The sequence below is a fragment of the Pipistrellus kuhlii genome, unplaced genomic scaffold (assembly GCF_014108245.1).
Source record: "Pipistrellus kuhlii isolate mPipKuh1 unplaced genomic scaffold, mPipKuh1.p scaffold_m20_p_20, whole genome shotgun sequence".
NCBI classification, from domain to species: domain Eukaryota; kingdom Metazoa; phylum Chordata; class Mammalia; order Chiroptera; family Vespertilionidae; genus Pipistrellus; species Pipistrellus kuhlii.
Window position 1 is genome coordinate 8,232,005 of NW_023425516.1, and position 70,616 is coordinate 8,302,620.

General features: G+C 51.0%; 2 protein-coding genes across 2 annotated transcripts in view; one reads left to right on the forward strand and one right to left on the reverse strand.

The window, feature by feature from the left end:
- Window positions 1–18,322: 18,322 nt before the first annotated feature.
- ADAMTS15 (ADAM metallopeptidase with thrombospondin type 1 motif 15) lies at window positions 18,323–40,734 on the reverse strand. The gene is made up of 8 exons (XM_036449389.2): window positions 39,242–40,734; window positions 29,734–29,866; window positions 29,076–29,243; window positions 28,556–28,839; window positions 23,779–23,956; window positions 22,430–22,611; window positions 22,147–22,322; window positions 18,323–21,216 (listed from the first exon to the last, which is right to left on the reverse strand). The coding sequence occupies exons 1-8, from the start codon at window positions 40,223–40,225 to the stop codon at window positions 20,442–20,444; spliced, it is 2,880 nt and encodes a 959-aa protein (XP_036305282.1). The 5' UTR covers window positions 40,226–40,734; the 3' UTR covers window positions 18,323–20,441.
- Window positions 40,735–59,130: 18,396 nt separating this feature from the next.
- Window positions 59,131–70,616, forward strand: part of ADAMTS8 (ADAM metallopeptidase with thrombospondin type 1 motif 8) — a 23,582-nt gene continuing 12,096 nt past the window's right edge. The window contains exons 1-2 of the mRNA XM_036449446.2: window positions 59,131–60,453; window positions 69,275–69,514. Of these exons, the coding sequence (XP_036305339.1) occupies window positions 59,704–60,453; window positions 69,275–69,514 (990 nt within the window). The 5' untranslated portion in view covers window positions 59,131–59,703. The remainder of the gene's footprint in view (window positions 60,454–69,274; window positions 69,515–70,616) is intronic.

The window sequence follows — 70,616 nt, forward strand, 5'->3', positions numbered from 1 at the left end:
ATGAAGCGCTCTGCTGAAACAGACCATGTCCCCTGAGTGTAAAACAAAAATAAGCCGTGATAATGGCATTCGTTTTCTGTGTGCTGTGGCAGAAGGGCATGGGCCAAGTTTGTCTTAAAAAATCATCAACTGTTTGCAAGTTAAAGAAAAAATATTGCAAAGAGAGAAATGAGAAGTGGGGAGTCCTCCATCCCCCACACCCACCCTCCCCCACCCCCTAGCCAGGAAACTCCACAGCAGAAAGTCAGGACCTTTTGAAGCTGGTGATGAGGTACCTGAGCTTTCATTATTCTATTCTCTCTGCTTTTTTTTAATTAATTTCTTTATTGATTAAGGTATCACATATTTGTCCTCAACCGCTCATTCCAATCCCCCACACCACCCCCACTCATGCCCCCACCCTCCTATTGTCCTTGACCACTGGTTAGGCTCATATGTGTGCACATAAGTCCTTTGGTTGATCTCTCCCTTTTATCCCCACCCTCCCTTTGAGGTCCAACAGTCTGACCCATGGCTCCTTATCTCTGGGTCTGTTCTTGTTCATCAGTCTATGTTGTTCACCATTTCCCCTAGATGAGTGAGATCATGTCCTACTGGAAATATACTTATAAGAATCAAAAATGAGACAAGCAATAATCGTTATGCTGAAAGGCATATGAATCAGTCAGTAGTGAGCTTTTTTCTGGGCCACCAGTTCTTTTGAGACCCAGTTTCAATGTCAAACAGTTCCTTATGTGGACATGTTATTCTCTCTGCTTTTGTGTGTGTGTGTGTGTGTGTGTGTACCTAGGAGCTTTGCCGGTTATACTGCAGGATTCTGGCTGTGACAGGCGATTACAGCCAGTAAAGCCCCAGCCAAAGATGAGTAGCTCTGCCCTGCGGCTGGGACTCAGTGGCCCAGGCAGCCCAGGTGACTTGGTGACTTTCCAGGGTTCAGGCACAGGCTGAGGGCATCCCGGAGCCTGCAACAAACCTCTGACCTCAGTGGAGGTGCAGGGGGTAGAGGACGGAGTAGGGGAGAAGTTGCTGGACCTAGGGATGGGATCGTGGGCCTGGGGTGGGAAGAAGGAAAGGAAAGAAGCACGCACTTGAGGAGGGGAGGGATAACTTTCCTGCAGAGCCAAGGCCTCTCTGGCTGCAGACATGCCAGTTAGCCCTGCAGCTGAGCTGCAGGAACCGCAGAATCCCGAGGAGGTGGCCCCTCAAGGCAGAGCCCGGAGTGGGGAGGGGCTCAGCAGTGCAAAGGTGAAAGGTTGTGACCTGGATAGAGTGAATTTGGGGCATCCTTCCCTCCCAGAGCCAAAATTCGAAGAGACGGCCAATGAGAGCCCTGAGTGTGGGGCCTCTGACACCAGCTAATGCCTGGGGGTGGGCTCCAGCGACTAGAGCAAAGCGGCTGAGCTCAGAACTTGGATCTGGCCCCCCTAGACTCAGCACTCCCTGCTCCCAGCAGCAGCTAGCCTGGCCCTTCCTCCCTTAGAAGAAAGCAGAAAAAGAATGTGCTTTGATTTCCCTAAGACAAACACTGCGTTGAGCAAAGAGATAAGCCCAAACGTGGGTTGGCTCGGGCCGCCCTGTGCAAGGGAAGTCACACTTCATATTTCCAACATGAAAGCCGGACAAGGGTTGGGCCTGGAGCAGCAGAAAGCCGGAGAGGCAGCCGGCCCCAGCCTCCTTCGGGGTCAGGCCTGTCCACCCAGGGGCCTCCTGGGTGACCCGGCGGCAGTGGTGGCTGGGCCTGAGCCTCCAGAACCTACAGGCTACAAGGAGCCAGGTCTCCCCAAAAGTAAGGTGACCAGACGTCCCGCTTTTGGCTGGACAGTCCCGACTTTTAACAATCTGTCCTGCCAAAAGTAGGACATCTGATCACCTTACCCAAAAGGGGCCTGGGTGGCTGAGGCTGAAGGAGGTGCCACCTGAGGGAATGGAAAGGGGACCGGATTGGGAGAGGGAAGTTTGCACTGAGAATCTGCCTGCCTGAGTAACTCAAGATGTGAGCAGGAAGCTGGTGTGCAGCTGGGGAGGGGGAGGGAGTGGGGGGCAGCAGGAGGATGCCCCTCCAGGCCTCTTCCTCCCAGGCCTGCGTGCCCCTAACTGCTCTGCATTCCCAGCCCAGCACACTCGGGGGTGATGATGATAAGAACAGCCAGGCCCTGGGTGTTCCGAGTGCTTTTCGTGTGTTATCTCTCCATGTGCTCAGCAAACCTACCGGGCAGGTACTCCTATCACCTCCATGTACAGATAAGGGCCCCAAAGCAACCGGAAGACCAGCAATCGCAAGGTCACAGGCAGTTCAGCCCCAGGAGAACCCGGAGCCCTGGCTCCAGAAGCCTGCTGGCTGCTTGCTTCCCACAGGCCACGTTGCCATGCCCCCTCCCCTCTGCTTGCTCAGCTCAGCTCCCCGGGCCTCTCTTGGCAGCCCTTTGGCCAGACTCCCAAACCCAACGCCTCTGGCACCACGCCTGTGTGTAGTACAGCCACGCCCCGCCTAACGACATTTTGGTGAAGGAGAAACCTGCATGCACCACAGCGGTCCCATAAGATGATAATGGAGCTGGAAAAATTCCCAATCACCTAGAGACTTCGTAGCCATCCTACTCTGCAAACATAAAGCATGACTTGCTTGTTTGCGGTGATGCTGGCGTAGACAAACCCATGGCCATGCAGGGGTATAAAAGGACAGCACGTGTAACTATGTACTGTACATGATACTGGGCAATGATATGAATGCCTATGTTACTGGCTTGTGTGTTTACCAAGTTACACTTCTTATCGTTAGGGTATATATGCCCTTTCTACTTTTTTTTTTTTTTAAGTTTGCTGTAAAACAGTGTGCCGTGTCTCTAAATGTACCGTAGCCTAAGGGTGCGGTGTTTATGAGATCTACAGTGTGTACAGCAATGTCCTGGGCCTTCCCACTCACTCACCACTCGCTCACTGACTCATCCGGAGCCACATCCAGTTTGCAAGCTCTAGTCACGGTGAGCACCCTAGAGAGGGGTACCATTTTTAATCTCTATTGTACTCTCTTTCTACGGTGCCTTTTCTCTGTTTAGATACAAAACTACTTACCATTGTATTACAATTACTTACAGTACTGAGTACAGTAACACGCTGTGCATGTTTATAGCCTAGGTGTGCAGTAAGCTATACCATTGAATTTAGGTGTGCCGTAGGCTATACCATCTGGGCTTGTATAACTGCAATCTGTGATGTTCACACAATAACAAAGTTGCCTAAGGATGTGTTTCTCAGAACATATCCCATCATGAAGCAGCATGAACTGTATTTTTCTCTCACTAAAAAAGCCTATTCTACATGACTTCTCTCAAGGGAGCAGATGGAAAAGAAGATGAAATGAACTGTCCCCCTCTTTTAGCCTGATTACTCCTTTTAGTTTTTGTCAAGTTGATAATGGAGCTGGAAAATTCCTATCACCTAGTGATAAGTAGTCTGTTATGATAGAATGGAGGAGTCCATTGGCTGCCGTGGGTGCACACAGTGGGCAGATGGAATCAGGACGGACACACACCTGGGCACTAAGATGAAAAACCTGGGGGCCTGTTAACGGGTCCAGGTGAGCAAAGCCCTACTCCCAGATGATCACCATTTCCACTGACCAAGGATGATGCTGTGTACTTGACCGAGAAATGGCTAACAGGGACCACAAACAAAGCTGTTTTTCAAGACACATGGGCAAAGGACAGGAATCTGCAGGGACCTTTCAGAAGCAATCCTACAGGAAGAAGCCCCAAGAAGAAGCCAGTCAAAGATTTGAGCCAAGATCTAAGAAGCTATAACATACACCGAGTGGCCAGATTATGATGATCTCTGAACACATAATAATCTGGCCACTCAGTGTATATTCTATATAATAAAAGGCTAATATGCAAATTGTCCCCTCGACCAACAGGCAGGCCAGCTAACTGTCCATGTCCCCTCCCCCTGGCCAGGCTGGCTGGACCCCACCCATTCACAAATTTATGCACACATATACACACTGAATGGCCAGATAATTGTGTGTTCAGAGATCATAATAATCTGGCCACTCAATGTATATCTGTGGTTCAGCTATATTTTAAGAAGCTATTCCAAAAAAAAGAATATTGAAAAGGACATGTGTTCTATTCCCCCCAACCAGCCCCAGTGTTGAGGAGAGATCACCCTGACCAGCCATCACAGGTATTCCTATCCTGGAATGATCTGGAATGTGCATGGCTGAGTGTCATGCCCTTAAGTAATTTTCCCTGAGTCGTTCCTTCCTGATCTGCCTCCTAAATTTCATTTTCCAAGTAGAATTTGTTACAAAAGAGAGAAAAGAAACAACAATAATGATGGATTTAGGTTTCATTTTTTTTTTATCTTTATTGTTGAAAGTATTACCTAAGGCCCCTTCACCACCCCACCCTCCATTGACCTCTTCCATCCCCACTCCCTCCCAGGCCCTCACCACCCCATTGTCTGTGTCCACCGGTTATGCATATATCTAGACAAGTACATTGGTTGATCTCTTCCCACCTACCCTCCCCTGCCTTCCCTCTGAGGTTTGACAGTCTGTTCATGCTTCCATGTCTCTGGATCAGTTCTTACTAAGTACTGTGTAGGCATTTCCTCCTTTGACACAATAGCAACTGTTGTTCTGTGGAGTTATGTTGTGGAGAAAGCCCATCTGCCTATTGTTATGTACCTTATAGACAGGCCCTGAGCTGACTCCCTCGTTTCACCACAGATTTTAGCACCGTGCCTTGAATACATGGGAGATTCTCAATTATTTGTTCAATGGAACCAGATTCATTCAACAACCCTCTGGAATTAAGAACACACCTCTTTACCCCCCTGTTGCAAGTCAGGGTTTTTATCTTTATTACCAAAGTAATAAAAATAGCTTCTACTCATTGGTCTCAGTGATGTGCCAAGCACTGTGCCTCATGTTTCACATTCGTTATCTGATGTGACTGCCATAAAAATCTGGTTCTTTTTCCCATGAAATTCCAGAGGTTTAAAGAAGCAGCTACAGAGGGGCTTCCCCAAGGCTTGAGCCCATCCTCAAATCATTAATTAAACAGCCTGACTCAAAGAAAAAGGAAAAGAGAGAACTCATGGACATGGACAATCCAAGCAGAGATTGTGGGGGAGGGGGTGGAGGTGGAAAAGGGCATAGAGAGGATAAATAGTAATGGTAAAATTAAAATTAATTAATTAATTAAAATAAATAAAATAAAACCACACCACAAATTTTCTTGAAATTCTAAAAAAATAAAATAAACAACCTGAATCTTGGGTGTGTGCTCTTTGCCACTAAGATAAAACCAAAAACAAACATAGCAAATAAAAATATAATAAATAAAATGGGGAAAAATTCCCCACAATCCATCCCTTAACAGCCCATCCCCTTCACTATGATGCCCACCTCTTTCTCATGAATTTCCACTGTTAAATGTTTGACATATATCTGTCCATGTGCTTTTGGGTATACATATGTACATATATGAAACATATAAACTATATGTTTTCAAAATGAAATCATATTTATCATACTGATTTCAATTCCTTTATTTCTAACAATTCTAGACACCTTTCCATATAAGCATATGTAGCTTTTTATGAGCTGATTTATGTCCTCCAAAATTCAGATGTTGAAGTCCTAACAACCAGTACCTCAGAAGGTGACTGTCTTTAGGGATAGGATCTTTAAAGAGGTAATTAAGTTAAAACCGGGTCATTAGTGTCCCTAATCCAATATGACTTGTGTCCTTACATAGACATGTACAGAGGGAAGATCTGTGAAGGCCCAGGGCGAATACAGCTGCAAGCCAAGAGAAGCCTCAGGAGAAACCAAGTCTGCTGACACCTTGATCTTGACCGTCCAGCCTCCAGAACTGTGATAAAACTGCTCCAGGCACCAAGTCTGGGATACTAGTTATCAAGTCCCTAGAAAACAAATACATAGCTTTACCACATTCTTCTTAATGGCCACCTAGAATTCCACCTTATGACTGTACCATAAATGTTTAAGTAGTTCCCTTTTAACAGGAATATAAGGCCTGCCTTGCTTCTTTTCTGTCTTCCTTAAAAATGCTGTCATCAGCATTGCTGGGTGTCATCTTGCACATTTATGAGTGAATCTTTCTATAGATCAGATTCCTCAAAGAAGAATTCTCATGTCAAATCAGAAGCATGTTTTCTAAGTCAGTACATACTGCCTGGGAGCTTGAGTTCTGCATGCGTATAGTTGGCTAAATAATTCATCACCATTCTTTTCCTGTGTTACTTTGCTTCCTGCTCTCTCTTCTATGTTGCCCATTTCAGTTTTGGATTGCATTTGACCTTTTCCATAGGGAGGGAACTAAAGAAGAGGGGATGGGGGAATATCTGCCACATGCTTCACTCCAAAACATGACAGGACCCCCTCAGTCTCAAAGGAGTTGTGAGTCTGTTCTGTCTCCAGTTTCAGGTTGGGGGCTCTTTATGTCTTGAGTTTCCTACACAATTTCCTAAACATACAGAGACAACACTAAACAGCTAGGGGGCGATGTGGTTGGTGGTCTAAGTGCCTCCAGGTGTGGCTGAGGATGGAGAAAGGCAACAGTCCAGCCGGGTTGGGGAAGGCTCCATAGCCGGCCTCAGAGTCCAAAGCACGAATGCCAAGACTCACTTCTGGCACAAGGCATACAAAGTCTATATCCTTCTCTCTTCTCCTCATCTCTCTTACTTTAAAACGTCAATCCTATGTGATTTCAGAACGCTAGTCCTCTGTTTAGAAACCACACTCCGCATGGCTGTGGCTCCGCATAAAGCCCCAACCTTCTGGGCAGGGATTCAAGGCCTGCATAGTCTGGTCCTCACCCACCACACCTTCCTGCACAGGGCCTCTGCGTTGAGCCAGCTTCTTCATCTCCCTGCAAAGAGGCCTCTGAGATCCTGGCCTGGTGCTTCTACTCAGGTTCATTGTACTATTTCTCCACTAAATGGTGAACTCTCTGAGTGCGGATCCTATGTTACACAGTCCACATTCCTGGAGCCCAGAGAGGAAATGAAAAATACTGAAGAGGGGAAAGGGTCAGAGAAAGAATAGGGAGATTACCTTCCAATCCATCCATACTCCGGGTCACTTCCCATCCGTCTCCTCCAGCCTCCACATGTGATGTGACTTTCCTCACCCATCTCCTTCTCCTCCTCCTCAGTGAAACTTTCTGGACTTCCCTCACTATATTTTTTATGTATATGAACAACCCTTCGAGCTAGACTATAGGCCCTATAAGGGTGAGGACCATTTCTTGAGCTCCTTTCATATGCTCCACAGCTCCACGAACACTGCAGTAGACTGAGCTGAACGCACTGCCCAACAAAACACCCATTCTCTTCTGATGTTGAGGCTGCAGTCGAACAGAAACTTGGCTGAGAGGATTTTCTGTGAGATCAGAAGCCTAGGAGGAACTGTTCTGTGTCCATCTCTGAATCCTCCCAAGCTAGCTGTCACTTACCAAAGGCAGCTTTCTAATCTGCAGAATGGGACTAATTATAGAACCTACCTCATCGAACTGCTATGAGGATGCACAGCAAGTAACATATAAATATTTATAACCTATAAAATGGCATAACATACACAACATATAAAGACTTCACAGTGCTTGGGCTGGATGTAGAAACCCTCTATTATTATCAGCAGCAGCCTCATTATCCTATCGTCCAAAATGTACCCAGGTTTCTTTCCCCCAGGCCCAGGACAAAGAGAATGCAGTGATGAGAGCCACCCACTGGGCGGCAGTGCAGAGTTCAAAATGGGTTTTGGTGTCTAGGTATGAGCATGATGTGTACAGGAAAGAAATAGAAATATTTAAGTGTCATTTTCCTGCTCCCTGACATCTGAAATGACTTTATAAGTCAAGAAGGACTCAAGCAACCCCAGAGGCAGTAGGAAACCTTTGAATTGTGATTTCTCAAATATTTATTCCTCTTCTGAGGGCTGTCTACATGTAGAAGAGCAGGTTGAAGTGCTTTGGGTAGGAAGCTTCCAAAAATGAGTGAGGAAGCACGGAAAATTACAAAGTATAAAGCCAAAAAAAAAATGCATCTCCTTTCTTTCAGAAGAAGGAACAGACAAAGGCTTTTGAATGTCCCCTTAGAGCTGAGATATTAATTTTACAGAGTCTTAGAGCTTGAAAGGGGCCACATGATCCAACATCTCATCTAACAAATGAGGAGACAGACACCATGTGTCCCATCTAACCAATGAGGAGGTGGACACAGAGAAGACAAGTCATTTGCAGAAGGTCACTGGACCCTGAGGGCAGCAAAGCTTCTACAGAAGGTTGGGTCTCCTGTCTCCCAGGGCCATGGCTGTCCAGGCCCCTAGAGCCACATATAAATAGGTGGCTCTTGAAGAAATAAAAGCAAAGTGGCTTCCCAAGACACAGTGCCCGGAACTCGTGGCAACCAGGAGACTCTCATTAAACAATTGAGTATTTATCTAATCATCTCAAAAGCAATCTGTGTCACACCTTCCCAGAAAGGCAGGGGGGGGGGGGGGGCGGGGGGGGAATCGCAGTGGCCTAAACCATTGGACTCCACTTCAGACAGAGATTGGGCAGCAAGGAGATTTAGCCAAATTGATTTAGGAAGATTTTCTCGCCCAGATACAGTACATAAACCTGCTCATTCAGAAGATCCTCATTTTCTCACCCTGACTCCAATCCATTTGCCAATCCAAACAGAGTGTGTTCCGCATTAAAGCCCCGGGATTCTTTATGGTTAACATATGGAGCTATAATGTCTCGTAACCCAGTGGTATTATCCCTAGAGTTAATAAAACTCTGCTAACATATGTTTCTGTTATTCTCATCCTCGGATATGTGTATTAAAATATGTTATACACAATGTATGGTTAATTGAAAGATACAGGGGGTATATTAAAAAATAAATCTGTTTATATGACCTATGCTGAAATACATTTGAAACGCCATCCAGTTGCTGACATTCTAACGTATGTGGACTATCTCTTTGACTTTTCCTCTAATCATTCTATTTTTTTTTTCTTTCCATTTCCCACATCTCCTTGTATGCTTTCTCGGTGCCAAGCTAACGACAGCATAGTAAGATTAGAGGTAAGGGGTTGTGATGCCAGAAACCAAGGCAGTCAGTAAGGAGGTGTGGTCAGAAGTGAGGAACAACAGGAGAAAAGAAAAAGCGCAGTCATTCCTTCCTCGTGAATCCTGGCTGTACTATATCTTAGAACTTAATCCAGAGAGAAGATCAAGACTATCCACTCTGCTCTCCCCTTGCTCTGTGTGCATATCCATGTGTCAAGGAATAGCCTAATTTGTGTTTGGTGTTTTGTGTTTTGTTTGTTTGTTTTTTTTCCTTTGCAAAGCAAGGAAGTCAAGAGAGAGAAAACATGAATCTGCAGATTCCTCTGACACTTCCTTCATTGTCATACTCAGTACACTGTTAGTTATCAAGACCAGCTCACACTTAATCCTATACATTTGTAGAATTTGTCAACACTTTCAATTCACTTGCACTGCCCTTGTCCAGGCTTTCATGGTCTGAAGTATGGATTATTGCAAGAGCCTCTTACTGGGCCTTTTGGCCAACTGTCTTTTCCTCCAAATCACGCTTACTACAAGCTCACTAGAGTTGTGAGCTGATGAACATGTGACCCCATTAAGAAATCTGATTTAGAATCCTTCTATGATGCTCTCTGGCCCACCAAACAAAGCACAAATTCCCATAGAAGGCCCTTCATCATAAGACCCCAGCGCATCCTTCAAGCTTCATCTGTCCCACCACTCTGTCCCATGCATTCTGCAGTCCAGCCATCCCAAGCTATTTGCATTTGTAAAGCTCCTATGCCATAGTGAATGCTCACCCCACAGTGAGGAATGCTTTCCCCTCTTATCTACTAACAAATTCCATTCATTCTTCGAGACCCAGGTCCTCTGTGAGGTCTTCCCCAGGTCCATTGAGAACTACTACCATTGCTTTCCTATAATCCCATAGATCTACAAACATATCTCTATAAAGGACACAGAGGATGCCAGAAGCACACTAAATGGGGCATCTTCTGTTAGACTGGAAGCCATTCCTGGGAAAGGGACTGAAGGGGCTGCATTTGGAACCAGAGAGGTTGGGGATAGGCTATTGACATATTTCAGGTGAGACGTGTTGCTACTCTGCACTAGGGCAGCAGCACTAGAAAAGGCACAGTAGGGACCAAATTTAAAGACATAGTGTTGGCTGAAACCTGTTTGGCTCAGTGGATAGAGCATCGAACTGCGGACTGAAAGGTCCCATATTCGATTCCGGTCAAGGGCATGTACCTTGGTTGCAGGCACATCCCCAGTAGGGGGTGTGCAAGAGGCAGCTGATCGATGTTCTCTCTCATCGATGTTTCTAACTCTCTATCCCTCTTCCTTCCTCTCTGTAAAAAATCAATAAAATATTAAGACATAGTGTTGGAGTTTTGGGAGGGTGGAATCAAGTCATGTGACTAGATGACCCATGAGATGTGAGGGTCCCTCCAGGGAGGAGTCTGGGTGAGCACTGGTCTGGAAAAGATTTAGATATACAGATTCATGAGCCATTGATAGTTTTAAACGAAGCAATGGGAGAGCGTGTGATTCCCCTAGGAAAGGATTTGAAATGAGGAAGGAAGGAGGAGCTCATGAGGGAAACTGAGCAGGAACAAGCGGAGAGAGGGGCCCAGCACAGAAGCAGGAAGTAGAGGTAAACTTAGTGCCTGGTACCTGGTAGATATGCAGATATTTGTCAAATAAATGAATGAATCACTGTATTTAAATGACCCACTTAAAACTGAAGACATGGAAAAGGCCTTTCATAGGAACAGGAGCGCACCTACTATCTTCCCCTAACAGAATCTTCGGGGTATTTAAGACCAGGGAGAGAGGGCCCTTGCAGCTCGGGGGAGAGCAGGGAAATCCAGGGGGGGGGGGGGGGGGGGGGGGACTGAACTCAGTCCCATAGTGAAGAGAGGACACATTCCTCAAGGCCACCTGAAAACATCAGGGAAGCCAAGTCACCCGCCAGCCTTGTGACTGGACAACCAAGGAGTCAGGGCTGCCTGTCACTACTTGAGCCAACAAAGCAGAGACAGGGTTGGATAATATATGAGCGTTTATTCCAGCAATGCCAGCAGTGTGGGAGAGCAGCAGCTCATCCACAAAGATCTGCTCTGCCCCCCCCCCCCCCATCAGCCAGTTGCTTATATTGAGTAAAAGGAAAATGATGACATGGGAAAGTAGGAATTACAGGCATGGGAAAGTAGGCACCGGATAATCATTACAGGTTGCAAGTCATGCGGGTTGCGGGGAGTTGAAGGAGCGTGGTCACCTTTAGGCACCCTGGGGCAAGATTACAGGTAATAGGGGCTGAGGGTTATAAAAAGTAGGTGCCTCCTGGACTAGATTGTTTCAGCCATGAGATTGTAGATCTTTCCATAATGGTAGGCAGTTCCAGGGACAGGAGGATGGACTGCATTCCAATGTTAGCTCTTATGTCCCAGGGCATACAATTCTCAGCCAGGTTAGAATGTGCTTTCTCTAATCAGGACAGAACTATCAGGGTGAAGAGAACATGATTGATATTTCTTATAATTTTTTCTGGCCCCCAATATTCTATTCTGCCCCTAACAGCCTCACCACTTGTGGGAAATGTGGGGAGCGGCTGCAGTGTTTAGACAGGTTCAAGCCTCTCATGGCCATGTGCAAACCCCAGCTTGGAGGGCTGAGCCCTCCCAGCACAGTGATAGCCAATAGCTGGAGTTATAAGCGTGAACCTATGGTCCGAACACGTGGCCCCACCTGCCTGAGTGATATAGGCTGCAAGTAAACAAGGTTTGATCAGGTGCATGTAATTGAGTGAGACTGAAACCCAGGAGAATGTTGTAAACATTTTGACCACGCCCTTACTTTGCCTCGTGGCATTGGCTATAAAATAGGGGTGTCGAACTCAATCAGAGAAGGGGCCAAAATCTAAAATCCAGCCTAAATCGCGGGCCGAATGGTTTACTGAACAGTCATAAACTGTCATTGTGATGGAAACGCAGCGGAGTGCAGTGATGACAGCGCGGTGCGGGCCACATTGCACGGCCTGGCGGGACGGATTTGGCCCGCGGGCCTTGTGTTTGACACATGTGCTATAAAATAAAGACATGGGTTGTAGTCCGTGGCGCTCTTTCTAGCTCTTCATCAGAGTGGACAGTGTTCCACCAAGACCCAGCTTTCATTCTCTTGTCTGTCTTTTCTCAGTCCTTCACCGCCCCCTTTCAGAGTCACCCATGGCCATGCTGGCACAGCACAAGGAAACCTGCCTTCCCAGCCTGCAGATATGATGCAGCACACGCCACAGGGGAAACGGGGAAGTCAGAGGGACCATAAGGAACAACCAGAGACTGAAATTCAGTGTGGGAACCTTGATCAGATCCTTTAAGTGAGGTTCTTGGAACAGTTGGAGAAATTTAAAGATGGGCTAGTTATTGATGCTACCAGGGAACAGTTTTCTTGGATATGATCATGGTATTGAAGCAGTCCTTGTTCTTACGGAATGCACATGAAAGTATTTAAGAGTGAAGTATCAGCCAAAACCGGTTTGGCTCAGTGGTAGAGCGTCGGTCTGCGGACTAAAAGGTCCCGGGTTCGATTCCGGTCAAGGGCATGTACCTGGGTTGCGGGCACATCCCCAGTAGGAGGTGTGCAAGAGGCAGCTGATCAATGACTCTCTCTCATTGATGTTTCTAACTCTCTATTCCTCTCTCTTCCTCTCTGTAAAAAAATCAATAATATATATATATATATATATATATATATATATATATATATATATTTTTTTTTTTTTTTTTTTTTTTTTTTAAAGAGTGAAGTGTCAGGCCCAGCTAGTGTGGCTCAGTGGTTGAGCATCAACCTACAAACCAGGAGGTCATGGCTCAATTCCAGCCAGGGCACACGCCAGGGTTGCAGGCTCAATCCCCAGTAGGAGGCGTGCAGAAGGCAGCTGATAATGATTCTCTCTCATCATTGATGTTTTTATCTCTCTCACGCTCTCTCTTCCTCTTTGAAATCAACAAAAATATTTTTTTTAAAGTAAAGTGTGAGGGTGTCACTTCCAAGCAACATGACCAAAAAAAAAAGTCTATGAAAGAGATGGAGCACATACAGTAAAATTATAGACTCTAAGCAAAGGATGTATGATCGTCCATTATTTTATCCAGTATTATATGTCTGATGTTTTTCATAATAAAATTTTGGGGAAAGAATGAGAAATATAGGCCTGAAATCTTGGACATTCATCTCCCCAAAGCAGTTGTGCAATATTCAGAAAGCAGGAACCATATTGACTTCAAAGGAGCGATATAAAAGGCTAGCGTCCCAGAAGAGTACAAAAAAAAAAAAAATGGAGATACATTTGCTATTCTTCTAAATGTTGGGAAACAACTATGAGAAGAACAACCTTAACCCACTTATATTTCAACACAGCTTGGGAAATAGCAGCTATGGACATTCTTTGAGCATTCTTGAGCCTCTGTAACTTACTCCTGGGTTGAAGTAATAACTAGCTGGCATTTATTGCCCACTGACTACATGCTAGGCTCTGTGCTAATACATCAGCCCATTGAATCCACACTGGCTGTGAGAGGAAAGTACTATTACTTCCCCTTTTATAGATAAAGCAACCAAAAGTGTGTCTCTCCCCTTCCCTCCTCCCCCACCCCCCACCCCCGCCCCACAAAAGTATCAGCACCTGTCTGACCGCCCTATCTACATAGAATTCCATAACTCCAGTCCTCACAAACGTTCTCCCCTCACCTTTCAGCCTCATATAGAAACGGAGACCAACAATTATCAGCCTGGGGGCGTGCACTAGCTCTTGGGGTACCCCTACTCCCTGTCCACGACTTTATAAACTGTTCTTTATTTAACTCAGATTATTCTAATTTAAGTGTGCCATCTACTTCCTGCTGGAATCCTAGCTGATAGTGAGTGGGAGAGAGGGGGAAGGGAGAGAGAGAGAAGGAGGAAAACTGGAGAAATTTGAATCCTTCTAACAGTACAGTGGGTCAGGAAGCAACCCCAGTTGGTGGAGAAGGCAGCCCCTGGGTGGGGAGGGGGGATTGGAGGCAAATTGGCAAAACTCTGGGCATGGTAAAGCCACTTGGAGAACAATCTGGAAATAGCTCACAGTAAAGGTGAAGGTACACACACCCTATGGCCCAGAAATCTCACTCCCAGCAGCTCTCCTATATTTCATACATGCCCCGGGAAACATGTGCGGAATTTTCACAGTGGAACTGTTTGTATTAGCAGAATTCTGGAGGCAACCTAAATGTCAATCATGCGATCCAAATAATGAAACAATACACCAGACGGAAAAACAAGTGAACTAGAACTACATGTAGCCACAGGAATGAGTCCACCAGATGTAGCGTTAGGCAAAGAGAATACTAGTAAGCTGCAGAAAACACAGGGATATTCAGGGATACACAGGAGCTACCTGCAGACACAGGTGGAATGCATGCAAAGCAAACTCTGCATTGTTTAGGGCAGTGGTCAGCAAACTGCCGCTCACGAGCCACGGTTTGCCTCTCTGTTGACTAATGAGTTTGCCAACCACTGGTTTGGGGATCCAGATTTATGCAATGGAAGGATAAAGGGATGTCTAGGAATGATAAATAGCAAATTCAAGATGATGGGAATCTCTGGCAGAGAGGGAGGAGCATGGAGGGGGAGACTCCTACAGGGACCTTCAACTCTATTAGTGATGTTTTATTTCTCATGCTGCATGATTAATAAAACAAATCACCTAAGCTTTGTTTTATTATTCCTTGTTCCTTCTGTGTGTCTTCAGTATTTACTAATAATTTTGAGGAAAGGGAAGGAACAGATTCCTGGAGGTTCCCAGGAAAAGAAAGAGCCACAGAGGTTGCTAGACTCCACTTCTCACCATTCCTCTCTGCCCTTTGACACTCACAGTAGCTCAAACCATCCAAGGTTTCCGGGGCCTCTGGACTCCAGGTTCATGAGGTGGCAGGGTGATTCCCAAGCCACATGCCAGCCCTGAGAACCTCAGAGGAAGCTCCACTGGGAAACATGCAAGAAGGCAATTGAGCCCGGCAGGCATGGCTCAGTGTTTGAGCATCGACCTACGAACCAGGAGGTCACGGTTCGATTCCCAGTCAGGACACATGCCTGGGTTGTGGGCTCTATCCCCAATGAAGGGATTGAAGAAGGCAGACAATCAATGATTCTCTCTCATCACTGATGTTTCTATTTCTCTCCCTCCCTCTCCCTTCCTCTCTGAAATCAAAAAATATGTATTTTAAAAAATTAAAAAGAAAATAGAGTAAACAAATGTCCTATTAGAAGATAGGGACCAGGGCCAGAGTGGGTTGTGTTGATAGGCCCTTTGGAAATCACAAAACATTGCCTCCAGAACATGCTCCGAGGTCAGTGGTTGGCAAACTCAACAGAACCAAATATCAACAGTACAACGATTGAAATTTCTTTTGAGAGCCAAATTTTTTTAACTTAAACTTCTTCTAATGCCATTTCTTCAAAATAGACTCACCCAGGCCAAGGTATTTTGTGGAAGAGCCATACTCAAGGGGCCAAAGAGCCACATGTGGCTCACAAGCCGTAGTTTGCTGACCATGGGCCTAGGTCATTCCAAGGAGCCTTTCAGGGAAAGAAATGACCAGGTAACCATCTCCCCGCCTTACTGAGAGGCTGACAAGACCTCCTCAGCTGCCCGGTGGCGAGGAGCCCAGTGCTGGAAGGAAGCAAGGAGTTTGAATCCCGGCCCGCTACTGGCCGGGGTAACTTTGCACAAGTTACTTCACATTTTGAAACCCTGGTTGCATTCTGGGTTGATCAATCCTCAGAGGATGGTTGTGCAGACCAGACGGGTCTGAGTTTGTACATGGGAACTGTGCCCGTACAGGGCAGCGACCTCACGGCTCCAGAGGCGACCGGCCGCATCATCTTGCTCTCACACACATTCCTAGGAAGCCTCCACCTTGGAAATTCTCCCTGACAGTTGGCTGTGTCTGGCTTGGCAGGTGCTGATGTACCAACCTGCTGCCTGGGGGGCTGCAAACAGTCCAAAGAGGGGCCTTCCAGAGGTCAGAGGTCACATTGTTCTCCTGAACACATTTCCTTACACACCCAAAGGCTCTTTCCTCAAAATCCTCAAGTCCAACACCACCAGGTCAGGAATATCTGCTGGATCACCCATGCTACCATGGTGATGGGTGCTCCCTGCTGAGACCAGAAGCCCATTCCCATGAGGTCACCTGGACAGGGTGTCAAAGTCAAGAGAACAGTGGCCCAAACCCCTGCTCATACTGTTGGGATTGTGGTTTCCAGGAAGAGGCAGAAGGGAGGAGGCGGGAGGACCGACTGCAATAAGTTAAGGATGTGGCTGAGCTGAAACTGGTTTGGCTCAGTGGATATAGTGTCGGCCTGCGGCCTGAAAGGTCCCAGGTTCAATTCCAGTCGAGGGCATGTACCTTGGTTGTGGGCACATCCCCAGTAGGAGGTGTGCAAGAGGCAGCTGATGGATGTTTCTCTCTCATCGATATTTCTAACTATCTTTCTCCCTTCCTCTCTGTAAAAAATCAATTTTATATATATATATATATATATATATATATATATATATATATATATATATTTTTTTTTTTTTAATTTTTTTTTTTTTAAAGGGATGTGGCTGAAATCTCACCAGCCTCCCAACATCACCCAGGACTCTGTTTCCCACGTCCGATGTTTCAGGAAGAGGTTCCCTTCTCTCTTCCTCTCCATCCTGCCCTTCCTTTCTGCCCAAACCCCTCTGCTTTGGGAACAAAGCGTTCTGCTGCTTCTCAGGAATGCCCTGGGAGCCAGGAACTCTTATCTCCCCCAGCGACATGCTGGCCAGTGCTCGGAATGTGAGTTACTGAGCAAACACAGAGCAAACACGCCAGGGCTTCCCGGTGAGCCCCCTGGGGGCGTGGGGCACTGAGCGCCTGGCACCCCTGCTTGGGAGCAGCAGCGATGATGTCATTGCGGACCCCTGGGGCTGCCCGGGCTAGGCAATGGGGTGGTATCGGGAGAGTTGGAAGGGGGAGGGAGACATTCAGCTCCCCTGGGGCTCGTGGCTAGAACTGCAGGCCTCAGGGCTGACTCACCCACCAGGGCTGGGTGCAAGCCAGGGAGCCACGGAAAGACTTTCTGGGTCACACACGCTGCCACGGGCCCTGCCAGCTTGGCCTGCCCGGGGCCAGCCAGGGCTCGCTGGGCAGGGGAGCAGGGCCCAGGGGGTCAAGACCTTTAGACCATTAAGGAGGCTTTTTCTCTACTGGGACCAAAAACGCATTCCTCTCCGGAGGATGGATTTCAAAGCAAACTGTTCCTGCCTCTCTTCAAAGGCCAGGAGATTAGGAAAGGGCTCCTTCCCTGCCTGGAAAGCTTCAAAAGACAGACAGCCAGGCTGTCTGCTCCAGGCGGCTCCAGTGTCAGTCACTAGCCCCTGACCCTACCTGGAGCTTCCAGAGGCAGGACCCAGCCTCCTCTCCTTTCTCCTTTATTTGCTGCGACATAGTAAGAAATATTAGCGTGGCCGGCGTGGCTCAGTGGTTAAGTGTCAACCCATGAACCAAGAGGTCGCGGTTCAATTCCTAGTCAAAGCACATGCCTGTCCCAGTCACCGCTAAACCACAGCCCCAGCTCCGTGGCTGGCACATGGTGGGTGCTCAGTAGATTTGGTATGAGTATTCGCAGAAGAGATGAAGTCACCAAGGCAGGACACAGGTTTAAATACTTACAACTTTATTAGGAGAAGGCTGTTGTCCCTGCAGCAGCCGGCCCCACGTATACACAGTATACACAGCCCGGCGGTACCCGGGTCTCCCATCCCCTGCGGAACACGGGATGCAAAGGAACCAGACACAGAGGGGGCTCCATGACGATGGTGCCCTCCAGGCCGGAAACACGCACGTCTCTGCACCTGCCCCTCCCCACCCCCCAGTGGGGCAAGGCCATGCGCTCAAACTCCTCCAATCAGTGCACACGGTGGGCAGAGGGGGCGGAGGGCTCCTGAGCCCAGGTCCCTCCTGGGCCACACCCCACCAAAGAAGTTGCTGGAGCACCCAGAATGTTCCTCTCCTCCTACTGGACATGAGACACCACCTTGGAGTTTTATTCCATCCCTAGATGCCTGTGCCTTGACGCTCATCTGTGCTCGGCCTTGGAGAGCATGGTTGGATTCATGAAATGGTCAAAGATCAGGACCAACCGCCCAAGTTGTCTTGGTCATACTTCTTTTGAAAAGAAAAGAAAAGGAAAAAAAGGGAAAGAAAAACATCACGGCAGACAAGGACAGCGAGACCCAGCCTGTGTCAGGAACAAGACTGCTTGTCCCTCCTTGGCATGACTCAGAAAGCTGCTCTGTGAAGGGCCAAGTACCCCACTGATGACAGCTCCCTTCCCCCACATCAAACCTACCCCTTCCTTTGTCCATCCCTCATGACCCCCACGGCCCTCTCTCCTCGCCAAGGACAGGTCCACCAGGCACAGGGCGCGGTGCTGTTGGTGGTGGTCAGGTCAGTGTCCAGCCTAGCATCCTGGCTCCTCTTAGCCCTGCAGCCTCCAGTGCTCGCTCCTGCGGGGCCAGGAATCCTCCTCCCTTAGTCTCCTAGGGAGACTGCAGCCCTGCCTCCAAGCCCAGCACACCCCTGCTCCAGGGGCTCTGCGCCCAGCTCAGCCAGCGTTAGACTAGGATGAGGACATCACCCCAGAGGCCCGCCTGGCTGCCTGGCTCATTTGCGGGTTCTGACTAAGAGGGGAAACCGAAGGAAGGCACGTGCCCTGATGTCACCTCGCTGAAGTCCAGGACTCATACCTACGCTCAGAAGCAGAACCTTCCATGTGCATCCTCATAAAGACACCCTGCTTGGCCAAAGTATCCAACCCCAAGACATCTTCCCAAAACGCCCTGGTTTCCACTCCCCTAGCATGTCTCCAAAGAAGACAGCTCGCCAGTTGCTCCCATTGGCGGTTCTCAAGGCCCCCGGGTCAGGTGACGGATTCTCGGTGTCTCCTGAGCCAGGGCACCTGAAGGGAGAGGGCACTTGTCTGTGTGTTGGGAGCCGCAGTACGTGGCCAGGCTGTGGACAGGAGGGAGCCATACACCCGAAACTCATCGTTGTGCCTGGACAGCTCAGTCCACAGAGGATGTGGCCAGGTCTTCTGGAAGCACCAGGACACCACTGCCCTGGGGGAGGGCCAACGGTGGGTTCCCAGAGAGAACAGCCTGAGGTAGCAACGAGTGAATCCCATTTTCCAACGGCAGACACCACAGCCTAGGACGCCACGTGACATGCCCAAGCCAGACTGCACGGAGCTGTCCGGATGAGGACCAACCTGCAGGCACGTGGAGTTTCAGCACCGGCCCTCCTGGGCACACCCATGCCCTCTCAGTAGGCCCGGGACCCTCGCCCCTGGGAAGGTGACGCAGAGCTGAAGGCATCAGCCTGATTGACACCTGCCTCCCTGGAGGAGGAAGCCATCAGAACCCGGGCCTCCTCCTCCTCCCACCCTAGAGTGACGTTCCCCCAGGCTCAGCCCAGCTGCAGGGACCACAGAGCCCTCGAGATCCCTCACCAGACCCCCTGCTTCAGCAACAGAATCCATCTCCCCTTATCCGTGCCAGCATTTTTCAAAATGGTCGGATCCCTCATGAAGACAACAGCTCCCTATCGACTTCCTATCCCTTCCCGCAGGGCCTCGGAGGACACTGGTGTGACAGCCCTCCCTCTGGAGGCCTGGATGACACAAGAGAAGAGGTGTCTCTTTAAAGGGGGGCCCAGAGTAGAAGGAAGATGAGGAACCTCAGGACTCCCCCATACATCCAGCTCTTCTCAAGAAGAGTGGCCCGGGCTGCAGGCACGTGGCACCTCCCTCTCCCTCCATGCCTGCTCACCCCCAGCCCATGCGCATGGTTCAGTCTGTCGGTCAGAAAAGGAAAGTAGGCTGAAAGCACCTTGTTCAGAGGCGGCTCAGAGCCCCTGAGGCCACCTGAGGGTGCCAGCTGCTGGGCCATGGCCCTTCCGGCAGCCTGTGGCCTCCCCATCGGGGGCCCAGGTCCCTGAAGTCTGCCTGGGAGCGGCCACCCTCCAGGTCTCTTGGGAACTGGGCCCCAGCACCTTCTTGCCCAGTACCCGCACCTCTCAGCCTCTCCCGAGACTGGGCCCTGGAGGAGCCAGGTGTGAGGTAGACTGTGTGTTAGTTACTCAGCTCCCCGCCCGAGTTCCGGGGATGGGAGGACACCGCTCGCTCCCACCCATGATCCTTGTCCCTGGATGTGGTGACATCGTGGCATGGGCCCCGGGCCACTACACCCGGCCCACAGCTCCCCGCTGGCCAGAACCCCGGAAGCACCGTCGGTCCCACTCAGCACGGCCTCAGGATGCAGAAGTCCAGCTCCTGGGGCTTCCGACGCAGGTTGCACTGGTCCCGGGCCAGCAGCCGCCCTCCGTGGCCCACACACTTGAGCGGACGCCTCTTGAAGCCGCGGCCGCAGCTCTTGGAGCAAGGTGACCAGGCCCCGAGCTCCCAGGTCGGGCAGGGGTCCCCACAGGCTCGCGTTTCCGCCGGCCGATGGTTGGCATTGCAGGCAGATGCTGGGCGCTGCCCGGGGGCTCCCCGGCAGACCACCACCCGCCTCTGCAGACCCCCACCGCAGGTCACGGAGCACGGCCCCCAGCTGCCGGCCACCCAGCGCGCAGCGGGCCTGTCATCCGGCTGCTCCACTTGATTGGAGAGGCTGAGGACACTGTTGTGGAGCACGGGGGGACCCCGCGGGTCCTTGGAGTGGGAGGACCTGTCCTCCCGGGGCTCCTTGGGCAGGTAGAAGGAATAGCGGACCCGCGGCGGCGTCATCTTGCCCACGGAGAGCACCTCCACGGTCAGGGGCTCCAGGATGGGCCGGGAGGCCTGCAGGCTCTCCACGGCCATGCCCGTGCCGCTGTAGCGCAGCACGCTGCCCTTCACCACCAGGTCCCGCTCTATGGGCGACACCACAAAGTGCCCGTTGAGCAGGTACTTGCCTTGGCTGTTCTTCAGGGCCAGGTAGTTCTCGTCGCCAATCAGCCCCTTGTAGCCGCGCTGGCGGATGTCAATGCTGGAGGCGCCTGCAGGGATGGCCACCACGAAATTGTAGCCGTGCCTGTGGAGGGAGGGGGTGCGCGTTAGACAGATGCCTGGGTGGGAAGGCCTGGATCCCACTAACGTCATAAAGATCCCCCTTTCACAAAACCTGGGGTGGCCCCAGCCGGTGTGACTCAGTGGTTGAGCATCGACACATGAACCAGGAGGTCACGGTTCAATTCCCGGTCAGGGCACATGCCCAGGTTGCAGGCTCAATCCCCAGTGTGGGGCGTGCTGGAGGCAGCCGATCAATGATTCTCTCTCATCATTGGTGTTCAATCTCTCTCTTCTTCTCCTTTCTCTCTAAAATCAATTATATATATATATATATATATATATATATATATATATATATATACACATACACACACACACACACACATTGCTGAAACCAGTTTGGCTCAGTGGATAGAACATCGGTCTGCAGACTGAAAGGTCCCAGGTTCAATTCCGGTCAAGGGCATGTACCTTGGTTGTGGGCATATCCCTGGTAGGGGTATGCAGGAGGCAGCTGGTCTATGTTTCTCTCTCATCAATGTTTCTAACTCCCTATCCCTCTCCCTTCCTCTCTGTGAATAATCAATAAAATATAAAATAATAATGTATATAATATATTTAAAATTTATATATATATATATATATATATATCAACTTCTATAAAACAACAACAAGGACTCTAGACAGACCCTAACAACTCTCTACCATACCCCTGAGCACCATCTGCTGAGTGGGCTCCTCCTTGAGCAGCCATCTTTGCAGCCATCTTTGCTTACTGAATGAATGAATGTCATATTCATAGAAGATTGTGAGTGGTCTCCCCAGCAAGGATACTGGCCAGGATCTGACATTTCCCCCCAATCAAACTCAAGCTTCCAATGCCTGGACGCTATGCCACTCACCCCTCCTCTCCCCTGCTCCCTGGCCACGCCCCCCAGGGCCGGGAACTCACATGGGCTTGGTGAAGAGTCCCGTCACCTTCTTGCAGCTCTTATTGTCTCCCCCGCACACCCCGCATTTGTCGAACTTCTTCTTGGAGCCCAGGTTCCCGTCGCAGCCTGCCTTGATGCACTTGCCCTGGACGCAGACCGAGGTCGAGTCAGGGGTACACAGTGTCCCATCAACTACCTGCAGCACCCCCGGGAGGGGGAGGAATGGAGAGAGGGACAGGTCACCTGGAGGCTTCCTCGAAGGCCTGGAACCTTCCCTGACCTCGTGGCCTCCAGGTCGCTCACCTTGGGGGCCAGCACGTAGAAGTAGCCGGTGCCGTTGGCTCGGCAGATGAGCTTGCACTTGTCCTGGGGGGACACCCCGGAGTACTTGGGCACCCACGACACGGTGAGGGTGAGCCGGTTGGTGCTATGGTTGTAGCCGTTGAAGGCCTCGCACTGTTCCTCCCGGAAGCTCTTGCCAGAGGCTGGGGAGGGAGCAAGCAGGTGCAGAAAGCTAAAGGTAGGGGGCCGAGGTGGGAGCAAAGGAGAGAGCCCTCCTAGGGCTTTTCCCCACCCTCAGCTGAGTGACCCCCAGCCCTGAAGCCACCCCATCTCAGAGGACTAAAGCAAGCTGGGCCCAAGGATGCAGGACATGGTGACAAGGCACCTTCCCCAGGACTCTGGCCTTAAAGCCGTTGTATCAGGCACGCTAACCCTCTGTGCTACAGAACCAGCCCTTCAGCAGGCTCCTGAAACCACTTTCAGAATGTCATGAAATGTATAAAATAAATTACATGGAATACTAATTCCATCAACATACAATGACCAACGTATTTGGAAACATATCGCGATATGTGTGCTTCTTTGTTATTACACAATAAATAACAAGACTCCATAATGAGTCTATAGCCCCAGTAATGTTGAAGTAGTGACAAGCACAAATGGCATTTTGAGAAATCCGCCGAAACTGGTTTGGCGTCAGCCTGCGGACTGAACAGTTCCGGGTTCGATTCCAGTCAAGGGCATGTACCTTGGTTGCGGGCACATCCCCAGTAGGGAGTGTGCAAGAGGCAACTGATCAATGTTTCTCTCTTATCAATATTTCTATCTCTCTATCCCTCTCTCTTCCTCTCTATAAAAAATCAATAAAAATATATTTTTAAAAAGAGAGGGAGAGAGAGAGAAATCCATGGCAACTAAAATGTAATGTGAAATAGCCATGATTTCTAACGGTGACAAAGTCATAGGTACTGCTACCACTACATTTTGGGTAGAAAGGTTAGTGAAAAGAAAAAAAAACTAAATTTCTAATAGAAGGAAGTTCTACATGTTAAATGTAAAAGGTTAATAAAAATAAAGATGTCATTTTCTTCTCACCCAAGGCCATGCTTCCCGGGATAATGAATTCCTGCTTATGTCTCATTCCCTGGGGCCATGCAGCCTCCCGTCTAAGCATCCAGCCAAGGGAGCAGACAGAGAAGTTATCCCAAAAGGAATGCGCACCTGTGCATTCCCAGGCTCTGGCCTAAGGCAGGCAATCTTCACTGTGCTAACTCTGTGGCCATGAATGACCCAGAGTGGGAGCTGTGACCTCCAGCCGGGCCTGCCTCCCCCAGGCCCAGGCCCAGACCACAGTTGCCCTCCCTCCTCACCTGAGCTGGGGCAGGGCTCCAGGTTGCAGGATCGGTACTTCACCCTCACCCCCTCGCAGTACTTGCCCCCGTTGGCCGGGGTGGGGTTGCTGCACTGCCTCCGGGCCAGCTGCACTCCCCCGCCGCAGGTGCGAGAGCAGGGGCCGTAGGGCTCCCATTTGGCCCAGAAGCCATCCACCTGTGGGGAAGAGTCTGTTACACCCCTGCAGGGGTCGGGGTGCCACACCCACACCCTGAGCCAGCAAGAGAGCAACACAGGCACAGCCTCCCTGGTCCCCTTCCTCCGAATGAAGCCCAATTCTACCGCCTCCTCTGCTCCTCACCCCAGTGGTGGTCAAGAGCAAGTCGGGCCGAAGCAGGTTTGGCTCAGTGGATTGAACTGAAAGGTCCTGGGTTCGATTCCGGTCAAGGTCATGTACCTTGGTTGCAGGCACATCCCCAGTGTGGGGTGTGCAGGAGGCAGCTGATTGATGATTCTCTCGCATCGATGTTTCTCTCTATCCCTCTCTCTTCCTCTCTGTAAAAAATCAATAATATATATATATATATATATATATATATATATATATATATATATATAATTTTTATTTTTTTTTTAAGAGTAAGTCGGGAAAATTTCCAAGTCTCAGGTCCTTCTTCCGCAAAAACAGGGCCGTAATACACAGGTGCGTGGTCACACAGAAGATTTACATGATGCAATGTGTATGAATATTCCTGGCATTGTGCTTGCCATCGTGCAGGAGTTCAAAGCGTCCCCTTACCTTTTGTTAGCGTATTTATAAGTCTCTAAATCTATGGCATGGCCAGCCCCCAGCTGTAGCCAGTCAACCACAGCTCTCTGGATACTTTTATCTCTACATGTTTACTAATGCAGACTTTTCCCAAAACCAGGCTGATCTTCACCCCACTTGGGGGCTGAATTGGAAGAAGTTTCACTATCAGCAGCTCTGACGCTTGTGTGAAGAGAAGATACGCTTAAGAGACTATGAGGCAATCTCACAACTCCACTTGGCTTTGGGCTGAATTATGCAGTGTTGTCTTATTTTCTAAGAGGGTGGAGAGGGGATAGGAAATTTATAGCCTTGGGGATGTTTTCCTTATGATGACAGTAAAGTGAATTTGTATCCCCCGAGCGCACATCAGTTGGGCAATAAAGGAGTCAGCCCCGAAAAAATAAGCCTGGGATTAAAACACTGTCACACATCATCCAAAACCGCTAATCCACACGGAGCTCAGAGGGAGCTGGCCGCATGCAATAGAAGAACTTGAAGTTATATTCATAGATTCAGCCTATCTGCCCGATCTATCCTTCTGTCAGAGAGTTCTGGCTTCGCTGTGTCCATGTGGCGGTTCTATCCTGTAAAAAACACTTTCTCCTCGAGCAGGAGCCCCACCTCATTCCATCCTTTTATTTCTAAGACAGTCCTCTGTGTCTGCTCTTTCTCCCTCCTCTTCGCTCTGTGCTGGCAATGCGGTTCTCATCCCCATTGCGCCAGGGAAGCCGCGCCCAATCAGCCACGGCCTCTCAAGAGTGAAAGAGCCCGTGGCTAGGCCTTGCTGTCTTTAGTATATATATATATATATATATATATATATATATATATATATATATATATATATTAATTGATTTCAGAAAGGGAAAGATAGAAATATCAATGATGAGAGAGAATGATTGATCAGCTGCCTCCAGCAAGCCCCTTATTGGGGATCAAGCCCACAACCTGGGCATGTGCCCTTGACTGGAATTGAACCTGGAACCCTTGCGACTGCAGGCCAATGCTCTATCCACTGAGCCAAACAGGATAGGACCGTCTCTAGTTTTCCTGCAGTTATTTAGCATTGGTCCCATGACTGCAGAGATGATGCTATGATTTTTCACCTGGCACCACTTCTTCCTACTGGTTTCTACAGGAAACATTCACCATGTGCCAATATTTGTTCATTCACCAAATCTCCATTGAGTTCCTACTACCTGTCTAACTCCATGTGCAACCAATCCTTGCCCTCAAAGCGACTGCTTCCAAGCAGAGCAAGGTGAACAATAAAATAAGCCTGTGCTGCCTGGCTGGCATAGCTCAGTGATTGAGTGTCAATCTAGAAACCAGAGGGTCACGGTTCAATTCCTGGTCAGGGCACATGCCAGAGTTGCAGGCTCGATCCCCAGTGTGGGTTGTGCAGGAGGCAGCCCATCAATGATTCTCCCTCATCATTGATGTTTCTATCTCTCTCCTTCTCCCTTCCTCTCTGAAATCAGTAAAAATAAAAATAAAAAATAATAAAAAGCCTGTGCATAGTGTCAGGTGGGGTTAAAAGCAGGTGGGAGAAAGAGAGATGCAAAGGGGCTCGGAGAGTTGGGGTGCTCTGTAGTATAAGGGGTCTCAGAGGCCTCACTACTGGGGCAACATTTTTGCAGAGGCCTGAAGGGAAGTACAGGAATGAGCTGTGCAGGGATCAGGGAAAGGGCACTCCATGCAGAGGGAGCAAATACGAAGACCTGGAGGAGGCAGGTACCCAGAGTGCTCCAGGGTCAGAGAGCGAGAGAAGCAGGGGAGGAAGAGAGTCTGGGCTCATTGGTCCTAAGAGACGCGTAAAGCCCAGGAGGGGCATGACCTGGCTCACAGTGAAGACTCCCTCTGGCTGCTCTGGTGGAAACAGTCTGTGAGAAAGTCTGTCAGGGAACAACCACAATAACCCAAAGAAGACGTGATGGAGGCCTGGACCAAGGTTACAGCAAGTGAGGTGGTGCATCTATTTTGGAAATAGAATCCACAGGAACTGCTGAGGTATTGGATGTGAAGTGAGAGAAAAATGGTGTTGGTGTGAGCAACGAAAAGATGGAGTTCCCAAGGCAGGAGTAGGGGAACTGATTGGGAACGTGGTTTCCCAGATGTTATGTCTACACTGTGTATCGGTTCCCTACGTGGAGATATCGAGATTGGGTGGGGCATTCTTGAGGTGTGTAGTTCAGGAGGCAGGTCTATGCTGGAGGTACCAATTTGGGAGTCTTTGACACAGAAATATAGTGTTTCCAGCCAGCGGTTGAGCTGAATCACCTAAGAAGTTAGCGGGAAGAGGGAGGAGGGCTGGGGACTGAGCCCTGGAGGTCTTGGGAGAAGAAGGGTGACTGTCCCCGGCGAAGGGCTAGGCTGCAGTTGAAACAGGTGAAGAGACTGATGAGAAAAGAGGTTGAGGATGTAGTAGGTTTTGCTGCTGATGGGCTGAGAATTACAGAAAGCATGGGGAAAGATGGTGCTTCTAAGAACACATTTCCTATATCTAATATCCTTAAGAAGTTATTATCTTTTTTTAATATATTTTATTGATTTTTTTTTTTTTTTTTTTTTTACAGAGAGGAAGGGAGAGGGATAGAGTTAGAAAAATCGATCAGCTGCCTCCTACTGGGGATGTGCCCACAACCAAGGTACATGCCCTTGACCGGAATAGAACCTGGGACCTTTCAGTCCACAGGCTAACTCTCTATCCACTGAGCCAAACCAGTTAGGGCACAAGTTATTATCTTCCTTATTGTCCTGACTCATCTCATTCTCAGGAGCAGGAGCTGGCCAGGACCTTCCAGTCTAAATGCTTCGATCCAGCCCCAAACCAGGAGGCAGCTGATTCGGATAGAGCCCTCATCCACCCAAAGCTCCAGCTGGCCCCGCCTTCCTGACTTCACTGCTTCATCTCGCCCTACTCACCCCTCAAGGCTCTCTTCCAATCAGAGCCCCTCGTCCAAGTTTTTTCAGTCCCCTCTAATGATCATCCAACTCTCATCCTGACCTCCCATGACACACTCTCATGCTTGTGCCTTAACACGTAACTCACGCCTCCCTGTGGCTTGTGTTACAGTTCCGTTTCCAGCTTCCCCACCAGCCTGTGAGCCCTCTGAGACATGGCCCACTTTTATTTGTTTTCCTGGCCACCACTGTGTCTTACACAGTCCCCTGAACACAAGGGGTTGTTGCCTAATAAGTGACTAAAGTTTAATTAAGTATATGTTCCCAGGACACAGACAAAGATTTTACATAATTCCATACCACACCCATCTCAGGGCAATTGCTAACGTGCTTGGTGAGTGCTTTTTTCGTTATATTGCTTCGGTGAACACACAACCCAAGCCAAGCCCACCTGCGGCTGGACTGGGGTGGGGAGGCAAGGATTGAGGGAGCAGAGGGACTTTTTATTCCTGCCTGGGAATGTACAAATCCCCTCACCATCCCTACCCAGCACCTGGAGAAAGTATTTATTATATTCAGAGAATATTTGGGGTTTTGAAAGAGTTCTGGTTTGATTGCTAATCCTGCTTATCAGGAAAAATAACGTTTTTCCCATTGTGGTTCGGCTTCAAAAACTAACGACCACAACAGAAACTGATGCTTGGCTCAGGATGCAGCAAATATGGAGGTTTGCCCAGGGGTCGGCTTCCTTGCAGCTTGGAGCCTTGCTCACCTCTGGCCCACAGCTCCCTGAACATGGAACACATTCAAAGAGCTGATGAGGGAAGAAAGGAAGGAAGGAACCAAAGAAGGAGCAACCCAAATATCAAGTGTTCAGCTTTGGGCTCCTCACTCTGGGTAAAGGGCTTTGCCCACCTGCCTAAGTCCTACCACATCTTTTCTTTCCAGTCTTAAGAGTCAAGAAGGGCAATAGAACCACAGACAGGGAAACCGAAGCACAGCACAGCAAGGCGACACAGTGATGGTCACATAGCAAAGCTGGGATGAGACAAGTTCCCTGTCGAGGTCCCCAAGGGTCTACTCCCCTCCGGCACACTCACCCTGTATTTATTGAGGTTGTGTCTCTCCACACAGGTCCCCTTGAGGCAGAACTTGCCCTCGCCGCAGCTGGTGCCATCTGCCCAGGGGAAGTGGCGGGTCTGGCACACCATCTGCCCCTTGGCCTTGCCGGTGCACCACAGTTTGGTGCAGTACTGCATATAGGGACAGGGCTTGGAGCCCACGCCGAAGGCCAGCTCGCACTGCTGGCTCAGGGTGTACCTGGCCCCCGGCAGGTCCTCAGGCAGGGCCACAGGCTTGCTGGGCTGGTCCAGGAGGCAGTCTCCTGCAGAGAGCCAAGGTCATGCATGAGGGATGCGCTGGGAAAGGTGAGGCTTGGCTCACCAGTATCTGAATTGTGGGGAGAGAATGAAGCAAGAGGCAATGGAATGGCAGACCCTCCTCAGAGCCCACCTTTTCGGGGTCATGTACACCTCTGGGTAACAGAAGACAGGTACAAAGAAGTGGCGGGCACCGCCAACAGTGATAAACTGACACTCCTCCTCGGTCGCCCCAGCTTACCGTGCCCACTGTCCAGGAAGTCGGTAATGATGGCAGCGCTGCAGGCTGACCAGGGGTTGGCGCGATCTATCTGGATGAGCGTTGGGGACATCATGTGGTTGGCCCGGAGCTTCCCGAACACCTCCTCGCACACTTTCACGTTGTCATGGGGCATGTTGAACACGTGGCCTGTGGGGTGAGGCAGGAGGGCTCAGTGGCTGTGCAGTGAGGAGGCAATGGGGAGAGGGAGTGGGGAGGAGGACCAGTTGGGGAAGCTAGAGAGCCGGGTCCATCAGGCTGGTCATTTCTATGTATTGATGGATTGCTTAGCACATGTCCCCAACATCATGTTCCTGTGTCCTCTGTCCCATCCAGGAGGCTGTGGGCTCAGGGAGGGCAGCAGTGTACGGAACACACTCTCCCCTTAGTGCCTGGTTGATGAGACAACGCTGATGGCTGACATTCTTGGACAATATCACTGGCCAACTGAGCTGGGGCAAGCAGAGGAAATCGAACAAAGTCATTGCTAGGGAAGATCCTGAGAGAGGATCCCTAAGGCTTTGGGCCATGAGAAAACACAGACATGCCCATGTGTCTCCCCTGCCAACACCCAGGGAGCCCAGAGAGATCCCCCAAGGGGAGCTCTCCCACCCCACCCGAAAGCCCTCTCCAGCCTCACCCAGCTCGTGGGCAGTGGTGAAGGCTGACGGGAGCCCATCATCCTCGATCACAGAACAGCTTCTCTTGGGGTCGCACATGGTGCCCACGTCAGCCATGCCCAGTGTGTCACAGGTGGTGGCTCCACACAGGTCCTGCCAGGCAAGGGAAGCAGAAGCCAGCCAGAGGTTAGAGACAGTAACAGACAGACCCAAGGGGAGAAAGAGCATTCCGGCTCACTCCCATTCCAAGCCTAACCGGGTGCAGCACCTTTTCAGCCAGGCCCTTTCCCAGGGGGCTGTGGGGCTGGCTATTCATGGGATTGACCCAGGCTGAGGGAGGAGGCCTCCAGAAGACAGCTCACAAGTCCTATGCTGGGATGTCCTGTAGGAGGAAATGAGGAGGAACCGAATTAAACTCCAGGGCCACTGCTTTATATAGAGCTGGCCTTCCAAACCAGAATATGGTGACTTCCACAGCTGGGCGAGTCTCTGCTTGTGTCTAACAGAGGCAGGCGGGGGTGGAAGGCAAGCATAGTGTCCATTCAGTCAGCTCTGTGCAGCCTTGGTCTTGGCTGAGTGGCTGCTTTTGGACAACCATGAATTAAGCTCAGACTCTCAGCCAAAGGGTCACTGGCTAAGGGCCCACCCATGCCTGCCATCCAGCCTCCTTGGGTTGGGAGGAGGCAGAGCGAGGCAGGCCCAAGCTTCTGTCCAGACCAGCTCATTGGCTATGGAAGCTCAGGGGGACAGTGGGCCTAGTGGCTTCTAGGAAGGAAAACAACTTAAGTGGATTGTGACCTAAGCAGGAAGGTCCCTCTTTCTGTACTGAAAGGTAACTTGCTACCAGAAGTAGGGCTTCTAGCAATACCCCTGACAGGAGGCACTTCTGGGGATATGGAGGCCCTTGGTGGCTACCTCAAAGAATCTATTAAACAGTATGAGCCAGTGATGCATCTAAATACTGCAAAGCCCAAGACCTGGAGCTAGAATAAGACACTTGCATACATTGTGCTCCTCTTTTTTTTTTAATATACTTTTTAATTTATTTCAGAGAAACAGGGAGTGATAGAAACATTAATGATGAAAGAGAATCATTGATCGGCTGCTCCTGCACGCCCCTACTGGGGATTGAGACAACCCAGTCATGTGCCCTGACCAGGAATCAAACTATGACCTCCTGGTTCATAGGTTGACTCTCAACCACTAACCCACACTCCCTGGGCCATTCTGCTCCTCTTAAGAAGACACTGCTGACCAATGATGCTGGCTCTCTCCTCTCTCCATCTCTGCCTTTCTTGTGGAGGGCACGTTGCAGCAGACGTGAAACTATTACATCCCCACAACAGCCTTAGGAGGCAGGTATATTATGTGCCTATTTGTCAAAGGCGGAAACTGAGCGTCATGATCATAGTTCATCATGGTGATGATTTATCAAATGTTGACACTGTGTGTGCACTTCTCACATGTGACCCTGCTGAATCGTCACCACATCCCACTAGAATAATGACTATTGTCACCTTCTGCAGACAGGAAGCTGAGACTTGGAGAGGTTCATGTCTCAGGCAAAAATATGCCCTTGAGGTCGGTAACAGTCAGCACTATTTCCAGACTTCACACTTCACAGTCAACTGCCTGATGCCTCCTTAGCGAACCTTCCAGAGAAAGAGCTGTGCATGTTCTCCTCTGGAAGCTCAGGTGTTTACAGAAACACACACACACACACACACACACACACACACACACACACACATACACACACAGCTGTTGGCTTCCTTCTCTTAAGGGCTGTGTGCGCATGTGCATGTGCAAGTATGTGCTGACATGGGGGAAGGGAGGGCAACCCAATTAGTGAGGTTAGGGGGCATAGGAGGAAAGGGGGTCATGGTTAGCAAAATTTAATCCAAAGCCTTCAGAAGTTTACCACCTGAGCAGTGGAACTTGGCTTCCATGGTCAGGTGATAGTCACACCTCCTCGTGAGCGAGGTTATCCGGCCAGAGAACTGCCAGGGTGACCAAACTGAGCCCACGGTCAAGGACAGGCAAAACGCCTGGATACCCTCGAGCTGCTGTCCTGTGCTGGCGTGTGGCCCTCCCTCCACTTCTGGGAGCCCCGGGGGTGAACTTCAAACTTCCTTCCTTTCCAACTACCCTTCCCTCTCCAAGGTTCAGAAAGATCTCCTTCCCAGGGATTCTAAAACCTAAAGACAACCGCTGCCAAAGCTTGGGAGGGGAAGTGCACGTGACCAGCAGTTTAGGGAACGTGGCTGCTGGGGAACAGCAGTGAGTCCTGTGGACCCACTGGTCATGCAGCTAAAGTCTCGCAATGAGGAAGGTGGAATGAAGGTTTATGCAGGGGCACAACGAAGGAGGTTGGGCAATGGGACCCATATGTCCCTGAACGCTAGAGTACAGGCTCCCCTAAGGCAGTGGCCCCGGAAAAGTCTAGCCTGATGGTCAGAATCTGTAGGACAAGCATGTTACGTGGCCCTGGGCACCACGAATGCCCCCTGTTAACCTATGTGAGAGAGAGGATACAGGACTACGGAGCCTAGATTCTGGTCCTGGTCCTGTCCCCAAGTACATGTGTGACATTGGACAAGTCCCTGCTCTCCTCAGGGCCTCAGCTTCCAACGCTTGGGAAGGGCCCATTGTCACCCTGAACCAAGACCGTACCGTGGCCCTGCACCTCTGCTGCCTCTGCAATCCCAAACTCTCAGCCCCATCTGGCCTTCGGGGCTGTAAAGAGACAGAGTCTGGTCTACTTTCAGAATGGAAAACAAGGAGGATCATCTCGCCTACTGACCCATGCGGGTAGAGTGAAACAAACTCACAGAAAGTGAAGGTCACCCAGGTACAAGTTCAGAGTCCTGTCCCCTCTGTCCCAGGAATGCCTAGAGCAGGTGAGGAGCTCAGCCTGAGTCTAGGCAGCCCTGGAGCTCAGTGGCCCGGCCAGAGGCCTCCTTCCAGCCTCCTTCCTCTCAGGGAAGGTGGACTCTCTGTGGAGCAGAGACAAGCAGCTGCAGGCCGTTCCTGGCCAGGAGCAACCTGTTCTTTCCATTAAGAAGTCCCAGTTTCCCTGGATCAAATAAGAGGAACGAAGAGAGAGCTGGCAAATGTCCTGTGGGTCAGGGTGTAGCGGAGAGCAACTGTCCTAGGGTAGCCCGTTCCTTCACTGTGGCAAGATGCAGCTGTTTGTGGTCAGAGGCTCTGCCTGTCCTCCCTTCCCCCGGCGACTCGCTGGGCCACAGTGCCGAGAGCGCCTGCAGGCAGTGTGCGGGGCCATGGGGCCTCATGGGTGGCACTGAAGGCCTCCACCCTCCGGAGTGAACTCAGATGCACTCAGATTGTGTTAACCTCTTTAGCGCAAGGTCTCCTCTCCATAAATGAAAACTGCTCTGGCTCTTCCTGCCTTGAGAATGTGCTCGCTGCTCAGCCCAGTCCATACCTCCCTCACCGTTTCTAATCGTCCATCATTGCTCCTCGGAGCTGCAGGTGACCCAAGAGCCATCTTAGCCAAGAACTTAGTCCTGTTGGATTATTCTTGACTAACTGTCCCTTTCTATAAAATCATTTAAGATTGGAGCCACAATTTGAAAATAAATAAAGAAGAACAACACCTTGGCCCTGGCCGGTGTGGCTCAGTTGGTTGAGCATTGTCTCATGTCCCGAAAGGTTGCTTGTTGGTTCCATTCCCGGTCAGGGCACATGCCCAGGTTGGGGCTCTGACCCCCAGTGGAGGGCATGCAGGAGGCAGTCAATCAATGCTTCTCTCTCATCATTGATGTTTCTATCTCTCCCTGACTCTCTGAAATCAATAAAAAAAAATTTTTTTTAATCTAGCAATTCATTGCTAGGCCAATGTGAGTAAGGCTGCCTGGTGAAGAGGAGAACTTGACCTTCTATATGCAGATTGGGCATCACTGGACTCTAAAGCCCTCATGGTGTACGATGGTATTATAGCAAGAGACTGAGGCCATCAAAACCCCAAGAACTCCTTCAGTGAGGAAGAAAAGGAATCCACAGCCCACAGGAAGACCAAACTTTCTCTAGAAATCACCTGTTCACAAGGGGCCACAGTCCAAATGCAATGACAGTGGCTAACGTTTCTTGAGTCACTACTACGTGTGGAATACTGCTTGCAGAGTCTTACCTGTGGCAGCTCATCACATCCTCACATCAGCTTTAGGAGGGAGATCCCTTATGAGGCCCCGTTTTACAATGGGACCCAGAGAAGCTTAGTAACCAGGCCAGGGTCAGTGAGCCCAGGGTTGGGCTGGGAGGGAGGGACAGAGGAGGACTGAAATCCAGGCAGCGCAGCCTCAGAACGGAGCAATTCCCACAAACATGCATTGCTTCCAGTCCACATGCACCCCAAGAATGAGCATGCTGGGGAACCTCAAGAGGGCAAGACTGTCCACCCCAGCCCCCAACCCCAGAGCAGCCGATCTCCAAATGGGAAGAGGTCAGGGAGGAGGTAGCAGCAGGATTAGCTTTGGAGACCGCTCTTAGCGCAGTGTCTGCACCAGCTCCCTGGTTGAGCAAGCTTTGGCTCCGTGCCCCACACCTGCACTGACACACTGACCCCATCCCTGCTGTGTACCCTGCCTGCTGGCTCCTCACGGGGCCCCTCCTTTCTCCAGGGAAAAGCCTGATGGCAAAGAGCCCAGATGAAATGCCAGAGGAGCCTAAACTCCCTCTCCCAGCCCTGCAGCCTGACAGCCTAAGACAACGTTGGATTAACGAGCCCCAGGCAGGGAGGTGACATACCAAGCCCTGTGGCCACGTGCCGCCCTGTCACTGTGTCGGTGCCTTCCTTCCGTGAACACACACAAAACGACAGTGTGTGCAGGGGCCCAGCAGAGGTAGAGAGGTCCTGCCTCCCAGGAGCTGACAGATCAGGGGGAGTGGCACATGCTGGAGCCGCAGTTCCCACACAAGAACAGGAATGTCATCAGATGGGTGTCAAGGAAACTTGCAAGGGCCACAGGACAAAATACTTTTGATCAGGCCTGTCCCAGGTGTAGATTCTGGCAAAGGACCGGTAGGTAACCATTTAACAACAGCAAACATATATAGTTTGCCACCCATCCACGGGGGATATGTTCCAAGACCCCCAGTGGATGTCTGAAACCATGACTAGGGCTGAACTCTATGCATTGTTTCTTCCTACACCCCTATAATAGAGTTTAATTTATCACTTAGGCACAGTAAGAAATAAGCAATGAAATAGAACAATTTCAACAATATCCTATCTAATAAAGAAAGAATATGCTAATTGGTCCTCACGCCATGGCAAAGATGGTGGCGCTCACAGCCAATAAGGAGGGAAAATGCTAATTAATTGCCCGCCCTCAAAGATGGAAGTGCCCAGAGCCAATAAGGAAGGAATATGTTAATTGCTGCCATGCCCTCAAAGATGGTAGCATCCACAGCCACAAGATGGCAGTGCCCAGTCCCCTCAGCTCCCCAGCTACCCAGGGCTGGCCTGAGATGCAGGCAAGCCTCGGATGGCGGTAACCAGGGCTGGCCAAGGCTTACGCTGCTGGCAGTGGCAGCAGCAGAGAGGTGACGGGGCATCGCCTTCTCTTGATCGCTGGGTAACCTCCTGCCCCTGAGGGCTCCCAGACTGTGAGAGGAGGCAGGCTGGGCTGAGGGACCCCCCTCTCCAGTGCATGAATTTTCATGCACCAGACCTCTAGTACTGAAATAAAAGATAAGTGAATGTGGTCTCTTTCTCTCCCAAAATATCTTATTTTGATATTTTGCACTCATCTCTGCACTGAAAGAAAGCACTTTACAGCTTCTTGTTGGCGATTGGAACTGCCAGCATCACCACTCCCCCAGTTTGGAGCCATTATTCGGCAGAATCATGCTGACTTGAATACAAGCACTTCAATACCACAACAATTGATCTGATGATAACCCAGAGGGCTGCTATGCAACTAACAGCATTCAATTTAAAACATATGTTGCCCTAGCCAGTTTGGCTCAGTGGATAGTGCGTCAGCCCGTGGATGGGAGGGTTCCTTGTTGGGCTCCCTGACTCGTGGTGAATTCCTGGGGGCCAGAGGACACATCTTACTAGCATCTCTAACTCCATGGCCCAGGATAGTACCTGGAAATAACAGTAGCTCGGTGAGTGTTAGAAGAATGTACAAATACATGAACAGAAGCAAGTCTATCACAGTTACCCAAACAGCAGAGGCTCTGGGCCTGGAGAGAGAAGAGGGTCTCGCACGGACTAGCTGGCTCCAGCCGCCAGAGCAACAGGAAGCCTCAGAAACTCCCCTCCTCGGAAGTCAGGGTCCACCCAGAAAGCCTGGCTGGGCTTCCGCACAGCCCTGGTTGCAATCCTGTGCTGACCTCACCCTGCTGTTATGAGGCTGCAAGCTGATCGCCTCAGAAAATGAGATGCACGCTTCCTCCAGGAACATGAACTTTCTCTGAATCGTTAAGCAAACTCCTCAGATGGTCAAAATATGTGTCGTGTGATCCACTCCTTTCTCCCTTTGTGCACAGGAGACTCCCTGGGTCTCGTTTTCCCAGTGTTTTGATGTCAACACCCCACGCCCCTCCCACTGCCTGCCAAGGACCACAGCATCTCCCCACAGTCCCGCCCGGGCTTGTTGTCGTACACAGCAGCTCGATGGGCGGTCCAAGGATGGTGGGGGATGGGGGCTCCAGTGCTGCAGGTCCTGTCACTCTTACTGCTCTCCTTTCAGGTCCCCCTGGCACCTGGAGCTCCAAGGGACCAAGCCTGGCCCCTTCCTAACCGCTTTCTCTCTGTGGAAACCACAACGAGAGTATGTGATCAGTTAGAGAGTCACTAGGCAGTTTGCCGATTTCTCTGGGAGAATCAACAAATAGGTGACTTGCTGAAACCGGTTTGGCTCAGTGGACAGAGCGTCGGACTGCAGACTGAAAGGTCCCAGGTTCAATTCCAGTCAAGGGCATATACATTGGTTGCGGGCACATCCCCAGTAGGGGGTGTGCAGGAGGCAGTGGTCGATGTTTCTCTCATCGGTGTTTCTAGCTCTCTATCCCTCTCCCTTCCTCTCTGTAAAAAAAAAAAAAAAATCAATAAAATATTTATTTATTTTTTGAAAGAAAGAAAGAAAGAAAGAAATAGGTGACTCTAAAAGTGTTCCTCCCCTCTGGAGCCCTTCTAAACAAAAGCTGACTTACAAAATAAGTGCATTTCTAAAAACTTCTCATCCAAACAAACTACATGTACAGAATATATATATCATTCCAATTTTAGTTTGAAATGCATTAATTACATGGTCATTGTACACGGGGCTTAAGCAGGGCAGCTCATGCATCCGACATAAAAGATAACTACTGACCCTCCCGAAGTGAAACAAGAGTCCCTCCCGCCGTGTCGGAGGGTAGCAGGCGACGCCTCCCGGTTCCCGGAGGCCACATCTGGAAAGCGCAGCTGTGCACGCATGTTCTCATCGCATACTGTACCTTCCCCGGGGGAGCTCAGGAATGAGCAGCTCCTCAGGCTCCGGGAATGCAGTGGGCTCTGCAGCCGGCGCTGGCCGGGCGGAGAGGGAGCAGCGTTCACCCTAACTCACAGAGTACATACGTGGAGGACAGACCTGCCCACGCGGCCTCCCCACTGTCTGGCTTTGCCCTCTGGACAACAGAAAGCTTCCAAAAGTCCCATCTTGCTCGTCCCCATCTCTGACCCAAGCAGTCATGCATCTTGGACCCATTAATGCCTTGTCAACATAGCCCCTAGGGTCTAGCTTACACTCTGATACACAGAAGCTGGCCTGCTGCTTGATGGCTTCTTCGTCACAAGGGAGGTCCTTCTTTGGACTGCATGGCCCGGGGTCCCGGCGGGAACCCTCTTCCCAGGGCTGGTTCCAAAAGTTGCCTGGCCCCCCCGGCGGCAGAGGCGGAGGTCTGGTGCTTCACAGCCGGCGAGTGGCCTCCCTCCACAGGGCATCCCAGGCAGCGGGTGAGCGGCAGCTGCTTTGCCCATTAAGCTATCCTGCGCTCGGCCTGTGCTTGCTTCCCCCCGGCAATCTGCCTGCTGAGTTGGCCTGTGTGCAGAGGTCAAAGCCACCTCCTTTGTCATTTCCCCATGACTCAGGCGGTGCTTGTGAGGCCTGGGCAGTGGCCGCTCCATAGACCTCAATTGGAAGAATGAGCGCAAGGAAACAGACGCGGGCCAGAGACCTCCCTAGAGAAACCAGGTGGTGGGAGGAGGAGGCTGGGAAAGGAGGAAGTTCAACTGCGGGAAGGGACGGGCTGTGCCAAATGGGTTAGTGCAGAAGGCTCCGGCTCCGGCTTCGAGGGGCCATTTGGAAACTGGAGATACTCAGAGCCCCACGGGTGACCATGTGCTCTGTGCCCACTGTGCCCTCCCAGAACGCTGTGGTATGGCCCAGATTCAAGTGGCAGCCCCCAAAAGCAGAGGAAGAGGGTCATGTGAGTGCCCCTTTTCCTCCCAGGCTTCAGGAACTATCAAATTTTAAGAATCCAGACACTTCCCAGGACCCAATCACTCTAACATCTACGAACCTCCACTTTCCCAGGCCCACAGCAAGGGCACAGCTGCTTTTCTGATCTGCTTTCTAGTCCCAACAGTCAGTCTCTTTCCAACCCTGTAGCTAAGGTCTCCAAGGCCCTGCCCTGAGCTCACATTGGCCACACGGCCTGGGGCAGAAGCCGGAGCACTGCAGTCCGGGCAGTCGCAAGTAGTTTCGGTGATTTGAGGTCAGGAGCAACCTCACCTGGGGCCAAGGGTCACCATCCACTGACATGGACATGGGAACATGGAAAAAGATCTTCCCAACTTAGCTCCCAGTGAAACTTCAAACTCCAAACCAGTGCCCACATAGATGGCTTGCTCTGAATGTACTGCAAGCCCCTCGAACAGAAGATGGGCCCAGCACAAGGAGGCAGCAGCCATGACCGAGGGAATGGTCCCAGTACTTCCATCCGCCCTGTCCCTATAACCTACAAACTATCCCACATCCAGGTTTTCCGGGCCCAGAGCAGAGAGGACACACGGAACATGTCACCCATGAGAGAGGTAGCCAGGTGCTGAACCGGGCCATGTGGATCATCGGGGTGCCAGATCTACCGGCAGAAGGAGGGGACCTGGGTGTCTGAAGCAACTTAGCTGCCCCCATGGAAAGGGGCGGACTTTCCCCCACCCGCCCTCTGCAATGCCTATCTGCCTGGAAGCCAAACTGTGGCTCCCGGCTCCTGGGCGGCAACTTCCTGGGCTCCGGCCCCTTGGCACCTAATCCAGGAGGCGCTGATTGGCCGCGCCAGGCCAACACCTTCCGACCGCCCACGTGCAGCCAGGCGCACTGGAGCCAGAGTTCGCTGAGCCTAGGAGCGGGCTCTCCCTGGACGATCCAACGTGAGAATCGGAGATTGATGAAATTTGAATTGGGGGTGTGGGGAGGATATTGCGCGCACAAAGCATATCTAGAGAGCTAAGGGCAGGGGCCTGATGGGAATGAAGCTGTGCGGGTCCAGAGAGAGGTGACAGACGGAACTCACCTGCCTGGTGAATAGGATGGCGGTGTCCCAGTACTCAGGGTGCTTGTCGCTCACTTTGTTGAGCTTCTTCTGCCAGGCGCAGAAGTTGCGCAGCGTCAGGGCCGCGTTGCCAGTGACCTTGGGCCCCGCGTTGCGGTCCCCGAGGAGCAGCACCTTGACCACCACGATGCTGATGGGGTTGAGGATGCTGGGGTGGCGGTAGAGCCGCGCCGCCGTGGCCAGCAGCGTCAGCAGGTAGTGCTCCAGGTCCTCACCGTGGAACTTGACCATGGACTCGTCCGCCACCACCAGGGTCTCCACGTAGCGCGGGATGGACACGAAGCGCTTGGCGCGCCCGGACCGGCGCCCGCCGCGTCCCTCCGCTAACCCGGCCCGCCGAGGCTTGTAAGGGTCCAGCGCCCGCAGGATGGCGGGGTTCCAGCCTGAGGCCACTCCGCAGCGAGAGGTGGGGTCCCCCGGAGGCCCGCCGGGGGCGCCGCGGCGCTGGAGCAGGTGTGCGCCCTGCCGGTTGCGGTGGCGCTGCGCCCCGGCGGCGGGCGCGCTGGCGTTGGGCAGCGGGCGGATGACATACTCCGCGCCCCGGTACCCGAAGGCTCCACGCAGCCCCCCGCACAGGCTCACGGCGGCGAACGAATCGGGGTCGGCGTTCACGTCCCCGGAGTAGAAGCACCGGCGCAGGTCTGGGGCGTCGGCGGCGGGGCGCCCCCGGAGCGGGACCCCTCCCAGATGCTCCGTGGCGAAGGCGGGCGCCAGGAACTGGGCATCCGGCGTCAGGTGGAGGTAGAAGTCCTCCCGGAAAGCCGTGATCTGAAAAATGAGCCCCTGCTCCTCCCCAGGGGGGTCCTCGGGGCCCCGCCGGTAGTACTGGCGGCCATTGAGGTCCGGGTCCAGGAGGATGGGCACCACCACCTCCCGCTCTGGCTCCGCGCCGCCGTCCGCGGGCGCCCCGACGAGAGCCAGGGCGACGATGCCCAGCAGAAGCATGGCGCCGGGCAGCGCACAGCCTAGCGCTCGGAGCAGGAGCAGCCGGAGCAGCCGCCCGCCGGCGCGATCTCGGTTGCAGCCCGGGACCCTCCGGGCTGCCCGCCGCTCCAGGGAAGGAGAGCAGAGAGAGGGCGACAGCTCCCCGAGCGGCGAGCCGGGAGCGGGGACCGGGCGCCCTGCAGCCCGCGCCTCCTACCTGTGCCCTCCTCCCTAGCACAGCGCGCAGACGAACTTCAGTGCAACCCGCTGTCAAGTGCAAGGCGAAGCTTTGCAGCCCAGACCCAGAGGGAGGTGCCGGCCGGGGCCGCTTCTCCTCCCAGCTGCAGCCACTCGCAGCGCCACAAACAGGGCGCTGGGCGAGCCTATTAAAGGCCCCCTTCTCCTTGGACTGCCCAGTCGGCGCCCCTCCTTCTCTCTCTCGCCTCCCAGCCTCCCAAAGCTTGCAGCTGGGAGCCTCCGGGGGCCATCGAAGAACTCAGTCCCGCCTCCTGAGCCGAGAGCCACTTGGCGGGGAGGGAGTGGCGTTGAGCAGAGGCAGGAGAAGGCGTGGGCTGGCCAGGGAACAGGACTCTCAGTTCGCGTTTTTTTGTGTGTTTTGTGGTTTTTTGTGTGTGTGGTTTTTTGAGGGGTTTTTTGCCCTCAAGTTATGCCCTGGTGCCCGACACGCCCGACCCATCGCTTACCACCACGCACAAGGCAGTTAAGTTGAGTTGACAGAGTTGGGAATGAAGACTCACCACTGCCCTCTCGCCCCCAGCCCCCTCCCTGTTGCAACATCCCTGTGGTTCTTCATGACTCTGTCCCCTGAAAGAACCAGAACCAAGAATGATTCCTGTGGATGTCCTCATGCCAGGAGGGCAGCTTCAGAAGCCCTTTCAGAAACCCAGGGCCACCTGTGCCCACAGGCTGCCCAGGGGGCCGTGTTGTGCTGGCTGGGTTGGCGCAGACTTGTTCGATGTTCGGGCATTCTGCCAGTCAGCTGTTAAACACGGGCGTTATTAAAAAGTTCAATTCTACAAACTTACAATTATAAATTATGTTTAAAAACAAACCTCGTCACCCCCTAATCGACTATCGGGCTCTGAACCACCAACCCTCCAGGACAAACCCACAGTTTTCAAGAGAGAGCAGGAGGAGGAGGAGGGAAGAGGGTGGAAATGCTGAATGGGCATGCTGCTCTCTGAAGGGATCCTGGTGGGAGTGTTTACACCACGGAAACAGGCGAATGCTGTGCCTCAGGGCTTGGGGAAGAGAAGGGAGCCTGTGTTCAGCAATGGCCAGCTCACCAGGGCCTGGTGGGGATGTGCAGAAAGATGATCTTCCAGGTAGAAAAGCCAGAGGGGCCGAAATCTGTTTGGCTCAGTGGGTAGAGTGTTGGCCTGCGGACTGAAAGGTCCCAGGTTCGATTCTGGTCAAGGGCATGTATCTTGGTTGTGGGCACATCCCCAGTAGGAGGTGTGCAAGAGGCAGCTGGTCGATGTTTCTCTCTCATTGATGTTTCTAACTCTCTATCCCTCTCTCTTCCTTTCTGTAAAAAATCAATAAAATGTATTTTAAAAGAAAAAGGAAAAAGAAAAGGCAGAGGGTACGTCTCCCGGGAGATTATTTCATTTGATCCTCGACTAAGTACCGTGCAGGGCACTGGTGTATCAGACGGAGTGCATGCCATGGTGACAGACCATCAAGCCATGAGCTCCTGACTAGTTTGGAGGGGTTTCCTAGGAGCCCTGTGTCAAGCGCTGGTCCTTGACGTCCTCTGTGTCTCTCAGGATCATCAACTTCTTTCTTCTGGCAACTTCTTTCTTCTGGGTATCTATCTCTCTTGCTACCTAGAACATCATCACAGAACCAAAAGGCTCTGAATTGAGTTTAGAAGAGAAGACAGGCCGAAATCGGTTTGGCTCAGTGGATAGAGCGTTGATTGTGGACTGAGGTGTCCCAGGTTCGATTACGGTCAAGGGCATGTACCTTGGTTGTGGGCACATCCCCCGTGGGGGGAAGGGGGGTGCAGGAGGCAACTGGTCGATGTTTCTCTCTCATCAATGTTTCTAGCTCTCTATCCCTCTCCCTTTTTTAAAAGAAAAAGAAGAGAAAAAGACAGGATAATGAAGCATTACAAAGTGGTGTGTGGAAGAATTTTGAAATTTTCTTGGAGAAGTGGCTACTCACGCAAACAATCCCACTGCTGAGAAGAGGATGCTGCGACTGGTCCCTCAGGGAAGAGCACTTTTTACCCGTTATCTTCTCCCCGTTAAAGGATCCACTCTTCTCAGATTTCCCTGGGGCCTTGGAACAGGAAGCCGCCAGATGCCCATCAGTCCCCAGGGGCCCTCTCCCATTGAGATTCACCGGACTGAGATTCATTACTGAATGAGTAGGATGCGGTGTTTATGCTTCATAAATGAAAGGGAGAGTGTGCCTAGGGGAGGATTGTGTGTGAGAGAGAGAGAGTTCAAGTCAACAAAGGCCTTGTGTGTTTGGGTGTTTCAAGAGGGACTATAATTAAAGAGAAACTCAGACAACCCAGGGCAATCATAAGCCACTTGTACAGGGCCAGCAATTGTGTCCCTAAACCCAGCCGTCATAATGGCGGGTTACAAGGTTTCCAAAGACATTTTGACTTTCACTGTCATTAGTGGGGTTTGACGAGGGCCCCTGCATGTCAATCAAGTTTCCTCTTCCCGAATCACAGCCGACTGTCTCAACCCGGAGCACAGAAACCCCGTGTGTGGACTTTCTCAAAGGCACTTGATCTGTGCTCAGCCCTGCACCAAGAGTTTTATACAGCCAAAACCGGTTTGGTTCAATGGATAGCTGCTGACTGAAAGGTCCCGGGTTCAATTCCAGTCAAGGGCATGTACCTTGGTTGCAGGCACATCCCCAGTAGGGGTGTGCAAGAGGCAGCTGATCAATGTTTCTCTCTCATCGACGTTCCTAGCTTTCTATCCCTCTCTCTTCCTCTCTGTAAAAAAATCAATAAAACATTTTTTTTAAGTTTTATACACGTTCTCTTATTTAACACTTGTCTCTCCTCTCTTGGGAAGCTGCACTTCTATCCAATTGCTTTGCCATGGCTTCCTAACCAGGAATGGAGATTCTAGGTATCTGTTGAAGTAGAGTATGTAGAGCACTAGAGGAGAGGTTGGCACTCAGCATCAGTATTCCATTTGCATCCCTGATCTGCCTCTCTGGCTTGATTTTCCCACCTGACCAAAAGAAGAGGGATCATCCGAGGTCAGATGTTGTCAGTCACGAGACTGCATTAGAATTCTGGTCTACGCAAAATCGAAGCTCACTTCCAGATCAAACGTTACGTGATGGGTGGAGGCTGTGGAAGGCAATGTAGCATGATGATGAGGAGCCCGGGCTTGGAGGACCCCGATGTGCATCCTGGCTCCACCAGTTTCAGTTGTGCAATTACGGATAAGTTACTCCACTCCCCGAAGCCTCAGCTTCTTCATGATTCAAGTGAGAATAATCATACTACTCATCTCTGTAGTTATGATGAGCATTAAATAAGTTAATACTTAAGCATTGCTCAGAATTGCTTAATATATTTTGTTGTTGTTGTTGTTGTTAATCCTTGCCCAAAAATATCTTTCCATTGATTTTTAGAGAAAGTGGAAAGAAGGGTGAGAGAGAGAGAGAGAGAGAGAGAGAGAGAGAGAGAAACATCAGTGTGAAAGAGACACATCGACTGGGCCTGCAACCGAGGCACCTGCCCCTTGATCAGAACTGGGACCCTCAGTCCACAGGCCAACACTCTACCCACTGAGACAAACTGGGTAGGGCAGAAGTGCTTCATACATTTTTTTTTCAGGGTGTTTTTTTTTTAATTTCAAGAAAAACGGTTTTAAATATGATGTTACATGCAATAACACCAATTACTTAAGAAAAATGATCTTACATATAATAATATTACATGCAATAAGAATTAATATTTCAAGAATAAAATGATTTTAAGTATAATAATATTCTTAATACATCTTTTAAAGTTTCATAAATGTTATCTAATAGTGCTGTTAATATTTTCATTTTTTTATTCTTATTTTTATTACTACCAACCCTTATTCAGCTCCCCAAGATGGCCACCATCATGATCCTCCCATGTTCTCTGGTCCTCCTAAATGGAAGGGAGGAAAGCTCATGGAAACGCCCTCTCCCCGCTTTGCTCACGGACTTCCCATGATACACTAGCAGCCCTACGTCCACATTTGGACTCTATAATCTCCACCTTCCTATTTCTCCCTGTCCTCCGTGATCTTTGAAAAATAAAAGGCAACTCCTTCCCCAAAGAAGAGATTGAGGGCCTAACTCATGCCATGAATCTAAACTCCTCCGAGGGGCTCTTTATGCCCTGGGACAACTAGGCTGACTCTTCCTGTCCTTCAGGTATCAGCCCAGTGCCACCTCCTCAGCGAGCCTTTCTCGGTCATCCAACTGAAGAAGACCCAATCATGATGGGGATTCCATGTTGTATTTCCTCCGTAGCATTTACTTCTATGTACACCTGTTTTGTTCACTTGAATCTTGGCTGTTTGGTTGCCTGTCTTCCCCTCCTGCCACAGCTAGGATGAGAGTGGGGCCTTATCTGTCTCATTCGCTGTTACATCCCCTGGGGCCTAGCACAGAGTTTGGCAAGTTGGATCTCTTCATTCATACTGATTGGCTGCATGGGCTCAGTTCTACCCTCGGCTTGGTCACTCACAGGCTGTGAAACTGTGGGCAAGACACTTCATCTCTACAATGGGGATTGGCTCTGTCTCCTAGGGAAGTTTACAATGCCTAGGGCACTGCTCCCCATTATCATTAACTTCCTACACCTCTGTGACAGAAACCTTAGCCCTGGACCCTTGTCACCTCGCTCAAGACCCTCATCTCACAGGGCAGGCAGCTGAGGACCAGAAAGATAACGTCTAAAGCAACCCATCCAGCTGCTTTGCTCATCTTGTAAACTCTCTTCTCTTTCCCCTTGACATGGAAACCTGGCTCTAGCTAAATTAATCAGCTTGGCATCTGCTCAGAACTGCTATCCCAGCACGTGTAGCTCCGTGTAGGCATCTCTTCCACAGGGGCGCTCACTCAGCCTCACCTCTGCGTGTGTGTGACTTACCTCCTCTAGGCGGCCACCAAATGGAACTCACACGGATCTGGCCGCTTCGTTTTTCTCTGTCTCTTCAGCAAATATGGACTCCATTGCTAGCCCAAGAATATCTCATTTGCACTTACCTTCTCTTTGCTAATTAGATGTCAAACTCGTTTGCTAAGATTGCATGACAGCCACCCTAAACTGGAAACTCCTCAGCACCAAGGCTTCCTTTTCTTTTAGTTCCAGCTCCATGGCAATCCCCAGAGCAGATGTGGACTGCTTGGCAGAGCCAGATGGGTGCAGGAGGTTTAGAGTAGATGATGATCAACCAAAAGGATGAGACCAGAAAGAGGCAAACCACAGAATTCAGTTTGGAGGCTTAGCGTTCCCTTCTCTCAGATCCTAACAATCCCCCAACATCAGGACCAAGCATGATTTCCGCCTACCTGTAAAACCCAGCATCCCGGAGTATCTCCCCAAACTGGAGTAAAGCATTAAGGAGGAAGAGAGGAGGATAAGAAATGAAGAAGAATAAGCTCTATGATCTCAGCAAGGGTGAGGGAAGTGGCTGAAAGAAATCTCCCAGTTCCTCAGATCAGACACTATTAAGTCACTGATTTACCATGGGAGGATTTAGAACAGGTTTTACCCAGAGAAGAGATTTCAGAACTTGCTATTTGTGTGCGTGTATGCTTTACATCATCACCATTCGGTGTCGGAGATCCGCAAACATCCCACATGTGTCTCATCTGCTCTCCTTGGAAACTGTGCCACAGAGCTGGGCACAGCAGATGCCATCTCAAAAGGCAACAGCAGGCTCTGGGAAGCTGCTTGGAAGGCTCAGGGAGTGAGCCGCCTCATCCACTGGCTTCCTCACGTGCCGGGCCCCTGGGCCAGTCCTCTCCCAGATGTAAAGGCAGCTGAAGCAGCTGGACACTCATCTAAGGACCCATGAATTATAGCTCTGGGCCTGGGTCCATTCTTCTTTGCTCAGAGGAAATATTTAACTCTGCTTTTCCCCTCTCAGCCACCCACTCTGCCTTTTCCTCTGGGGTTTAACTCTGGTTTGTTCTCTTGGAGCTAAGAGGCTGGAACAAAGGGTCCTGATTAGACTCTGGGAAGCGCACCGAATAAGACATCCAGGCTGCCTCCTGCTGGCAGCACCCTGACTCCCCCTTAATTCTATTTCTTTAAGACTGAGTTGCTTGTCTCAACTCTGATGGCTCCCAACACCCTTATACAGTCATGTTCCTCGTCAGGGGAGGATAAAGTAATGGAAGAGGAAGAATAGTTTTACAACAGTCTCACACATCGAGTCTGCAGAGTGAAGAACATCGTTTGGTACTCTTGCAATTAGAAAGCATGATAGATACAATTCTTATCTCCGGAGTTTGCCATTTACTTGATCAGTTCTGTCAAGAAAACCCGAGGTGAGCTACAGACTCTTGCTCTCTTCATTCAGGTAAATTAGGGGTAGGCACCGCGTTCCTCCATTCTCCCCTCTTAGCACAACCCTCTCCCTTCCACCTCTCCATTCCCTGTTGGGCCTCAGCACCCCCAAGCTTCTTGTCAGCTCTCTCTCATTCTCCTCATGCATCCACACTTCCCTTTCTCCAAAATTTGCTGCCATCAGCATCTTCATTTATCATTGATAACAGCTTTACAATGTTTCCCACTCACATATATTGCCACCTTAAGAAGATCAAAGCCTTTTTCTACACAAAATTCTGATAGTAGAATGTCAGACAGAGACCAGAGAGGGGTTCTTTAAGAGGGGAGGAGGGAGAAAGGGGCAACCAAAGACCTCCTGAGGTCAGGTCACCCTTGGGGTGGTGCAGGTTGTCCACCAGGGGGCACGATTCTTATAAAGGAGAAACAAAGATTCCATCTATCCTCGCCCCTGTCACCCATCAGTCTTATTGAGCCCAACAGATTGGGAGCATTCTGTGTCTTCAAAGATGGGGGGTTTCCAGTTAGTGAGCTACTGCCCTGTTTTTTTCCCTCTGGCATCTCACTTAGAAACGCTTTGTGGGATGCCTGCCTCCTCCATCCCCATCTCTCACTAACCTCACCCATTACTGCACCCCATGCTTCACACTCCTTCACCTCACTCTTTTATTTTTTTAAACTTTAAGCTTTTCATTTTTTTGTTTTTTTTAAATATATATTTTTGTTAATTTCAGAGAGGAAGGGAGAGGGAGAGAGAGATAGAAACATCAATGATGAGAGAGAATCATTGATCGGCTGCCTCCTGCATGACCCCTATTAGAGATCAAGCCCACAACCTGAGCATGTGCCCTTGACCAGAATTGAACCCGGGATCTTTCAGTCCGCAGGCCGATGCTCTGCTGCCAAACCAACTAGGGCCTTCACGTTACTCTTTAAGTGTAGAGGTGAGCAGGCAATGGAGATGAGTCGCATGGACGCCAAGATGAGATCAGGGAGCCCAGCCTGGCAAAGGAAATCTCTGAGAGTCCACAATCTAGCAAGCATGAGGCTTAAAGGCGTAAGTCTTCTCTGATCCTCAAGACCAATAGTCCGTAAACCACATGCAGCTCTTTGACCCCTTGAGTGTTGCTCTTCCACAAAATACCACGTCCGGGCACGCACTTACAGTGCGATTGAAACTTCGTGGCCCATGCGCAGAAGTCGGTTTTCGACTCTTAAAAGAAATGTCAATGGTTGTACTGTTGCTATTTGGCTCTGTTGACTAATGAGTTTACCGACCACTGCTCAAGACCATTAGAAATTAAAGGTCAGAAAACTCTGGTAGTTAACTAAAGAAGAATATAAGACCATCCCTTGATCCAGGCCGGTGGCAGGAGGAAAGCTGTTTATGGCTCTCATGGCTAGGACCCACCTCCCACTTGAGCCCTCTCTCCTCCCATCCCATCCCCCACCCCCTAGGCTCCCCAGTGCTCTGCTGAGAAGCCAGATGTGACCTCCTGCTTTTAAAAAAGCTGTCCGGGCTTTGCCTGCCCTTGCTTCCTCTTCCCTGCACCTCGGTGCCCCTCCCTTGTCGCTGTTGAGAGCCAAGAGGTGATGGGATCCAGGAATGTCACTTCTTAGCCAGCCTGGCGGGAGCAGCCCAGCAAAGTGTCCAATGCTTGCAAGCTGTGGTTGGTGAGACTCCAAAGAGCAAGTCACTCCAAGCAAAGATCTCTCCCTCCTTCCTCTTTGCTGTCCACGCCAGCCAGGAATCTTCTCCCCGTCAGGACAGTCTACCACCCACGAACCAACTGGAAGGCACCTGTAGACCACAGAGCCCAGGTGGGTGAAAATCACAGCATTTCATTAAAAAATAAATAAAAAGCAACGGTACTTCCTGCTTCCAGAAAGGCCCCAGTTGTGGGGGAGAAGAGAGAGCAACAATGGAGACTAGAAAGGCAGCCTTCACCTCTGCTCTCAGAGCTGTGAAAAGAAAGTGGGGAATCGAAAAGCGAAGGGATGAGTAGGAAATTAAAAGGAAACAAAGAGAATCCCTATTTCACACATATTCAAACAGCAGGATGCTGCACAGCTCCCGGCTCCCAAATTCACGTTCCCAGGCCCATCACTGCCTGAGCTTCATTGATGTGCCTCCATCCTGCCTAGCAATGCCAGAGTTCTTAGATCTAAAAACCAAACCCCCTTCTATGCACATCCCCAAAACAACAGACCCACACATTGTACCTCCTCCTCCTGTTTTCCTCAACTCAGCCAGTGGCTTCCCTATTCACCTCACCACTCAACCAGTCTCCCCCATCTCCTTCCCTCGCCCCCTGCACCCATTGCCAGTTACCCCGAGGGGCTAACTCACAAAGGCTCCAACGGATTTCCTCTCCATCTTCACCGCCACTTCCTTTGCTCAGACCACACCATCTCTGGAGAGCCCATCCTCACAGGTCTCCATCACTCCAGTCTCTTCCTCAATGCAATCTTTAGTCTACATCCGTGGTCGGCAAACTGAGGCTCACAAGCCACATGTGGCTCTTTGGCCCCTTGAGTATGGCTCTTCCACAAAATACTATGGCCTGGGTGAGTCTATTTTGAAGAAGTGGTGTTAGAAGAAGTTTAAGTTTAAAAAATGTGGCTCTCAAAAGAAATGTCAATCGTTGTCCTGTTGCTATTTGGCTCTGTTGACTCATGAGTTTGCCGACCACGGGTCTACGATTGCTAGTTACCTTCCTAAGAGACAAGAGCAGTCATATCACTTCCCTGCTCACAAGTCTTCGATGAGTCTGCATCGCCCTCTGGGAGAGAGCTCACGGTACCCAGGTAATGAATATGCCCCTTCAGCTGGCCCCAGGTGACTGTTCTGGCTCCATTGCCTACCACCCCATGGTACCTGACAGTCTAGGCCTGCAAGACTCAATAGACTCAATGAACTCAATTACTTTCCCAAATGCAAAAGGTTTGTGTGTGCATGTGTGTGTGTGTGTGTGTGTGTGTGTCCATCTTTCTGAAATGATTCCCCCCTCCCAATGTCTGGTGAATGACTGCTTATTCATTAAAGTCCGATAGCACTTAAATGGATGCTTTTCCAATCTGATCTCTGCCCATCAAAACACAGCTATCACTAACTACTCTGGGCTCTCATAACTTACTAATCAATCCCTCAGCAAATGTTTCCTGAATTCTTACTCTGTGTACCAGGGTTTTCTGCAGATAGCTTTCGTATTGTACTTGCAACGTTAGATTATCATTATTTTTCCCTTTAACTTTCCCTTTCACCAGACTAGGAACTGTCTGGATAACACAGGTGCTGAGAACACAGGAACTGCCTTCGGTATTTATCTGCCCATGTTGCCTAGGACGATTTCCGACACATACAATAGTAGGTTTATGAAATCATTTACTAAACTGAAAAAATATAGGGAATGGGGAGCTGAGAAAGGAAATGAAGAAAATTTAGTAAAGTCCAAGGAGAAGAGAGAAAACTGGGACAGGAGCTACAGAGATGAGAACACACAAAATGGAAAAAAGGGAAGAAAAGGAAAGGTGGGCTACTTCTCCCCCTACCGTGTGTGTGTGTGTGTGTGTGTGTGTGTGTGTGTGAGAGAGAGAGAGAGAGAGAGAGAGAGAGACAGAGAGACAGAGACAGAGAGAGAGAGACAGAGAGAGAGAGACAGAGACAGAGACAGCCGGAGACAGCACGCGCGTACACACACACACACACAAGGCAAGATACTAAAGAAGTCTTCAAAGTTCACCAGGCCATTTCCATCCCTCCCCCCTTCCCATTCCTCCCCTGCCATATGGCTGCTCCAAATCCCACTCTTCCTAAATCCTCAGACCTCCCCTGCGTCTGCATCACGCTTTGAGACATCCAAGAAATACCCCCACATTCTTAGATAGTCTCACACCAGGGAAACCCTTCTTTGTGAGTCACTGATACAGCTAACTTCTAAGTGCCCAGAATGCTCCCAGAATGGAAGGTTCTTTTACTGGGAGAGAAACACAAACACCAGATGGAGAGTTCTGAAGGAAGTCAGCATGGTCAGGCTGGGTGACAAGGGTTGCTGAAATAGAGCAGAGTGTCCCACTGCCCTCCGTGGGCCTGGATTCTGCTGCCAAGTCCACCTCCAGGCACCTCTGTGACTCAGGTCATTTCACACAAACCCTGTGCTTTGCACAGGAGAGTGGGATTAGACATGACATGGAGGGAACATGTGACTGAAGACCCAAGTTCCGGCCCTGAATCTCCTGGCAGCCAGCTGTGTGACTCTTGGGGAAATGACATCCTCATAGGTCTCCACTTACCGTCTGCAAAGTGAGAGGCCAGCAAAGGCGTTTCCACCTCTGATGTCTATGCCCCTCTTTAAAATTGTCTAATGCCGCTGAAGCCGGTTTGGCTCAGTGGTAGAGCGTTGGTCTGCAGACTGAAAAGTCCCAGGTTCAATTCCCGTCAAGGGCATGTACCTTGGTTGTGGGCACATCCCCAGTAGGGGGTGTGCAAGAGGCAGCTGGTCGATGTTTCTCTCTCATCGATGTTTCTAGCTCTCTATCTCTCTCCCTTTCTCTCTGTTAAAAATCAATAAAACATATTTTTTTTAAAATAAATAAATAAAATAAAATTGTCTAATGCCAATGAGCCTGAGGAGACTTCACATGGAGCCTAGGAACATTCTGAAAAGAAATCACCTCAGTCATTTCAGGGAGTGGAATTGACAGACAGCTGCACAGTTTGCACTAGACCTGGATGTCTAAAAGAAAGAAAGAAAAACATGATTTTTTTTTTATCCAAAGTCAAAAGAATGCTAATTTCCTCTCCTCAAGAATATATAAAAAGTAGGATGGATGAGGCTGTAAAGTCCTCATGATCTCACCTCCCAATCCCACTCAAGAATCCTCTTTCAACACACCTGCAGGTACCCTGTCAAATACATAGGAGTCCTGACCTATGTCCCTGGCTCCCCAATTTCTCCCTTATGCTACAGCCACAGTGTCTGAAATTCTTCCCTTAGTGGATTATTTCTTTGGGCTCCCCTTTCTAGGGTCTTGTAAAATTCAAACACCCCTAGCAGTACTCGTTATCACACCAAAGTGTTCATGACTTGGATTCTGTTCTGTCGATTTCCTCTGTCAGGTGAGCACCTGAGGCAACTCTAAAAGAAGAGAGACTCTGAAAGGAGATGGTGTGGCTCAGCTGGTTGGGTAATGTCCTGAGCATTGAAAGATTACCAGTTTGATTTCCGGTCAGGGCACAAGACAGGAAGAGCTCATCAATGTTTCCCTCACACATGGATCTTTCTCTCTCTTTCTCCCCCTCTCCCTTCCTCTCTCTCTAAAAATCAATTTTAAAAATTCTTTTGAAGGAGAAGAAGAAAGAGGAGGAGGAGAAGAGAGCTCTGAGGATGAGGGGACCAGTGCCAAGATTCACTCCAGATACTCTGCAACTACTCTGCCAGGCCAGATGTGAGCACGTACCTGTGATGACAAAGAGGGTAGAAAACAATGCACATTTACAAGTGCTTTACAAGGTGCCAAGCCCTCTTCTTAGCACTTCACATTCTGACTCGTTTTAAACACATTTATTTAAAAAAGGAAGGTTTTTATAGCAAGCTCCTTGATGACCTTGAATAAGCACCTCATCTGCTCAGAGAAATCACCCTCCATCCTGAATTCCCAGCTCCTTTCCTTTGTCTCTGTTTTCTTCACCTTAAAACCAGGGCAAGGGGTATAGCTGGGCAAGTTAGTACAATAAAAAATATATGTATAAGTAAGTGTGTGTGTGTGTGTGTGTATGTGTATGTGTATGTGTGTTATCCGAAGTGATGAACTAGACCCTTGTTGAGAGAGACTGCAAACCTTCTTAAACCAGCTATGAAAGGTAAATGTGGTGAGACTCCCATCTGGTGGTTAGAATCAAAAGGAAGATTTAAGGGAAATGTGTTGTTTGCATTCAATAATTAATAGATATAGAGGAAGCAAATCATTTTCACCATTAAGGTGGACCTGAGACATCCCTGCTTGACCAGCTCTCCCAAACTGCCTGATGAGCTAAGGTGTGATCAAGGCAAAGAGAGGATGGTAGGAAGAGTAGCACGAGTTAGATTAAGCAAGACAACCACACATCACCGCCCTCAACCTTCTCCAGGGACTGCTTGTCAGACATTTAAGGAAGACCCAGGTTTCTTTATTTGTACAGTTTTGAAGGACTGCTATCTCAGACTTTGCATGACATGACAGATTTCTAACTTTTGAAAAAGTTGTTCTGGAAAAGTGTACAAGAGGGTAAATACCAAGTTCCAACAGTGCCACCTTCTGGCCATCAAGTGGCAAGATGAACATGACCTAAGCCTCTGTTACTGTCATGGCCACGGTTATTGCATGGAAGACTCAAAATGGGCAATTAACTCTCAGCAGCCAGTTACATTAGGGATCACATATCGTATTCACGGGTACATTCCACGTGAAACCTCAGGACATTTTATGGTTTGGGGGCCCCACAATGAGCCCAATTGGTGGCCACTAGTCGCTGAAAATACAAGTGATAGGACTAAAAAGGTTTGTTTGCTTCTTGGTATAATAAAACCAATTACAGCCTGGCCAGCAAGCGAATCAAGGTCACAATGGCACTACAGTATGTATAGGTCTGGTGTTCACTGATCTAGACCAGAGATCAGCAAACTCATTAGTCAACAGAGCCAAATGTCAACAGTACAAAGATTGAAATTTCTTTTGAGAGCCAAAAACCGACTTCTGCGCATGAGCCACGAAGTTTCAATCCTACTGCATTTTGTGGAAGAGCCACACTCAAGGGGCCAAAGAGCCGCAGTTTACCGACCACTGATCTAGACAAAAAGACTGGGAGCTTGCCAATCGAGAGTGTCGGTAAGCTATAGAACGCCAGGTGAAGATAGGCATCATCAGAGTGACTAGCGCTTCACAGGAGTTAGGAACTGAACTTGAAGTAGCCCCAAGAATGTGAATTAATGTCTTTCTATCTACTGGATGAAGTTACAATATTCCAAAGATAGAGTATTTAGGATTAAGAAAGAATTAAACATAAAAATAAACAGGAAATGCTTGTATACCTACAAGTGATCATCACAAAACACAAAGTTGGTACAAAGTAAGTGTCAGGACAAAAGTGATGTCAAAAGTCCAACATGCCTGCCCTGACCAGTTTGGCTCAGTGGATAGAGCGTTGGCCTGTGGACTGAAAGGTCCCAGGTTCAATTCCAGGTAAGGGCATGTACCTTGGTTGCAAGCACATCCCCAGTAGGGGGTGTGCAGGAGGCAGCTGATCACTGTTTCTCTCTCATTGGTGTTTTAACTCTCTATTCCTCTTCCTTCCTTTCTGTAAAAAAATCAATTATATATATATACACACACACACACATATATATATATATATATATATATATATATATATATATTTTTTTTTTTTTTTTTTTTTTTTTTTTTTTAATGTCCAATAGGCCTGCCTGGATATGTGCGCAGCAGCAGGAAGCATAAGGACCAGAAAACTCTCTCTCAGTTACAGGCAAAGCGGGATCTGGTGGTTATGCAATAGCCAAAGTTAAAGAAAATGAACATACATTGTGGCAAAAGGGTATGATTCTGCTTCGAAAGAAAGGGCTCTGTTTCTATTGAAGCGCTATCACAGGCTTTTGAGAAAACGCTGTTTACTCCCTTCTTGGAGCTCCTTAAAGAAAAAGTCCAAGGGTCCCTTACAGCCCTGTAATTCAATTAGTAGCTTATGAATGTGACCTCGGTTAAGAACACCGCTGCCACCATTTTATTAACGGAGTGACCCTGACACGTTCCTTAGCCCCCCAAACCTCTTTCTTTATCTGCAGGCTGGTCATGATAATAAAGTGAAATACGCCATGCCGAGCCCACGGCAAGCACTCAAAGGATGGGAGCTACTATTCCCAACAATTAAATAAAAATGAGCCGTTAGACAGCAGCGAGGGACATCCAGCCCACGGGCCAAAGAAGGCCCCCGAAATTGTTTGGTCTGGCCCTGCCAAGGCATGAGGGGTGCGTTAATGAAATGTCTGACCAAATATAGCAGGCTAATTTTGAAGTTGATAATTTTGTATGGCCCGAGAAGGATGTTATAAATATCCAAATGGCCCTTGGCAGGAAAAAAAAAGTTCCCCACCCCTGCTTTAGAAAAATTCCCCGGACCAGAGTTAAACATGCCATTTTAATAAGAAGGTGTGAGTTGCAACGGAAATTTAAAAGCAATACATTTTGTTTATCCTCAGGCAGGGGGGTCCCATAGTATTTTAAGAAGAAGGATGCCACTAAGTAGGTGTCTTTGGGCAAGTCCTTAAAATTGGTTTCTCCTCTGTGATTGCACATGAAGTAGATTAGAGAATCACTAAGGTCTCTCCAAAAGGAAGGAGATTCTTCTAGAGCAGTGTTTCCCAAACTTCTCTCACGATGAGAATCACCTGGTGGAGTTGTTAACATACAGATTCCTGAATCCCAACTAAGAAGTGCTAAACTAGAATTTTTGGGAACATATAGGTAAAATTGTACACTTAACTAGTGCTCTAAACTTAGTTTAGCACTTCTTAGTTGGGATTCAGGAATCTGTATTTTAACAACTCCACCAGGTGATTCTCATCGTGAGAGCAGTTTGGGAAACACTGTTCTAGAGAATACCAGAGCTTAGTGGACACTATGAATTTATGGCATACACTTCATAAAACACTAGTTATAAAGTAAGAGATACCACTTACTAATAGGCCATTAAAAACTCCCAAATCACTATCGACCTATAATAGAAGATACTGTAAACAAAAAAAGCCCTTCAATTATTGTAAGAGTTATTTAAATAATGAATAATTGCGAGGTACAAAATTAAAGACAAACGTAGATATTTTCATTTTTATATAATGTTCCTTTCTTATTCAGAGCAAGAAATTATTGAGCTTCTTAGTTCAGAAGGATCCCATGTACTGAGTCTAAGTAATCCCACATTCAAAATGTGAGAACTCTAGTTGAAACCAGTTTGACTCAGTGGTAGAGCATTGGCATGAGGACTGAAAGGTCCCAGGTTCGATTCCGGTCAAGGGCATGTACCTTGGTTGCAGGCACATCCCCAGTAGGGGGTGTGCAAGAGACAACTGATCGATGATTCTCTCTCATTGATGTTTCTAACTCTCTATCCCTCTCTCTTCCTCTCTATAAAAAAATCAATAAAATATATATTTTTTTAAATGTGAGGACTCCAAATGGATGCTGCTTTACCGTAATTCAGGAGTCGGCAAACTTTTTCTGCAGAGGGATGGAGTGTAAATGTATTTTAGGCTCCCTTACCCCCTGCTCGGGTAGCACCAGAACAGCCGAAGTGTAAATGCATGGCCATTGGCTGCACTCCCATAAACCTTTACTGTATTTATGGACGCTGAAATTTCAATTTCATACTGTTTTCAAGCATCATCGAGTTTTATCATTTGTTTTCCTTTTTTTTTTTTCCATTCGGTTGAAAATGTAAACAACATTCTTAGCTCGTGGACTACGCAAAAACAGGCAGCGTGCAGGATTTAACTGGCTGTGTTTGCCAGCCCTGCTGTCATGCTGTATTTTGAGAAGGAACGTGGTGATGTAGAAAATCCAGAATTGGCAGATGTCCCTCTGGGATTTGTACTGGTTGGTTGGTTGGTTGGTGTTTTGTCACGCTGTTCCCATCAGCCTTTTTCCTAAGGGCTTTCTCCCAGACTAGTTTCTCGGTCCCAGAGGCAGGGACACTGGCTCAAGCATTAGCTAAGGCAAGCCTGACACCTTGAGGTCACCCTGCAAGTGGCAGGAGCCACCCGGGCTGGGTCATGGGAATCCAGGTGGGTTGGAGGGAGGGAGAGGGCCGCCATGCAGGCTCCACCCAGCAGTGAGCCAGCCAGTTGTTGTTTTTGTAGTTGTTGTTATTGTAGTTGTTGTTGTTGTTGTTAAAATGGGGCAGGACAAGGTTCTTCTCCACAGGAACTTCCTCAGGGGCATTTCATTGTCTTAAAAAAAAACAAAAAACTCCCGGAGCCTTCCCAGCTGAGACTCTGGCCTGTGTAAGTCTCCCACTTGTGGCCAGGAACACACAAACAGAGAGGAGGGGAGGGGGGCTGGGCACAGCTCTCCACCCGCCCCTCTCAGCTGCTTGCAAAGGAGAAAGTAGGAAACCCATAGGGAACCAACTGCTATCGAGAACCAGGAGTTTTCCTCTGGGAAATGGGAAACCAGGGGCTTTAGGAAGCAAAGGTGAAAGATCAAAATGGAGGGGGAGGGGAGATTAATCAAAGAATTTATATACATAGCCCATGAACACAGACAATAAATAGTGTGGTGAAGGTCTGGGGGCAGGGGATGAGGGGGGTTATGAGTGTGGGGTCAATGGGAGAAACAATGGAATATCTGTAATATTTTCAACCATAAAGATAAATTTAAAATAAATAAATAAATAAAAGCCCCGTTTCCTCCCCCCCCCCCCCCCAAAAAAAAAAAAATGTTACCACAGGCCTGAAGCAGAATGGGATTCCCCTTGGCCTGCCCAGGTCCCTCTCCCAGATCACACCCCTGTGCCGGGAGGGAGTGTTTTGCTAATTTGGGGGAAAATACTGCAGAGGCTGCTCTTTCCATTCCCCTCCCGCCATCCCTGGAAGTGTTTGGGGGAACATCTGAGACACCAGTCGTTCCTATCTTGTAAATTATCCAGGAAAGACAAGGCTGCAACCGGCTGGGCTGGGAAGTTCAGCCTTCCTTTCCTCCACCCTTCCCTGCTGCGGGGTCTGCGGCCACAAAGGGACTTCACGGCTCTGAGAGCCACCTCTTCAAGCTCAGAGAGTCACGTGTTGTGTGTGGTGTGTGGCGTGCTGAACCCCATGGCTGCTGGAAGGAGTTGGATGGGCTAAGACGACCTCAACTGTCAGTGCCCCCAACACAGGCAGAAAACTGTCAGCAGAGGGGAGGATTCGGAGCCTCTTCTTATAGATCAGGACCCTGAGTCCTGTCTCCAGACCCGTGCCTGGAAGACTGGGGTGCCATGCCGGGTTCAGTGGTTGAGCGTCGACCTATGAGCCAGGAGGTCACGGTTTGATTCCAGGTTTGGGCATATGCCCAGGTTGCAGGCTCCATCCCAGTGTGGGGCATGCAAGAGACAGCCAATCAGTGATTCTCTCTCATTGTTGATCTTTCTATCTCTCACTCCCTTCTTTCCTCTCTGAAATCAATAAAAATTAAAAATAAATTTGAACAAGACTGGGGTGCCATGAAGTGCTGTTTTGTAGGTTTGAGAGAGGACTGGAGACCATACCATTTCCCCTTCCTTTCCTTGTGTCTCAGACCCCACATTCCCAGGGGGAGGTGGCAGTGTGGGGCAGAATGAATACACTCCCATACTTACCAGTACCCAAGCCATCTTTCATGAAGTCCCCCACCCCGCACTCCCATACACACACCCCACACCCCCACACCCTAGGAGTTTTAAGGACCAGACATGCAGTTCCAGGTGCCCTGTTACCCTCCTCTGGAAAGGCTGCCTTCCTCCTGGGCGACCCCACTTGGCTGCCAAACTCACTTCTGATCATTCACCACTGGGCTGGGCTCTGTCTGCCAACCCTGGAAGGGGCAGTCACAGCATCTTTGGTTCCATTCACCAGGTGGTATTTTTCCCAATCCCCAGCTTGGGATGAAAATGTGGTTTTTAGCGGGGAGCATGATTTTTTAATATTTTTTTTTATTGATTTCGGAGAGGAAGAGAAAGGGAGAGAGAAACATCAATGATGAGAGAGAATTATTGATCAGCTGTCTCTTGCACGCCCCCTACTGGGGATCCAGCCCACGTGTGCCCTGACCGGGAATGGAATGGTGACCTTCTGGTTTATAAGTGGACACTCAACCACTGAACCATGCTGGCCAGGCAGGGAATAATGAGGAAGAGAGAGGGATAGAGAGCCAGAAACATCAATGAGGGAGAAACATTGATCAGCTGCCTCCTGCACACCCCCTGCTAGGGATGTGCCTGTAATCAAGGTACAGGCCCTTAACCAGAATCGAACCCGGGACCCTTCAGTCCACAGGCTGACACTCTATCCACTGAGCCATACCGGTTAGGTCTAATATGACCTTCCCCATCTCTCTCCTTTGCTTCACCATTAAAAGCTCTGCAACCTTCTCCGGAGGAGACCTCTCTCCTACACAATCGGATGCCCAGGGTGGCTCTACAGGGATCTGAATGCTGCCTGTCGCTGGGGCCCACGCAGAAGCCTCCTGGACCCATGGCCTTAAAGGGGGACAGCGCCTGGGGCCTCCCCCAGGGAGGACTCTGCCTGAAGGGCCGGCCCAGCCAGCGCCATAGGGGTTAATGTGGGACCGTGCGCGTAAAGGGAAGGGGAAAAAAGTTGGAGTTGACACTTGGGAGGGTGGGGAGTGGAGAGAGGGGAGCGAGGCTCGCTGACTCCTGATTGGTTTTACATTGCATCCAATTCCTCTCTCTCTCTCTCTCTCTCTCTCTCTCTCTCTCTCTCTCTCTCTCTCTCTCTCTCTCTCTCTCTCTCCACTCCCATCCCAGGGGAGGGGAAACGGGAATAGTGAGAGATCAAAAATAAACCTCTTATGTCAAAGCCGGGCAGGAAGTATAAATACGAAGCGCTCGGCAGCAGCCCACTCGGTGCTTCCCGGGGTGGGGACGAGGCCGGGGCGGAGGGCGGGCGGCGGCTCGGTGCTCCGATCACTCGTGCGCGGCAGCCCGGCGAGCAGGCGCGGAGCAGCGGGCTGCGCGGCCGGAGGGGCCGCCAAGGGACCGGGCGGCCGCAGGGCCCCGCGGGCGGAGACTCCGCGACCCGATCGATTTCCTTTTTCCTAGAGGGAGCGGCCCGGCCGCGCTCCCGCCGCCGCCAGCACCTGCCCGCGCGCCGGGCCGGCTTCTCCCAGCTCGCGCGCCGCCGCCGCCAGAGCCCCCATGCCCCGCGCCGCTGCCCGGTGGCCGCCGCTCCTGCCGCTGTCCCTCCTGCTGCTGCTGCTGCCGCCGCCACCGCCAGCCCGCGGCGCCCCGGCCCAGCCCGGAGCCGGGGGCCCGGCCTCGGAGCTGGTGGTGCCCACGCGGCTGGCGGGCAGCGCGGGCGGCGCGGGCGAGCTGGCGCTCCACCTGTCCGCCTTCGGCCGCAGCTTCGTCCTGCGCCTGGCGCCCGACGCCAGCTTCCTGGCGCCCGGGTTCAAGATCGAGAGCCTCGGGGGCCCCGGGGGCGAGCCGCGGGAGCCGCGGGAGCTGCGCGCCTGCTTCTTCTCTGGCTCCGTGAACGGGGCGCCGGGCTCCCTGGCCGCCGTGAGCCTGTGCGGCGGGCTGAGCGGCTCCTTCCTGCTGGACGGCGAGGAGTTCACCATCGAGCCGCGGGCCGCCGGGGGGGACGCCCTGCAGCGGCCGCACCTCCTGCGGCGCTGGGGACCCGGGGGGCCGCGCGGTACCCCGGCCCGCCCCCTCCCCCGAGGACCCGAGCCCGGGGCGCGGAAGGACGAGAAGGGAGAGAAGGAGGACGAGGCACCGGAGGAAGAAAAGAGGGAAGAAGACGGGTCCGAAGGCGCCCGCGAGCTGCCCGCCCCTCGGGGGGCCGCGAGCGGGAGGACCAAGCGGTTCGTGTCCGAGGCTCGCTTCGTGGAGACGCTGCTGGTGGCCGATGCGTCCATGGCGGCCTTCTATGGGCCCGACCTGCAGGTAGGACTCGCGCTCTGCCCCCGGAGGTCCCCTGCCCCCTCCCAGAGCTTCCAAATGCTCCCCTTCTCTGTCCCTCGGAAAGTCTTCGCGTTCTCCACTCTTCCCAAGGCTGACCCTTCCCCCCCCCTCACCACCACCACCACCACCACCACCAACAGGGTTCTTTGCGTTCGAGAAAGCGCGGGAACTCTTGGCTTAACCTCTGACACCTGGGCTACCTACTGCCCGCCCCCCACCCCCACCCCCACCCCCACCCCCAAGTCCCTTCCAAATTAGGGTGCAGGTCCCAGCGTCTCCCCCTCCCCCCATCTCTCCCTTTCTAAATCTCACTGATATGCGTTTTAGGCATCCCCTCTCCTAACTCAGATGAAAACTGAGCGTTTTGGGGGGAAAACGCCCACCCCGTTTCTCAGCCCTCTGCTGTCTCCAGCCGGGAGAGGCTGCCATGGAAAAATGTGGCTATTTCATTCCCTTGCGGACAGAACCGAGGTTCCCACAAATAAAAGCTATGGTTTGGAGGGAACTGAACCTGGAAAGGGGCTGCCCCACGCCGGGGTGCCCAGCTGGTTCTGATCAGGGGGGCTGGGGAGGGGGTGTGGACTACCTTGCCAACCTGGCGCTCGGCCCTGCAGAACTTGGCAGTGCCAGCATCCGCAACCGAAGGGAGGGGACCAGAGTTTCTGCCTGGGGGCTCCGTCCAGGAAACCGAAGCTTCAGTGGAAAAGGGAGGGGAGAAGGGAGTGGGAGTAGGGACTCTTTGGTGCCTGTTCTCAGTGGAACCAGAACTGTGCTGGGTCTACCCCAGCTGATCTAAACCCAGACCCAGCTCTCCGCGGAGCAGGGGGCGGGAAAGCTACATCCAGGGCACAGCCCCTGTGGCCACGTGGTTTCTAACCAGATTCCAAGGTGGTGCAGACCCTGCAGGAGGGGACGTGTGGGGGTGGTGCTCTCTCTCTTCCCGGGGACACACACACACACACACACACACACACAGAACCGGTAATGTGCCAGGTAAAAAACGGACCTGCCTGGAGGTCACAGTGCCCTGAACCTGGGTCTGTGGCCCATGGGGCAGCTCAGGGAGCACTTGCGGTGATGGAAATTTCGGCTGGGGATCCGATCCGAGCATTTTGGCATCACCTGGGCGGAAGAGGCCAGACAAGGCGGAGCCGGCCCTTCTGTTTCATACGCCATCTTTCCCACCCCACGGTCGCTGGGAAATGCATTCTAGATGGAAGGATGGGAAAACTAGGGAGTGAGAGATCCACGTGGCTGCTCCTCTGGCCACTGCATGGCTGGGCCCCCCTGCATGCTATCGGTCGCGTCTGTCTATCGGTCATGGGGCTCCCTTCCCCCAGAGCACGGCAAGACAGCTGCAGGCCCTCCGGGCGGTCTGCCCCTCAGGCTCTGGGTCTACAGGGACCTCCTACCTGTTTCCCTGCCTGCCCTGCAAGTCCCAGACAGGGTGGCAGGAGGGGCTCCTCCCATCTTGGGCGAGGACCAGCAGAAAGAGGCTGAAGTCTGTTCATTGCAAACCCAGAGCCACACGTGGACCAGTGTCCGACATCTGCCTGCGAACCAGGAGGTCTGAATAACAAGACCTCGGAGAAGCCGCAGGAAAAGCAATTGCTTGTCAGCCTCTGGAGCCAAAACATGTCCTTCCTAACGCCTTCCTCCCACCTCACTCTCTGGGCTCACCTAGACACTGAAGATACTGAGCATTTGCATCCAGGACGCACTTGACCTCTGCAGACACCAGTGCCAGCGAGAAGCAGGCTCCAGGATGCCCAGGCCACTGAGCAGGAGGCTTGCTGCACCAGACAAGTTGGCTTTCTCCTCGCTGAGCCACTGGGGATGCTGCCTCCTAGGATGCCTGGCTGGATGGCCTAGCGTAGGCTTACCCCATCCCTGCCCCTCCGCATACAAGCACAGAGGCGTACCTCTGTGCCCAGCTAGCTCAGGTCAGGAGAGCACATCAGAATGGGCATCGGGCACCTGGGAAGGCTGCCATCCTCTCCCTCGGGTGTCTACTGCCAGGCCTTACGCCTCAAAGCGAAGTCCTCTCCCTTGGTCTCGTGTCACTGCCCACCTGCACGCCTGCTGGGCTGGGGCAGGGCTGGGGGACAGCTGGTTTTATGACTGCCCACAGGTCTCCTCACCAGCAATGGAGATGCCCCTGGATAAACTTGAACTTCTCAGCTCCATCCCCATGAGCTCACCCGAGAGAACGAATGTCAAGTCTGGGTCCCCAAGACCTTGCCTGCCCAGACCCTTCTCCCCAAAATAGAATCCAGTTCTTTATAAGTAACTCTCCCAGGAGTCTCCCGGCACCTTCATCACACAGACAGAGGCGCTTTGGGGTGTCTTAGTGACCAGGCACCTGATGAGGATGCAGAGAGACTTCACCCCCTCAAGAGCTTGGGCTTCTTCCTCTCTGAAGAGAGATACGTGGACGGGGTAACGTAGGCAGCTGCTTATGACGAGTCTTCGAGAAAGGTCAGCACTGTGTGCGGGGAAGCCAGCCTGTGTGCGTTCAGCGTGTGGAGTGGTTTCCACACATCAGCTCAGCGGGAACACCTGTGCGGGGTCAGAGGCAGAAGGTGCAGCCCGAGCAGCACGTGTGACTCTGGCTGTGTTCTGTGCCCGGCTGCCTGTAGCTCCAGGAGGGCCTGTGACTGTGGTTCTGTGGACTCCTGTCTAAGGTGACCAGACGTCCCACTTTTGATGGGACAGTCCCGATTTTTAACAATTTGTCCCACATCTCGTTCTTTCCAAAAAATCGGGACTTTTTAAAAAAGGCCGCAGGTCGCAGGACAAATTGTTAAAAATCGGGACGTCTGGTCACCTTACCCCTGTCCCTTGTCCATACTGTGGGAATGGATCCTTGAATCCAGCTGTCCAAAGATGCCCCCCCAAGCCCAATACCGAGAAGAGACCGCCGTCAAGGCCCAGAGGAAGAAGCAGCCGGGCTCCAGGCTGGTCTCACAGCGGAGCGATCATTTCCCAGAGCTCCATGCTCTCCAGTTCCCTTAATCCCTCCTCAGAGGGGCCCCTGCTTCCACCTTCTTATCTGGTTTCAGAGGGAAGGATCCCAGACAAAGGGGGCTTTCTGAAAAGAGGGACCACCTCGGAAGAGAGCATTAACTCCGGCTGTATCCGGCTGCTGCTAGTCGCTCTGGATGAAACCAGAGCGGGAGCAAGGGTGGGCCCAGCAGCTCCCCCCAGCTCAGTCTGGGAAATCCACCTGTCAGGGGTCAAGGCTGAGCTGAGCTTCCAAATTCCCTTCTCCACAGAGGGGGGTCCTAGGAGTGGCACCCATTGTGCCCAGAGCAGACCAGAGGCTTCCCAAGATGTCAAGCTACCTGCACATGGTTTCAGGGAAGGGCTAAAAGTCATGGCCATCTTGTCTCCCCTTAACCATATCCTCTGGGGAAAGGATCGCCCACAAACCCTAACACAAAAGTGACTGTGTATCACGCGTTGCCCAGCATAGTCTCAGGTTGTCGGAAGTGGCCTGCTTTGGAAAATAACAGGGATGCACGCACGCCTCACCCTTTCTCTAGCCACACAAGTCTTTGCGGCTGAAAGACAAGTGTCATGTCCATGCAAATTACGAGTATGTTCTCCCACTGTCATGAGTCTTTTTTTTTTTTTTTTTTAATCTTTTTTGTCTGTGGCAGTCAGAATGATCAACAATATGAAGTCTTTCCCAAAGAAAATACCTTATTATGCAAAGGTTTCTGATTTGCCATCTCAGCATGCCGGGGAGGGGGGGGGGGTGTGAGCCGTGGGGTGTGTGCCTAGATGACGTTAAGGCTAGGCTGTTTTTGCTTTTGTGCTCTACGTTTGTTTACTCGGTGTCATGGTTTTCCTCCAGGCAGTAAACAGGGATGCAGTCTGTGTCATGTTGAAGAGGGCATGCTTTGAAGGGTAACGGAAATAACTTGAGTGTCCTTGAGCAAGTTACCTTAGTCTCTCTGCACCTTAATTTTTTTTTGCCAGAACAAGTATACGATGTCCTGGCAGTGTGTTGAGGAAACAATAAATATGGAAAGTACCCAAACTAGTGCCCAGCACATAGTAGGTGCTCAAGAAAGCATAACTGACACTAGAGTTGCCTTTGGTGATGGTGCCTGGCACATAGTTGATGTTCAACAAAGCCTAACTGATACTAGAGTCGGCCTTCGGTGATGGCATTTGTCAGAGTAGGAGGGCAGTATGGTTGCCTGCCATCATCGCCCACCGCCGCTTTGGCAGAGAAGGTCTCCTTTCAGCTTGGTTTGGCTCAGAGTTTCATGCTTGACTCCTCATGGTTCTGATACGTGTGTGCCTTGGAGAGGCGGCCTCGCCCTTGCTGTTTGGTTAGGGTGGCAAGAATGGCACCAGGTATTAGATCAATGGGGTCAGACCAGACCTGGGTTTAGCCACCTCGGTACCTGAGTTCTGGCTAGGAAAGAATTCAGAGGTGAGACTCAAACTAGAAGAGAATGTTTATTTGGGAAATCAGAGATAGAAGAAGTAATTTGTAGAAGAAAAAACAACTGGCTTAGGTAACAAGTCATAGAGGTAAAGGAAGGACTCTTGGAGCTTAGAAGTGAGGAAGATCAAGGCAATGCCCCTGGGGGGATGGGGAGGGGGAGGGGGAAGGCTCAGCGTGCTCCCAGGATGGAGAGCCAGCTGGGTCCTCTGTCCTAAAGGTTTTAAGGGTGACGATTTTAGGGGAGGTCCCGGGGGAAGATCTCAGTAGAATAGTCTGCAGCTTTCCAGGTGTGTCCTTTCAAGGTTGGGGTAGCCACGGATGGATTAGTGGGCACCAGGGCAAGGGGCCCTTATTCCATGTAGCTGGTCCTACGTTGACCGTGGTTTTTGCTTGTCAGGTTTTGCTGCTTTTCTGGGCCTGGAGCTGAAATACAACTGAGGCTTAGATGTTATCTCCAGGGAGGGAAGGTCAGGGGGTCCAGTGCTCATGACCAGTGATGTGATTGGGAAGATAGGTCACCCTGGGGACAAGTTCCCACACTACCATTGTCCTTTGCTGGCACCCAGGGCCCTGGTGACCTCTGTACCTGGCCCATCATCCTTGATCTGCTCATGTCTATCTGCCTACACATCTTGAGAATGAGGAGATATGAGAGATACCCGTGTATGACCCTCTCTTCTCCTATTGCTTCTTTCCTTTTTTTCTTCCCACTTCTTCCTCCTCAGCACAGTCCCGGGCCCTCGAGAGATGCCCAGAAGGAAAAAGAGAGAAGAGCAGTTGAGGTCAGAGGGTTTACCTTGTTTACCTCCCTCTCCTCACGTCTCCCAGACCTGCTGCCAGGAAAAGCAGGACCCATGGTGCACAGAGCCAGTGTGTGGAGCAGAGCACTGGGGCAGAAGAGGCTGCTGGAAAGACACTGGGCCCAGGCCCTGCCTCCCCTCAGCCCCACCCTCCTGGCTTTGGCTGCACCAGAGCTCTGGGGTGGGATCTCCTTGTCTGTAGCTCAGAGAATCAAGAAAAGAAAAGAAAAACTTCCCTAAACTGGCTGGGGAAGTTCTCTCTTTTCCGGGTCCTGTGGGAGCTGTGGAGAAGGAGACTCCTAGAAAGATGCCCCGCCTTCCCAACAGAGTGAAGGGCATCAGATCCCGTCATTCAAGAGCAGGAGGTGTGTGTGTTTAACACCTCGGGCCTGCTGGCCATGGGCTCTGTCCAGCCAACTGGCCGTGCTTATGGGAAGTTGTCCGCTGTATGGGGACCCCATCCACAGGGGCACAATCCTACTCACACACCTCAGCCGGCAGCCTGCACTGGGGTGCAGGGAGGTATAACTAGACGCCAGGTGGGGGAGCGAGCCATCTGCCTTTCTCCTTCCTGGCTCTTGAGCCACTCCCCGAGGGACCATAAGTCCGGTCTAGAGGGTTGGCTGAGAATCAGAGGCTCACCGACTCAGGGCCACCACCCCACCAAGGCTTAGGGGTCCTTCCCCCTGAGAAACCGTCTGAGGCACTGCAGGTATCGGGCATTCCTGCCACTGTTTCTCAGAGGAGCTGGGAGTGGTTACCCTCCCATCTCCAAAAGCTCAGTGGGACAGAAAAGGTGGGTAAGTGGGACGAGGCTCAGGGATCTTTCACAGAAACACGGGACCACAATGCAATGGAAGTTATCTTCTGAGATTGCAGCAGAGGACCTTCAACCGTCCTCACATCTAACCTCTCCTCTAACCCCATGGTCAGCAAACTGCGGCTCTCAAGCCACCTGCGGCTCCTTGGCCCCTTGAGTGTGGCTCTTCCACAAAATACCACGGCCTGGGCAAGTCTATTTTGAAGAAGTGGCGTTAGAAGAAGTTTAAGTTTAAAAAATTTGGCTCTCCAAAGAAATGTCAATCATTGTACTGTTGATCTTTGGCTCTGTTGACTGATGAGTTTGCCGACCCCAGGTCTAAGCCACAGGTAGAAGGGTATGAGGCTGTCCAGACAAATACCAGGAGGCAAAAGAAGTAGCCCTTTAGGCAGCTCAGCCCAGCAGTCATTCATCTGGGAAGATGCTAAGAGCTACCTCAGCTGCAAAAAGAGGACTCCCTCCTCCCCCCCTGAGGAGCATCTGATGTTGGGGAGCATCTGATGCTTCACCCCATCCTTTGTGCGGCTGTTCACACCTTGGTTTACCCTGGGGACTTGGCCGTTGCATGGTGTCCACTCAGCCGCTGGCCTGAGAGCCTCAGTCTAAGCTGCCCCGCTTGGGACTGCAGACCCCTCTCCAATCTCACGGCTTCGGGTCTGTGAATAGTTTTCTGGGCTCAGTGCTGAGCAGCTGGCACCTCTTACCTCCACACCTTCTCTGTAAGATATCATCTCCCCAATTGCGAGATTATGAAATGAGGGACTCAAAGGGAAGAACTCTTAAGAGGAGAGTGGCAGGTTGCCTGGGAAGAAGTCCCAGAAGTTGGTTGCCGGCCCATCAGACTCTGGCTTTTCGTACCCAGGGCAAGAGGCCAGGACACTCTCTCTCCCCCTTGGGGGCCATGAGGGGCTGCACAGGAAGTGGCCTCAGCAAGCTACCATTCCTCAGCCCTCACCCCTGGTTGCATAATGATGCTTTTTCCCCTTCGGAATCCAGCTCCAAGAGCGAGCGCCAAGTTTCAACTTTGCTGATAAGATGTTTACATCAGCCTAAACATAGCTGGAGTACTTGACACCCTCTGCAACCTGCCAACCCCTGTTGGTCGGGCTTACAAAATGGCCTGGCTGATCGCCCGCGAGGTGAACAGACCGATCCCATTCACAAATGATGTGATGCATCTGGATCTCCCACACATGGCCCCAGACAGCGGGCGGAATGTCCCTCTCTAGCCTTTCACTTTCCCTTCCCCCCACCTTCCACTCCCACCTTCCAGATCACCGGAGAGAAAAAGAGAGGCTTCTAGAGACAGTGCCCCAGAGAGCCGGGGCCAGTGAGTTGGCTGCTCAGCTGGCCACACTCACAGCGTAAGGCACTCTGTCCCTTTTGTCTCCTCTTTTGCAAAAGAATCCAAGAGAACGCACTCTCAGAGGCAGGAGCGTGAGCTCCAGGCTGGCCGCCTCCAAAGGCGTGGGAGCAGCTGGCAGCCCCTGGACAGGACAGAGGCCCAGCGATGACGTGGGCTGTCTCAGCTGGCCTGGGTGGGACTGGAAGCAGGTGTGAGCCTCAGCATCTGGGCCTCATTAGGCCCACAGGGCTTGCTCCAGCCCCAGGCAGAAGGGAATCAGCCCTTCAGGGCTGTCCAGGCGAATGCCAGGAGGCCGAGCACTGGGACACTTAATGAGAAGAGTGTGGGCCCCGGAGACAAGCCTGGGCCACATCCCGGCTTGAAGAGCCATGTGGCCTTAGAAGTAGGGACTGTGATACCGCCTTCCCAGGGTTATCGTGAGCATGTAAAGAGGTGACATTTGTGACGTGTGGGTCCTGTGCCAGGAGCAGAGGGGCCATTGTTTGTAGTGACAACCAGAGTCAAGTTCTCAGGGTTAACATTTCATCCTGCAGAGTAGACTTCCCCTTGTGGACCTCAGAAGAATACTGGACTCTCAGAGGGAAGATCTACCCAGATCATTGCTTCTGGGCTGAGAATGAAGAAGAGGCGGGGAGAGAAGCATGGTAGGGAGACGGCTGGTGTCAAGGTCAAGGTCAAGGCCCAATAACCAGCTTGGTCCAATAGAACTTCCTGTGAGAGTGGAACGTTCTGTCTGCTCAGTCCAACACAGTGGCCACCAGCCATAGATGGCTATCGACACACTTGAAACAGGGCCAGTGAGATGGGGGAGCTGTGATTTCAGTTTCTGATTTCAGGCTTTTAACGGGCTTTGATTTACATGACCACATGGGTTCGATCAAGATGTCAAATGCACGTGCTTCAGAGCCAGGCAGTCTGAGCTCATAGGTTGGCTGTGCTCTTCGTGGATTTGTGCTCTTGGGACACAACTTGCTCTTACGTGAAATAAAGGGTCTCAAGGGTGTGAGTTTTCTTAACAAGATGCTGTTTTTCTGGCCCTCAGCCCAGAGCGGGGCGCACGGGATGGGTAACTAGACATGATGGCTGTGGGCAGGCGACGGGTTGGGGCAGTGGTTGGCAAACTGCGACTCGCGAGCCACATGCGGCTCTGTGGCCCCTTGAGTATGGCTCCTCCACAAAATACCACGACCTGGGCGAGTCTATTTTGAAGAAGTGGCATTAGAAGAAGTTTTAAGTTTAAAATATTCAGCTCTCAGAAGAAATTTCAATCGTTGTACTGCTGACATTTGGCTCTGTTGACTGATGAGTTTGGGAGATGGAACCCTTCACTCTTCCTGTTCCCTCCTTCCCTGCAGAACCACATCCTGACGCTCATGTCGGTGGCGGCCCGCATCTACAAGCACCCCAGCATTCGCAACGCCGTCCACCTGGTGGTGGTGAAGGTGCTGATCGTGGAAGACGAGGCGCGGGGTCCCAGGGTGTCTGACAACGGGGGGCTTACCCTGCGCAGCTTCTGCAACTGGCAGCAGCAGTTCAACTACCGCAGCGACCGGAACCCAGAGCATTTCGACACGGCCATCCTGCTCACCAGACAGGTCCGTGGACAGGCTCCAGAGGCCCCCAGGGAAGTGCGGGGAAAGGCGAGGTTGGGATGGGGTGACTGGGTCAAAGAGTGGGCCAGGGCCAGGGCTCCTGGGCCTGCCCGGACATAGGGAATGCCTCCCTGCTGGCCCCAGCTGGGAGCCTCGTGTGTGGAATGAGGAGGCGGAGGAGGTCATGGGGACAAGTGTGAGGTATTTACAAGGGAAGGAGAGGAATGTCCTACGGGCTCCGCTCCAAATGTCTGTGACCAGCTGTCTGCTGAGGTCATAATTAGAGGACACGCCGTCCAGTGAGAGGTCTGGAGCGGGAAAGAGAGAAGAGGTCTGTGTGCGATGATGATTGCACATACGGCCAGGTAGCCCAGGAGTTACCCTCAAGATCTCCCCAAACCAGAAGGCTGCCCATCTCCCCGGTGAGACTGAAACTCCCGGCAGGCGGCATCCTCAAAGCTAGAGCTTGTAGTCATGTGTTCAAGGCCCCGTCTACTCCTCAGTCCTCCCAACAACCCCACGAGGCAAGTTCCGTTGTACAGCTCCCCGACTTACAACCGAGGAAACTGAGGCACAGGGAAACTGCACAAGGCAGCAGCGCCCACAGTCCAGCCCAGGCTCCGTGTTCTGGATTGCTGTGCTGGCCTGCCTCCCCCCACCAGTCAGCCAGGCCCCAGCCAGCTCAGCACAGGCCAATGTACAAGGAGAAACAGTCTCCCCTAAACCAGTAGCCCTTTGTGAAGAAAGAGAAATTTAGGCTTTAAAAATGTCCTTCAAGCCCTAACCGGTTTGGCTCAGTGGATAAAGCGTCAGCCTGCGGACTCAAGGGTCCCAGGTTCGATTCCGGTCAAGGGCATGTACCTTGGTTGCGGGCACATCCCCAGGGGGAGTGTGCAGGAGGCAGCTGATCAATGTTTCTCTCTCTCATCGATGTTTCTGGCTCTCTATCCCTCTCCCTTCCTCTCTGTAAAAAAAAAAAAAAAATCAATAAAATAAGGGGAAATGGTGAACAACATAGACTGATGAAGAAGAACAGACCCAGAGATAAGGAGCCATGGGTCAGACTGTTGGACCTCAAAGGGAGGGTGGGGATAAAAGAGAGATC

Coding starts and splice junctions, on each gene's coding strand:
- ADAMTS15 (XM_036449389.2), bottom strand. CDS start 40,225: ATGCTTCTGCTGGGCATCGTCGCCCTGGCTCTCGTCGGGGCGCCCGCG. Junction 29,867..39,241: donor CCATCCTATTCACCAGGCAG/GTGAGTTCCGTC, acceptor CTTGCCTGGCAG/GACCTGTGTGGAGCCACCAC. Junction 23,957..28,555: donor ACAACCTCAATAAATACAGG/GTGAGTGTGCCG, acceptor TCTTCCCCACAG/GTGGATGGCTTCTGGGCCAA.